Genomic DNA, 72,089 nt, shown 5'->3' on the forward strand with positions numbered 1-72,089 from the left:
GCTGTAGAGCTGAGCCTATGCTCAGTCTGAGTATATAAGCACAGTTTATTTACAGCAGATCTTAATATCTGATTATTTCTTTCACATCTATGTGCATTAGGATGGTAATTACATAAACTGTCCATTCAGGTTGCAAAAAGAATATCATTTGAGCTATGTATGGGCAATCAAACGCAAAATTCAGAATTCTGTTTCAGAGTCGATGTTTGAAGTAAGCCTCCACTGTTTGAATGCACAAACTACTGAAGCTCAAGGGGTTGAGTGTACTTTTGAAGAGGCTAGGAGAGGTTCACGAAAATAGTCATTTTAAAACTGACTTTTGATTTTGAACTAATATTCACTGGCTATTACTGTTTGCTCAGCTTGACCTGTTTCTTGCCCTGTCTAATACAGTGTAAGGTGTTTGCATTCCAGATTTTGATTTGGAAAATGCTCTTTGCTCATATAGTGTGGTGGCAGGTGCATAATTGGTAGGCACAGTTGGTAGAATGGTAGATTGAAACTCTACACATCTTCTGAGATATCCTTTTCAGACCAGAGGTGAGGATGTAAAAGGCAAAGCATTCATAAAGCAGCTCATACTCAGTTAACCACAGGACAATTTAGTTATATTCTTAGAAGGATGACTCATTCTGCCAATACCTCCATATAAAAGAAATGACCTATACTTCATAAAATAGCATTTCAGTTTAAGTGGACAATTCACTTTTACTTTTTTATTTTTAGTAGTGAACTGGCTCTAAGACATAGCTCCATAAAAAGCCATATATAACACAGAAGCAATTTTCTAAAAATAATGTGAGGAATTTATGTAAAATGATATGAAGCTTCAAGCACATCCAGTAGGCAATATTGTGAAGCGTCTCCTGTATCTTTGCTGTGTGATCTGGAAGTTGAAGAAGAAGAAGTATAATTTAATAATCTAACTCAAAGAGTTACAGAGAGACAAAAGCATTGGATCGAGAAAATTCATTTATACAGAATAAGATGTTCTGTAGTGATGGAATTTTCTGAAGGTTGTGCTAATCATACATGAAAAATTGACAAAGAGAAAATGGAAATAGTATGGAGTTGAACTATGAATACTTTCATTAGATAATCAGTATAATAAATAAAGCAAGCTAACTCCACTAATTTAGAATCAAATAAACAGCTTCAAAAGTGGCTCAAATGCAAGACTTGACCTTAATTCAATTTTCCTTTTACCAACATGGAAAACATCCTTCCCAAATAGTGGTTTAAAAGTAAAGTACAAAGTAGAAATAGTAGAGGCCAATGATGCAACTCATTCCCCACGATAATTCTGCCCACTCAGGGTCTTTTTTTTCATAATGTGACTAAGGAAAACACTGTTCAGCACTTTCAGAGTTTTATTTCTCCCTCTTAGAAGTCCAGCCACAGCACACTGCAATTGTGTTAGTGGCTATTTAGACCTGAGAGATCCTTTGAGATACACAATTTGATTTGGGTTTCAGTAGCTTTCCAGATTGCTTGGGTTTACTGTTCTTATAGAGAAATGCGACATTAGAGGGACATTTAAATTATTTTTTCAGATTAATTTAAGACTTTTTCAAATTCTTAGTTGCTTGCTAAAAAGGATAATCAGCAGGACACATGTGTAGATTATGCTCTGCAAAAGGCCATGTATTTGGAGAGTTGCAGCTTCATGTTGCTGCATTCTCAAGGATTTAAGGCTTTCTCAAGGGCTATTCACTACCCACAGGAGCCCTCCAGGAATTCCCACAACATGGTGAGCAGCTGGGCCACCACAGGCAGCACGCAAACAGGCAGGAGAGCAACGGCAGCACTGAAGCCAAGCTCCTTAGCCGTGCTTGGCATTCCTGATGTCATGCAGCTCTGAAGCAGGACAGAAAAGCTATTCAGTCTAGAGTGAGCAGCCTGAAAGCAGATTTTAACCTCTATTTTGGCAGAGACAGAAGTGACACACTGGCAGATTTCTCATTACGCCCATCCTGTGATGTTCTACAGTCGGTGTTCAGAGTAGTACTGGCATGCCTAAGTGAGGGAAGCAAATCACAGGGGACAAGGCTAGTTGTAAAATGGAAGTGCACACAGAAGAGCAGCAACAACCAGAATTTCAAACTTGTTTTCCTTCAGTTTCCCTTTATTATTTTTTTTTTCATAACCTTATTGCTCTTTATCTCCACCTGTGTCTTCCTTTATTCTTTTTTGAGCACAAAGGTTACATCTTTTCTTTATTTTGCTGCAAGAATGATGACAATTGGCTCCTGTTAGAAATAGGTTCAGAAGTTCACGTGTTCTGCGCTCTTGATGACTTCGTGCGCTGCACAGAATATTAAAATGAAACAATCCATCTCCTGTGTTATATTTCTGCAGGCTTCAAACTCAAATTGACTCACTAAATAATTTTGCTAGATGGAAGACAAGCACCAGATGAAACATATCACTGCATAAAGGTAATTTCTGGATTCAAATATTTTCCACCTTCAGGTTATCCGGAAAGTGATGGAGCTCAAATCAGTCTGAGCTGAGCTCTGATGACCAACCATTTGCATTTATCTCGTTTTCACATCATCCCCAGCACATACCTATGGTGGTACCATGGCTTTTGAGAATCCAAAGGTCAACCCTTCAGTATATAGAAGATCTGGAGTGACATTATTTCCAAGTCCATGATTCTGCGAGGTGCTAAGGCATTTAACTCTGATCCGATACAGGGTATCAACTTAAGCCTTCACCCAACACAAGCTCAGACACATACTTACCTTTAAACACGCTAGTAGGTCCAGGGGCCTATCCTCACTGAAGTAAATGACAAAGCTTTTACTCACTGTGCAGGACCCTGGTGACATTATTGCAATATCATGATAGAAACCAGGCTTTTAAGCACTTTGAGAAAGCATCTGGAGCTATGTGGCATTGACAGCATTGTATGGTCCAACAAGATGATGAAGTTCTCTCATGCTAACAAGTGGTCTGTGGTCTGTCTTCTTCCATTCTGCCACCTTTGGGGATGCCTAACCCTCCTATAAGCCAGCAGAGTTCCCTGAAAATACTGGGGGAAAAGCATGAAAAAAATAAGTTTCCTGCCAGATTGGTGAGCTGAATGGGCTCATTATGACGTACAAGGACAGCCAGAGTTGGCTTACAGCAGAAGCCAAAAGACCATGTGTGAGTGGAAGACAGTCATCAGGGGGGAGTCAGGGAGCACCACATCAAGGCACACGTATTCCAAACACTGGTGTTTCAGTGCATTTTTTAGGTAGATATACACACGTATACAGACATATATGCATACACACTCCCACACCAGCTTCCTTTTTGTCTGGATCTCAAACAATATTCAAACCTCTACAGTTTATTCCATGCTGGAAAGATGCAATGATGTAGTTTGTAATGTATTTTATTTAAGTGAGAATTACCAGTCTTCCCAGACGTCCCTGTCTTTTGGTCTGCAAATTGGTGATTTTCTTTAATCTGCAGAAGCAAATTAACAGATATTTGGAAAGGTTTTGAATAATATATTTCATATAGTTACAAAAAATGTTCCCCTAAAAAAAAGCCAAATTGAAAGACATTACATGAAAGACTGTCAGAAACTGGGAGTTGTTCTTATATGTACTTGGAATAAATGAAGCATTGGATTGATTATTGCATTCCTGCCTAATACCTGAGCAGACACAACTGCAAGATAGGTTATAGTCCTGGATTTGTATTTGTAATTGGGATTACTTTACCTCTGTGAACAGACATTCTGCTTCTTTACAAGACCTTGTACTTTCTTACAGAGAATTTAGGAACTTTATTGTTGTCTCTGCTTTGGTTTGTGAATACACACTGACCTGTGATAACTGAGACTTAGTTGTGTAAGAACACAGCTGAGCTACTACTACATAGAAGTTTACAAAGGAATTATGTCTTGTTTATGTCAGTTTGGATACATTGCTGAGCCTCTTTCAGGAAATTTCAGAGGTAACCAGGTATTGTGTTCTAGAAGGAAGGAAGGAGAAAAGGTTGAATCTTACCATGTCCTTTCCTTTTCAACAATGTAAAAACGAATTAGTGCAGGTTAGAGAAATGGAGTTGCTTCCATGTAAGAAATAGGTACATTAGTCTGTTTTCCTCTCTATAATTTGTTGTGCAAAATGATCTAAGTAATGCCATTTTACCCTACAGCTATGTTCTTTAAAACTATTAGCAGGATACTAAGATTAACCAAAATATCCTTTTGATAGTTGTTCATGAATATCTTGACAGATTTTGAAAAGAGATCCCTTTCTCCATCCTTCTGTGATTTCAAGAGTCGCTGAGAGAATTAGAAGGCATCTTTAAGTGGCCTTAATTTACACCTAGCTTATAGTTTCTATATAGTTAGAGTTATATAAATATTGGAACCTGACATATATAAGAACATGGTTGATAAAGTATGTTTGATTAGAACAAAGCTGCAGGTACTGTATTTATTTTTTAGATATTGTACTTATCTATCATCCATCAAACTCAGGTCAAACTGAGAGAATCCCACTGCTTTTGAATATAGAATAATGGAGAGATCAGAAGGGATGATATCTTTATTTTTCTGAAAAGTATTAAGATCTCTGGTTCAGATATTATATTCAGGTATTTATGAAAAGTTCTTGTTTATTATAGATTAGAATAATTTTTGATATATTAGTAGGTACTATGATGCTGAAATTTAGGAAAATTGTCCCCATGTCATCTTTAGAGAGATATGCATATATAGCTTTTCATGTATGTATGTGTGTGCACTTTGCATACGTATCTACAGGCATATAATAAAATATTGATAAACTCCTTGTGATAGCTTTGACTTTGTCCCATTTTCTCTGATTTATCATGAGCCACAATGTCTATTTTAAAATCACTAATGTGGCAAGTGTTTAAGTCAATATTTGAGGACACAGAGCAACTGTTTATAAATTTAAAATTTCACAGAGAATGCTGACTTATACCAAGTGTGGACCTGCTTATTCTATTCATTAAGTTTGTCTTTTATGTCAGAAATGCAAAGCACAAAAATATTGGATAGACATTACTTATACAAGCAAACATTTTCCTCCATATTCATGGATCACATTTTGTATTATTTAACAGCAGCCTGGTCCTGCTGTTTTATTGCCCAATTGGCTAGGATGACATATGACCATAAGAATAGATAGAGGCTTACATTTGCATTTGTTCTCACATTATGGAGCTCAGAAGCAAACTGGTAATCAGAAACATATTATCTAGAATTACAAGGGACACATTGCTACCTCAGTAATGTTTTAAAAAATTAAGTGTTCTCAGTAGGTGTTTAGTGCCTCCATATTTCAATTAACATGCTCTTACTACATGCCGACAATTTTTAAGGATTTTATATAGGGATATATTATTTGGATGTACATTATGCATATTTGAATGTCTACAGGTTCTCACAGCAAAAGTTTCTTACCCAATATTTTATGAATATGTTGCAAAGGAAGAAAGAAATCTTGGAGGATAGGAGATATCAGGCCAGAGTTGAGGGATGAGGGATGGGGGATGAGGGATGTACAAAACTGATGGATCACTCCCCTGATCCCAAGGCTACTGTACTCAGGGCTGCTCCTCAGGCATAAATGTGATTTTTCTAACTCTTGGCATGTGCTGACATACTCAAAAGGCAAAACTACAGCAAGGATTCTTTATAGCACGCAGTTAGGTTTGGGTTCCCAAGGCTTCTACCATCCCTTAAATAGTGTTCAGTAATCTAAATATCACAGCAGACTACTGAAAAAGACTACTATACAGTGGAGACTCAATTCACCATTTCCAAACATGCCAAACATGGTGATATCAGCCAGCACTGCCACATAAAGAAACTACATCAGAACAGATGGATTGTCTGACCAAATATCGCTTTAGTTTTCACAGGGGGAAAAAAAAGCTACATAACTTAGATCTGTTTTCCTTCATGATTTCATATTCATTTTGTTCCCAAACTAAGAGTAAAAATTTGTAAGTGGCATTTATGTATATATGTGTGTATAGATATATATTGTTATGTATTTGTACATATATAAATATGAACTAGATCAACAGGGCGTGCATGCATCATATATGTACATTTGACTAAATATAAGGTGATGGAGTTTCTGTTAGTCCCATCAGACTCAATGTGAGTTGTGAATGTTAAGCACTTCTGAAGACTGAAACATGGTTATTTAGGTGACTGAACAATGAAAAGAGCTGTTATGTTTCAATAAACAGGCCAAAGTGCTTAGGAAAAAAACAGTTTTATGCTGCTGAGTATATCAGCTTGTTCGAAGAGAGATGCATGATACAGTAGCCATGAAAACTGAAACTGGACTATCAGAAAAGAAACTAACTCATTTTACCTTTATTGAGCATAAGAGACATAACACAAAAACATTGGTCTTTTCCTAGGGGGCAGTTTATGAAGAAAAGGAAAAAAAATACATATTCCATCAGACAAGATCATTGCAATGGCCCCTTTTTCTCTTAAAAAAAATAATCTTTATTATTTTGTCTGTAGAGACAAATTCTCCTATGCCTATAGACTTTTCATTGGATGGTTTCTGTAAACCTTCCAAAAACGTGTATCAGTGTACAGTGAATGAGACCTGTGAAGTATGAAGTGCAAGAAAAGGACTTGTAAATCTGACAGCGGAAAAGATAACCTCTTACATTCAAGGGTGCAGCTACCACAAGGAAAAATATTTGTCTGCCTAGTTTTCACCAGCCTTGCAAATTACAGTAGTAAAATAAGATGTATTATTTCTTTTCTTTGTTTTCTCTCTCTCCTTTTTTTGTTTTACATTAACTACACTTTTCTTAAAAGCTACCTATAACCTTGTTTTGATTGGCAGTTTGGGGGAATAAACACAAACCAAATGTTCAGGAAAACAAGAAAGGATGTAATCTTTGTTCACGAGTGCAAATAAAATGGTTAAATAGCTCATGTAGCCTCAATTGTTTCTTCTCACTAAGCAGGTATAGGTGGGGTGCCTTCTCTCACCCAAGCCTCCTCTTCTGCATGGGAAAAGGAATATATATGCCATAAGAGTCAGTTGTAAGGGTAGATATTTTCCACTAAGACAACAGAACGCGATGGTTTGTCATCAGTTTTTGACATCTGTTGGTAAATTCCTGAGAGGCACCAGAGGTTTTCTTCAGTTCCTCAGATCAGGCTTGGGTGTAAGTTCTGTGCCCTTGAAATTGTCTCTAAGGGTCTGGAAAAATAGAAAGCTGGGGGGAAAAAAAACATCTAATACAGTGAACTGTCCATATCTAAGGCTTTGGTCCCAAGAATTTTTCCTCACAACAAAAGAATGGTGTTGTCTGCCCTCACACTGACCCTTATATCATGGCAGAAAATATTTCCCAGCTCCTGAAGAGAGCTAGAGCTGTATCAGCCCTCCCAAAAGACAATAAGCAGATATTGTAATTTCCAGAGTAGGACCGATCTGTTTCACCCAGGTGCACACTAGACTTAAGGCAGTCTCAAGTAAGAGCAAAATATGAATTCCAGCAAAACTAAAGGTTGTGTTCTTCACTAGAAAGATGAAAACAAAGACAACATCATAAAAGGACATGAATAAGACAAGAAGACTTACTACATACATATGGATGTATATGTACGTGTAAATGTACATATGTAAATAAATGGATATTACATCAAGCAGCTTTCATAAACTCCTAAGGTGTAAACTGGCCAGTAAAACAAAGAAATTTGGCTAACTATATTACATACTGAATGGAACTTCTTTTTTTGTTGTTGTTGTTTCATATCCAGAAGATTTATATCCTTCTAATACTGTAATGTTCTGTTTGTACTATTCAACAACCTTTAATTTCCCTCATAATTAAAGGTGGCTAACTCTGTTGTAGCTTTAGTGGATTCTTGGGACACCATCAGAATGAAACAGGTTTATGTTTACCAGGGAATGTCTCTTTAAAATATGTTTAGAGATTACATATGTGCTGTATTTGTGTACACAAAAATATCCATATATATGTTATGGCTGTCAGTTTCATCACTCACATTTCTCCACTTTTTAGGAAGTCAGGTGAACCAAATTTTTAACTTAACTGTCGTCTCAGATAGCAAAATCTGCTACACGAAACTCCTCTTGATAAACGAAATATTCAGTACCTACAGAGAACACTGAAATTATACTTTAAAATAAAAGGGGTTTCCATCTTTAAAGTACTGTGGACAATTCATGAGAAAATTCGTTACAACTACACCTTCTGTAATTCATCATACAATCTTGCCCATTTCTTATTGATACATAAAATTTTAAATTAACGTTTATCAACATATACTTTAATGCATGCATATGAACTTGTTGCTGACTTGTCTTTGTTCAGATATGGTATCTCATCAGTACAGAAGACCTCCTAATATACAACAGATATCTTCTCAGAACTTGGCAGTATTTCAACCATTTCCAAATACATCAGAGGGCTGCAGAGGGCTGCTGAGGTGTTCACAGTACATAATATTAACTATTTTGGTTGGAAAAAGACTGGACTCCTTGGTTTTGCTAAAACAGAAATGTGTGAGGTATTCAAAGCAGTACAGGTTTGGGGGCATGCCAGATACACAGCTCAGATTATAAAGACAGTAATTGGAAGTACTCCTTCACAGTAGATACTGTTCAGTCCCACACCCGTTATTTTCAGATTATATATTTTTTTTTAATCCTTACATTTAAAATATTCTCTTCTCATTGCACTTTGACTAGCTTAGTTCTTGGACTGCCACTGTGCCTGCACCTGGGCTTGAAAGGGAGTAGGGGAGAAGTAGGAGAGTTTGCTACCCCACACATAGCTTTGCCATTTAAAACTGTGTAATTTGTGAGTGGCTACTGGGAATATGCAACAACTAGCACACTTGTTTCTGGAAGTTTCTGGTCTTTTCCAAATAACGTCTACACAGGGCATATATTCAGACCCAAACTGGCAGACCTTCTCAAAGTTTTCTTTCCTTGCTTAATACCTATGAAAGCCTTGTAAACATTATAATTATGAGGAGAAGGTGTACTGAAGTTCCTCAGATGAACTTTTCCCTTTCTCACTGTTTACATACACGATTTTATTCCCCCCCTCTTTATGCCAGCGAGATTTGATGCCACAACATAAAACATCTGCATAACAAAGTTGTAATATCTGCCACAAGCCAAGCTTATTTAACAACTGGGAAATGTACAAGTCAGCAGGGTAATTAAGACAGAATAGAAGAAAAACAGAGTAGCTTAATCTGCACTTATTTGATGTCCCTACACATCAAATGCAATTCAAGAAGTACAATTAGAAACCAGAGTGTAATACACATTTTGTCTTAAGCTGCAAATCAGAAGGGAATTTGTACAAGTTTGAAGGCCAATGGATTTGCAAAAATTTTCAAAGCTGGTGAATCACAGTTCCAGCACCCCACCTGTGCTCAGACTGCGCACAACTGAGCATCTCCTAAAGGTTCTGCTCTATTAATAAAGGGCAGTGGTGTCAAAGTGTTATATAAAATCAAGAATAATTAGAGGTCACTATGGGCCTTCCTCTTTCCAATGTTTGTGAAGTCTCTCACTTCAGAGAGCAAAGTACAGCAAGGAATACTGCTGATTCACATGCGACTTTAAAACATAAAACAGAGAAGTCTTGCAGTAAAGCTATACTAAAATTAATTTCCTTCTGCCTCTGAGTTCTCCTTACTGCCATATGTAAATGGTTCTGATCAAGGATGTAAAGTCCAGTCCAGGGAAGAGTGTCATAGCAAATGCACTGATCATCTGACCCTCAGGTTCCCCTTACGCTTCGGTAGGGATGGACCTTCTGTTTCTTCCTGACTTGCAGTTTGTGAAAACTTTCTCTGTCTGACCAAGAAGGCAAGAACAGAATATTTTTTCCTTATGTCTCTCACTTTAAAAAAAATATTCTTGGTTTAGTTTGTTGGGGTTTTTTTTCTTCATTTTAGCAGCAGTTCCCACAACTCCTGCTAATTTGGGAGTGGATTCAGGTTTCTTTAATATCTAAGGATTTATATACTTTTTACTAGTAAACTTAAGACATACAGTAAGTTGTTGGTATATTAGCCTGCTTGATCATTTAAATAGAAGTTTAATAAGGACTGTAAACAAATCCAGTGCTTGCATGTATTTAAATCAAATATTTCAAGAAAAACTGTCTTATAAGGGAATTAGGACCCTTTTTAAAGCCTCTACCTTTTCTTCGGTGTGAGATAGGCAAAATGCCCTCCAACTATCTACAAGTTTGGATACATCCCAGATTTGCTGAACTCATAGTTTTGGCTCACCTCTAGTTACTGCAGCAAGGTAATGTAAATTACACTAAGATGTAGCAATTTAAAAGAGTGTAAAAAATGGCCAAAATATCCTGTATTTCCCATTAAACTGAAGAGTTAAGCTTCATCACATAAAAATACTGCTTACTTGCTTCTTGTAGTTACAGCTGAGGTTTTTATAATAAAGAGGTAATAGCTTCATCTAAGCAATATCGTTTCCTTCAGTAGACTGCGTTAAGACAGTAAGGGGACAGACCTAACGCACAGTATTTCCATGGCATTCAAAAGGGTAAATGAGAATATTGGTTATGGCTTATGTTTCTTTCTTGCACTAGTTTGAAGAAATGAAGCATCAGACCTAGCAGGACCCCAAGAAAGACCATTCACAAAATTTTAGAGCATCCTTTCTTGTGACCTTCCGAGAAAACTTGTTTCAAGATGCCCACCGGTCTGACCTAACTTACCATACAAAAGTTCCGGACTGGTAAGATATAGAGCCATTTTTTTTACAGTGGCATTCAAATACTTCTAAAATCTTCTAAATGACAAAGGGAATGAAGATGCAATGCTTTTTACAGTGTATATCGTTCCTACCTCAGAGTAGGCAAAATGTCCATTTCATTATACATTTTATAAGAAATTTGCAGTATATTTCAAGATTTCATGCCCAGGATAGAAAGAAACCTTTGAATGGCATTATAGAATTTCTCACTACAGAGGCTTCATATCTCCCTCTGAAACATCTGTTGTTGGCCACTATAGGATACCAGTCTAGATTGATGATTGGTCTAATCCCATGTGACACTTTCTCTCTTTGAATTATACTGACGCATTTGCTCAAATGCAACTTTTTACCATGAGAGGAAATTTAGAGCATATTGGCAGTGGAACCCTAAGGTGAACATGCTTCATGCACTTTGGGGTACTGGATTGGAAGAGGACATTTCACTACAAATGACCTACCTCTTTCTTTAGGTCGTTTCTCTGGAAAACTCAGGAATTACTGAACTCTTTGGCATCCAGAGGTCTTTCATGCAGAGTGATCCTTTTCACTTCAATGCTTCACAAAATTATTGTCTTTCATGCTTCTAATCTCTCCATCTTTGGAAATCTGGCCTTAGCATCAGTTCATCTCTCTCAGACACTTTAGGGACATCAATCAGAAAGAAGGTCACATGCAGACCTCTTTTATGAAAGACTGGATGCACTGAGGCACGCATAGAGGTAAAGTTGCACGTCCTTTCAAATTATAGCACGTTAGCCTGGGGACCCTGAGGAAAGTATTCCCAACCTTACACAGTTAACTTGACTTCCTAAACTTACAGAGTAGTTAGATGCCTTCAGAAGTAACGGTGCCCCCAGAGGAGCCTCTTCCTTCCCACTACCCAGGCTGGGAGAGTGACGATTCTCAGCTAAGTTGCTTCCAAGTTGCTCTAAGGTCGTTCTGTTTGAACAGCCTCCTGACTGTTAAAATGCTAACTTGAGATTAGGAAAGGGGAGCAAACTGAAACATTAGAAATGGTTGACCCGTGAACAACAGAAAAACTCCAAAGAGATGGCCTTTGCACCACTTAGCTTTATGGTTTGGTTTCTTTTCCACTGTATGTGCGTGTTTCTGCCTTGACTTACTATGAACACTTCTTCCCAGTCCTTTTTAGATTGTAATGTTAATTCATACCATTTTATGTACATTTCAAATATTCTAATCTCATTTGATTCTTCTTGATAGTTGTTCTAATGTATGCATATAATTATAAAAAGCACAGCAACGATAGCTGGAAATAAACAATTAGACATCTATGCTCTTACACAATCTCTGATTTACAACGTGGTTTTTTTGCTAGTGTTTCTACTTCAGGAGGTTCACTGTTCCCTACTTTTCAATATGCAATCAGAAAGGCACACTTAAAAGATGTCATGACTAAGGTTTGCATCAGTGTTATAATGGCAGCTTCCACTATCATTCGTATAAATTCCTGATAGCCAGTTAAACAGTGCAAATTACATTACGATTCTTGATTTCTGATTCTGAATGATCTCCTCCAAGTGTGATAGTCAGTTTGATGTGCAGCACCCATAAAAGCACAGTGCATAATGCGAATGTTCAGTGCATTGTCATTCCATAAATGATTGCTTCTTTGATCACAGTATAGCTATGCCAACCTGTTTAAACCTGTTGTCAATAGGAATAAACAAGCTTAAAGTGTTTGTCTTAGAGTGACAGCACAAAGCAGCCTGCAATCAAGCCGGCATGTTTAGAAGACAGTAAACAGTAAAAGGTTAACTTATAACCTTTGGTAATACGATAAAGTGCTGTTTTGGTAAAAACATGCAATTAAATTCAAATCTGGCTTTTCATTACACAAAAGGCCTATTCAGTATAGATTTGCTGCATCTCTAAACTGTAAGACATTCTGGCTATTAGGCAACCATTTTCCTCAGATGTATTTTTCATATCAAATTTAAAGCTAAGTCCAGAATTGCTTCCTTTTAAATGACACGAAATAGCAGAGATCAGCTAATCTTTCATCGGTTTTAAAGCTTACAAGTCAGTGCCCAAAAGTCATTGGATGTCCTTCCAGCCCACAGTAAATTCATGTACAGCACCTTGGAAAATTGAAAGCAACATCCTGGTGACAATTTTTTATAATAGATTAAGATCTTGATACGTGCTAAAAGAAAAAGAAAAGCCACCAGGCCCAGCAGCACCAATAGTTAACCTGACTGAGGCATATTAAGATGTTTTTTCATGTCTCATGATGGGATCCATATTATTCAGGCAGGCTATTCTAATTGGGCAAAACTGCTTTTAATATATTTTGGAAATAAATGATTACCGGAATGCCGAATTTAAGCCTTGCTCCAGTGATCCAAGTGTGTGGATGGACAAGTGCACAAGAAAGAACTCTTTCAGAGGACTTTATTCTGCACCTGGAAGTCCCTGACCCTCTGCTGAGAATCGGCAACTTGATTTGTGCATAATCCTAATAAGGATTTACTCCAAATGGGGAGTCGTTGAGATACTTTATGGTGCAATTAAGCAGTATTTTGAACTAATCCAACTGAATAATCCGGTCTCATTGCAGTTGATTTGGAGCCCATAACTTGTTAGTTTCTGATCTGGGCTAAAAGCCAGGGACTTCTTCAGCCATTCTGGCTCAGTCACAGGTTTGTCTGACCATACTCTACTGCTGGTGACTCTGCATTCCCTTATTCTCCTCTTAGTTGAGATTCTTCCTTCTAAATTTCTGGGCTGAGGACATTTTTACTTTCCTGACCTTAAACCCCAAATGATTTTGCTTTTTAAGAATCTATTAACAAGTCAAATAAACAAGTTGAATACCTGCACAATGCTATAACTGCTCAGCTTGCTCAAATAGAAGTGCTCTGTCTAGTTCTGTGGCTTATTGTGTTGTTATATTCACTTGAAAACCCCCACTCTTCCAGAAATCTTTGCATAGATCTTTGACTAAAAGTTGATACTGAAATCCTCTTTGTTGATTATTTGCCATTCCTTATTTGACTGAGTTTGAAAAAGCATACTACACGCTTGGTTAAAGCTGTCTAATCCCCTTCAGTGTCTAGGCAAGAAAACAGTTAAATCTGAATGATTTCACAGTCTTTTCTGATTTAAATTTCTAGGAAATAATAATAATAATGCACTCTTAAGCAAGCAGACCATAAACAGTCGGTGGACTGTTTCTTTCTCATAGTAGGTGGGTAGTTCTTACTGTAGTCTCATATTGAATTTACTGAAGCCAGTAGAAGGATCATGAGACTATTAACATATAACAAGTTAATGCATATTTTTGCTGTCACATGATAATACTAACTAATTGATCAACCTGCTCAGTTCCTACACCAAACAAGTCTGTTAACCTTTTCTTTTTTTTCATGTTAGGACTGTTGTTACTATGCATACACACACACACACACACAAATCCCAGGATATAAGATTTCTATTAATTCTCTCTCTGGTGTCAGAGAATTAACCACAGCCTTTAACCATTTACTCCAACGATGCGTTGTAACCCAGTAAATTTTTTGCCTTGATTCTACTCCTTTATTTCCAGATATTTGATATTTCGATACTTTTTCTGCTATATCAAAGAGGTCTCTCTTTATCTTATATCTGTTCTTCATGTACTCTGGGACTGTCAGTCCTAATTTTTCTCTGGGATGTCCTAGGTGCCCGGAGCACCACATTATACTGCTATCTCTTTTCAAAGCTGTTTATAACCTTGCTCTGAAACCCCTCCAGATTTTAAATCTGTTTCTGAATTGTGTCTGTGAAAAGTGTTTTCTGCAATCCCAAATAATAAAGCAACACAGATCCCTCCAACAGTCTAACCTGTAAACTCCTCAGAGATAATTTTATTTTGGGCGATATCTGGTTTCCATAAACTAATGTTAATTGGAGGTAACTGTTTTGTCTTTATCAACTTCTGCAAAACTAGTCCCACAAACTACTGTTTGACCAGTTTACACAGAATCAATGTGAGAATTATATAGTTAATGAAAGTCATCACATTTGTATCCTTTTTGAATTAAAACACTGTGTTAGCTTTCTGATTTTCTTTTTCTTTTTTTTGTTATTTTTTTGCCTTTCAATCATCTGGAATTTCCTAATAGTTTTAAGTTACATTAGAAATCAACACTGAGAAAGTAGGAAGTTTCTCACCCTTTTCATTTTTCAGTCTTTGTTTGGCCAGATCTGTTGCTTTAAAAATAGCTAGCTATAGGAGCTGCAGCTTCTGATTTACAGTTAGTGTGAAAAATATTTCATCCGCAGACTGTGAAATTACTGCATTTATTTTATTTTTTTCAAATAGGGAACAGAAATATTTATTCAATAGAAAAAGGAAAGATGTATTATTTGTGATATATTATTTCAATCTCATGAGGGAAAAGTAATATTATTAAAAATTCTTTTGTTCTTAATGTAGTTAAAAATCTGTTTCATATTGTAGGTTGTAAGCTTTTCCTTGTGTCTTTTTGCTTCTTTACCAACTGTCTACCATTCTTAGTTTCCAATTTATATTCATTGCTAATAGCGGCCCTGTTTTTCCATTTGGTATTTATCTGAACACAAGGTGATTCTGATCAAACAGCAAACCAGATTTACAGTTGATTTTAGGAGAATAATATATGGATCCTGGATATACGATAACCCTCAGTTCCAATTGTTTCCCATGTCTCAACACACCTACCATGCATCCTCACATCTGTGGTGAAGGCCTCCCTTCCGCCCTGCGTCCTCACTCTCCAAACTTTTTTCTGACAGTGTTCCTCCTATACTTCTCTGCACAAATTTTATAAAACACCACAGAATTAGCCCCATATAAGAAAGGTCTCAACTGTAATGCAGGAGGCTTCAGCAATTTAGTCGTTTTCTATGCTAGCTGTTGTTTCTCCACTTACTCTGTCAGCACTCCTTCTAACCCCCAAGTAATCTGGGCAGAGTTTTGCTCCACTCTCTTTTCTGAGCCAAAGGCTCTGCCACAGAACTGCAGCTCTAAATGCCCCTTCCTCCATGCAATTCACTTTTTTTCACCTTAACTTTCCCACATCAGGGTGAACTGAAACGTGGTAGGGTTCTGCTGCAGTCTCCGCAGCACAAAAAGACCGACTGGTGGATGAATGCTGAGACAGATTATCTTTTTCTTCCCAATTTCTTTCTCAATACAGCAGGTTTGGGGGGATCTGGTTAAATATTTTTAAACATTTCTAATTTATCATTCACATTTCTACTGATAACTAGTACGGATCAGAATTCTTCGCAGATCTGTGATGTTATACCAATTAAAGTTTTCAGCTTAGATATGGATTTGTGTAAAGGACATAATTGTTCATGCATAATAAAGCCTAAGAAGCCATGACTCCTGATACCTATGTAAACATTTATTGATAAGTTTCCTTATCTATAATTTCTTTGTCAAGATGAGTTTTACGATTATATGCAACACTTTTTAATTTGTTAAATAGCTTCTTTAGTAGTGCCAACAATGTTCAGAAAGCTCTGCAGTGTAAGAATGCAACTGTCTGCCACTCAGGCTACCCTATTTGATGATAATGTGTAATGCAAACATAACAGACAGGTACTTAAGGAGCTAATGATCCTGCTCTCAGGTAGGACATCATTGTTGGTAGACATCACTGACTACTACCCTATCATCTCGATTAATTTTTACAAACATTCAGACATTCAAGAACCATTCCGTGAAAACTAATAACCGATTCAGAAATGCTTGTACTTTAAAGCTTCTCAATTCTCTTCCCCTTCTACCCACCCAATTTTTCCTACTCCTGTATAGTTATTCTGTTGGATATTCTAACCATGTCCAACATTCTACTAGCTTTCATTAAAGATAAAAATATATTCAACATGATGATTTTCCTCCTTCATCTATACTTCATACCAAAAAGATTTACTGAGTGCATATTCTTTGCTACCTGTTTTTACAAAGCGTTTGAAATGATTTTAAAAGCATTCTTTAAAAAAATAATGAAAAATTTAGTAAGTCATCTCAGAGAAGATAATTGTTTGCAAAAGTCTTTCTAGTAAATTATACAGGATGAGTTCCCTAAAAATAGTCAATTATAGAAAAATTTGTGCAAATTTAAACCTCTTCAGAAGAAGGCGGCATTTTGATATAATAGCAAATAATTAGTGAAATATTCACGGGAGTCAAAAGGCCACAAAATACAAGCATTACTCACAGAGCAAAGACGCCATGTATTTCACTGTCTCAGTCCAGTTCTTCTGCTACAAGAAGTGGATTTTATCCTAAATGGAGGAATTCTTGAATTGAGCAAAGTTTAGTTATCAGGAAATAACACAGGTCTGGAAAAAGTAAGAATATAATAAAAGTGAAAATGTTTTGAATAGATTATTTTTGATCATTTACTCATTTTCATCTTTTTATTTATTTCTTTATATATGTATTTATCATATATATAATAGCAATTATTTATTTTGCATAAATTATTTAAATTTTGAAAATTATTAATTTTTAAAATAACATAAAATTTTGAAATGTGGTATTTATTGTACTACAGATAACCTTTTCATTCCAGACCATGACAATAATTTTGCATTTTTTCATATCATGCTGCAAAATAGCTTGTGACTAGGATGGTTTTCCTGGAAAGAGTGGGGAATTTAAGAACATACACCATAGGACCCCAATTTACTAAAGGATTCTTACAGAACTAAAAATTTACTTACATGACTATTCCTACGGAATTCAGGGGGGTTAGTCACGCATAAAGTCATTGCTTCAGTGCTTTGCTGAATTAAACTCCAGATATAGTACTTTAAGTTCAGCCTTGAACATAGAGTAGAACATAACACCACTTATCTAAGTGCTTTGGGAAGAAAAAAAGAAAAAAAAAAAAAAACAACTGAGAAAGGAGCCATCTGCTAAGTACTTCAAAAAGTTAGTCTAACTGAGAAGTTAGGCTGTCCCTGCCCCAGAAAGCATGTAATATAAATAAGCAAGACAGAAGACTATTGAAAAAGACTCGCTCATGCAAGCTGAAAGAACAGACATAGCTGGCAAGCGCTATGTCAGTACCATATTTTGTTTTAACAAGCTTCATTTTCTTTTTATGTTATGGTGGATGTTGTTCATCAGACTAGGAAAGGGAGGTGCAGAAAGGTATCAGGAAATAAGAGGTATAGAGCAACAAGGAAAAAGGAGGAAAACGGCAGGTAGCAAGAAAGAAGGGAGAGGATTTGGCTGTTGTTCAGACGTAACTGGTAATCAGCACAGGAAAGTGAACATACAGCAAAAGAACTGTGGAAATATGTTAGCTGCTCCAAATTATTCCATTTCCAGTTCATCTGCTCGACTTCTTTTTTTTCTCTTCTGTCCCTCAAGGTTACAAGAGGAAGGAAAGAAAACAGAAATGCATAAAAGCACGTCTAGAAAATAGCTAGCTCTTGTGCATTTCTGCAACTAGGAAAGCTTGACTTTTCCACTTCCTGGCTCTTGTCCAGGATACAAATGTCCAGCCTACACTTAGGATTGGTTCCTCCTCAGTGTTTCTTTTTCCTCATAACTGCAGTTTACCAAAGCAAACAATTTGAGAATGTAACCGATCTGGGATGACAATTTCCCACCTGAAGAGAAAAAAAAGAAAGAAAAAGAAAGAAAAGATTTAATTGTTTAATTGGAACCCAAATACATCAACTTTTTTTTTTCAGAACATTTATTGTGGGGCAAATAATCTCCATTGAAATATTGCAATGAAAAATAATGCCAAGCTATTTTTGTTTTTATTCTCTTACTTCCACTGTTTCTAAAGTAGACACAGCTAAATACCGCAATGAAGGGAAGAATCTGAAAAGAGCAGATAACTATTTATTCCCTAATATTTGTCTAAAGTCAACAGGAGAAATTTCTTCAAACATAATTGGATCCAAGTAATATTTAAACTTAGGTTCTGGATCTAATCTGTACGTTTCTGGGACAACTATAGTTTTTCTAAGGAAAATGTTTTTGCTTAGGTTTTTCACTTGAGTGCTGAATTGGTGGTTACTGACCGGACACAGTTTCCTTCAGAAAAAAAATCTGGAATGCTCTTGGTCTAATAATTTTTATTTACAAGATCTGTGGGCAAATGTGGATTTTCTTGAATACAGGAGAAACCAAGCAAAATGGTCATTTTCCTAATCAGCAGTCTCTCATATGCCTCTACAATAAATCCAGTACTTGAGAAACTGTCTCTGTCTCCCTTCAAAATCACTTTCATAACTCTGCCTCCTGCCTTTCCCACAGTAATTCTCATATTTCAATAAAACAGGCTTTTAATGATCTGATTTTATCTGAATTACGCCTGCACAGGCCAGACCATTCTTTTAAATGCCTCCAGTGGCAATCCTTTGCCACCTATTTCATTAGATAAAGGTACTTAATCTGTTCTGCCTTCAGTCCCAAAAAGAGTGAGTGGGTGCACACCTACTCACATTAACAAGGTCTGTGATTCTTTCAGGACCAACGACTCCTCTTTGTAGCAGTGTGGTATTCTGTTGCAATAGACATCTTACTACAGGAGCATGCCTGAAAAGCAGAGAGATAGTCATTCAAATCTAGTGCAGAGATAGGACTCCTTCCCTCTAGTTATCTGTATTCACATCTCTTCCAAATACTTTTGAACTCTGTCAGCTCCTACATTCATCAGTCTTTTATAATTTTCTATTAGTTGAACAATGTTCAAGTTCTAGATACCTTTTTTAATCTTTTCTTTCTTCTTGTTCTAAAAAAGGAAAAAAACAGCAAAATGCTGTTGCTCTGAAAACAAGCACAGGTGGATCTGAAGAGGACTGTTTGCTCCTTACCTGCCAACATACAATTCCTAATTGGACATCTTACTATGACAAAAGACCATTTGGGAAAAAAAACAGTAACACAGCACTTCAGTTTTTCCATTAATGTAAATTTTATAGTGATGCCCTAGAATTAAGGTACAGTTTCTAATATAACCCTATTTGAAGAGAAAGGTATTTCAAATTGTGTTGGATAAGCTAAGAAGAAAAGTTAAAGCCATAAAACCACCACCACCACAGAAATTTTTCCTATATCTCTTGGGACTTTTCCCCCAGTTCAATGAAAACAACAGATAAAAATGAATGTAGCTGAGAAATGTGGTTATTACTAAATATTTTCTATTTTCGTGAATATTAGGATAAAGCAGAGATTAAAACCACTGCAAAGAATAACATCACTCCAATCTTCAAAAAAGGCAAGAAGGAGGACCCAGGGAACTACAGACCAGTTAGTCTCACCTCTGTCCCTGGGAAGGTAATGGAGCGACTCATTCTGGATGTCATCTCCAAACACGTTGAGGAACAGGAAGTTATTGGAAGTGGTCAACATGGATTTACCAAGGGTAAATCATGCTTGACCAATCTGATAGCTTTCTATGATGTTATAACTGGTTGGCTGGATGAGGGGAAAGTCGTGGATGTCATCTACCTTGACTTTAGCAAGGCTTTTGACACTGTCTCCCATGACATCCTCATTAGGAAGCTGAGGAAGTATGGGCTAGATGAGGTGACAGCAAGGTGGATTGAGAGTTGGCTGCGGGACAGAACTCAGAGGGTTGTGATCAGCAGCACAGAGTCTAGTTGGAGGCCTGTAACCAGTGGTGTCCCCCAGGGGTCAATACTCGGTCCAATTTTGTTTAATATATTCATTAATGACCTGGATGAGGGGACAGAGTGTATCCTCAGCAAGTTTGCTGATGATACCAAACTGGGTGGGGTGGCTGACACCCCAGAGGGCCGTGCTGCCATCCAGCGTGACCTGGACAGGCTGGAGAGCTGGGCAGAGAAGAATCTAATGAGGTTCAACAAAACCAAGTGCAAGGTCCTGCACCTGGGGAGGAAGAATGCTAGGCACCAGTACAGGTTAGGGGTGGACCTGCTGGGAAGTAGCTTGGAGGAGAAGGATCTGGGGGTTGTGGTAGACAGTAAATTATCCATGGCCCAGCAATGTGCCCTTGTTGCCAAAAAGGCCAATGGAATCCTGGGCTGCATAGGGAAGAGTGTGGCCAGTAGGTAGAGGGAGGTCATTCTCCCCCTCTACTCTCCACTGGTGAGGCCACAACTGGAATACTGTGTCCAATTTTGGGCTCCCCAGTTCAAGAGGGACAGGGAACTGCTGGACCGAGTCCAGCGAAGGGCAACTAAGATGATTAAGGGCTTGGAGCATCAGCCTTATGAGGAAAGGCTGAGAGAGCTGGGACTCTTTAGCCTGGAGAAGGCTGAGGGGAGACCTTATTATGGCGTACAAGTATCTAAAGGGTGGGTTGAATGAGGATGGAGCCAGGCTCTTTTCAATGGTTCCCAGTGGCAGGACGAGGGGCAATGGGCACAAGTTAGAACATAGGAAGTTCTATTCAAATACACGGAAAAACTTCTTTACAGTGAGGGTGACAGAGCACTGGCACAGGCTGCCCAGGGAGGTTGTGGAGTCCCCTTCTCTGGAGATTTTCAAGACCCGCCTGGATGCAGTCCTGAGTAATGTGCTCTGGGCGATCCTGCTTTAGCAGGGGAGTTGGACTAGATGATCTCTAGAGGTCCCTTCCAACTCTGATAATTCTGTGATTCTGTGATTCTGTGATATATCAGTAAAATATAAAACCATGTATTGCATGTATTGCAACTCAGTGGGAAGAGATAAGGTATTTATTTAATGTTTAAACAAATACACTTTGCTAAGGGTTAAAGGCAGTTAATAGAGGCTGTGGTTAGGTACTAACAGGGAGTAAATTGGACAATGGCACATGTTACTCTTTTCTACCTCTTTTCTGAGTGTTTCAATCTAAGAGTACCCTAGTTAAAAAAGAAGTCTACATCTGTGATTGGCTTTACAAGCATGCTGCTAAATTAAAAGTGTTTTAGATATAGAAAGTAATGTCAAGCTGTGTTTTTCCAGAATTTTTCAAACTTGTATTCATTCCATTCTCATGTTATGGTGCCTTATTTTCAGGCAGTCTTTTTTTCCAAGTCATTTGGCATAAATTGGCTTCATTTTCTCAAAGATTTCCCAGGTAGCAATACTTTTCTAAGCTAGGAATTAACCATTCAAAACTCTGTGTAAGACTCTTCTGGAGCCACTCAGGGGGTAGAGGAAGGTTTTGGTGGTTGGTTCCATCCAAGTACCACTAAAGGCTCTGCTTTGTGAGTCAAAAATACAAAGGTGGGAAAAGCTCATTACAGCATTCTTGTTCTCATTTCCGTGCCAGTGGTACTACCAGGAACAACCTGACCTAGTTCTGCACACCCTTGTATTTGAGCAGCGTTCATATCTGCAGCACCGCTCACAGTCCACGCCGTTTCCTTCCGGAAGCAGATCCCAAGCCCTGGGGCTTCAACAATACTAGTTTCTCACATGATACCAGGTCCTGCATATGTTACATAAAACCAGCTGAACTGGAAAAGGCTAATGACTCTGCATTTGAGCAGCAGGCCTTCGTCTTCCTGATGACGTCCTGCTGTCTGTGTTTGGGCACCAGAGGGTTCGCCTGGAGAGCTTCAGAGCTGCCAGCACAGTTGGACTTGTGCGGGGGTGTTGTAATAATCGAGGCTTGAGAGGCTCTTCTCGCTCACACACCAACCAAGTGCTGTTCATCTGGAGTGACAGTCAGGCATTGGCCCCTGCTGTCTCTATTTCTGCCAGCTAAAACGTTGCTTCTAAACAAGCGGTGAGCAAGGCTTTCTCCTCCCCGTCCCACAGAGCACTCCCTGGGCTGGGCAGGGCAGGGCAGGTGGGAAAGACTCCCTCCCTCTCTCGGTTTAGAAATATTTTCTTCAGCCACAGCGTGAGAAAGACAGTACTGGACAAACTGTAAAGGAACTACTGGCGAAACAAAAATAATGGGAGAGGGATAGATGGGAGATATCATGGCAGGGCTCATGAAGGTGACAGAAAACTAACTGGGAATACTAAGGTCAATATTTTATTGGCCTATACTGATTAAATATTCAATGAAAGCATTGCAGTTTTGGTGAATGTCTCCAGCAAATGTTCTTATCATTTGGTGAAATACTCTGGTCTTTTCACCGTTCTTTTCCAACAAATGTTTTGAAACTTTGAAGGAAACACAGGTTATTCCACAGTTTGGGGAGAAGGGACAGAACAGAAATTCCCAGTTTCAGCCAGGGGTGGCAGGGGGTGTACAGAGAGTCACACTGTGTCAGGAGGCAGAAGAGGGTTAGAATCTTATTTTAAAGTAATTCTGTCCATGCACCCTCATCTACAGCGATCAGGGCTCTTTACCTGAATAGTTGCGCCTGTGGACACCGTTCTGGGTAGTTTTGGTTTCCAGGTACAATATCCCAAGTGGAGCTCAGAGAGGCAAACGTTATCCTTCAGAGGACACTAATGTGCTGCTATGGCTTAGCAGGAGGAAATTTCTCCCCTCCTTTCATGCACACTGCAACACGAGGGGAAATCAAATGCTCTCCTGTTTCCCACCTGCCCCAGTGATGCCGTACCCCACGGGGCCATTGAGTCCTCTGGCTCAGAACCGCAAGCCTGCGTGTGGCGTGAGAGGGCCCCAAATAATCTTACTCTCATAGGGTCTGTAATCAGCTTCCCAGAGCCAGGGTGCTGCCTAGATTAAAGTGAGCAGAAGGAGGATATTCTTCAAAACGTGTTCCGTGCCTTATTCCAGATATATATAAATTATGATAATTATGTGGCTCTCCAGCTGAACGTGAAGTTAAAACAGCAGTAGTAATGAATAAAGATTTCTAGATTATACTCATTTAGCCTTTGCCCATTATAAAGCTCTGGCTAGCAGGTCAATTTAAAGCAGTTCTCTGGAGACACTGAAATAAATGCTTTCATTACACCATAAAAGTCTTAGCAAAAAGCAGGGAAATAAAGTAAATCTACTGTGGATGTTAGTGCCATTAGAACATTATCCAAGGAAATTAGACACATTACTGAGGAAAAGCATGAAACCGGGAGAAAACCCCCACAAAATTAACAGTACACGTTTTAACCACTGTGACCAAGTTTATTGCCTCTTATTTCCTGAGTTCAGAAAAATTGTCAGCAGCCACAAAACACCTGGAGTTGAGATTACTATGTGTTAAATTGTGTTTATGTACTTGTAAAACAGTGCTACATTGCTATTGGTCTTTAAAAAGTCTCTTGTCTAAGAAGCTCTCTGGAGTTACTTACTATGTGCAAAACAATCTCCTTTATAGAAAAATGTGTGTTTTTGTATACCTGCATAGCACCTCTTTTCTAAAAAAGAGATCTTTCTAAGGGGCATAATTAGAGGAGGACAGAGGGCGGAGATGCTTCTTTAAACACCGTATTCATTTGCGAAGTTGGGTTTAAGAATGTTGATTTGTGTCTATTATTTTGTACGGGTTCCTAAGCTACAGATCTTATGCCAGAGAAATAAGTGAGAGGAAGCTGGAAGCAATTGATATGGCAGTCTTACCCGTTCCCCTCTGTTGAGGCACGATGAGCCCGCAAGACAGCCGGTCTACCTCTGGCAGTTACTCCTTCAGCCTCCTTTTCTTTGAGAGATGTTAAATTGCAAGGCTTTTTTGCTAACATACAATTAAAAAAATAGTAGCTTCTATTGCAATAGCTACAAAATCAACTCTTGTTCGTTGTACCTTGAAAACACAGCTTTGAATCAGAATCCTGTTTTCATTAAAAAAACCCACTTATTAAATATGTTAATAAATTAAGCATATAACTAAATATACTAGTATATTAGGTTAGCATTTAAAATGATTGCACTCAATTTCATACTACCTGTGTTAGGAGCATTTAAAAAGAATAGCAACAACTTTCCAAAGTACACTGAAGACACGTTTTTACGAAGGCCCATGTTACAGTGCTGTCAGATTTCATGACTTCCCTGTAGCACAAAAACATTGGTCCTCTAAAACAAAGTTAGTTTATGTTCTTATAGCAGGCATTTATACACATGATATTGTTCTCAAATTGTCTTTGGAGATAACCTAAAAATAATTCCTCTTTTATCAGCCTGTATATAGTACTGATATTATAACATTGCTTTCACAATGTTCCAGTGCAGGTTGTATTAGCCTTACATCACCAACCCCTATTTCTCTGGATTTTATAGCCATGATTTGTACTGTGCTCCAAACTGAAATTTGCTACTACAAGTTAAAGTTATACTGTTTCACAAAAGTCTGCAAATATCCACAATATTCATTTCTTTCTATTCTGGGTGCAAAAAATAAACATAAGTTTGTGTGTGTATATAAATGCATTTAAATATATAAATAGTTGTATTTGTATACTTAAGTTTAAACTCCCTTTATATATGCATATCCACCACACAGCCCCCCATATATGAATACATACATAGGTCTATATATAGACATATATATATGATTTTCTTGATATAATTCCAAAATATTTGATTCAATTTCTCCTCTCTGCTTGTCTCATTTTGTGCTGCTGATAGTACCAAAACAGTATTATTAGCAAAGGAGTAGTCTCTAACCACCATCGGCTCTAAGCCTTACAGTTGCTCTGCCTTTGTGAACGAGCAGGGAGAGAGGAGTCAAACAGGGAGGAGAGGAGGAGTGTGATAATGCTATTAATGGAAATTGTCTCCTGGAAGTTGTCCCCAGAACGCCTTACACGATGCTAAAGGTTCAAGGAGATGGGCCTGGCTGCTGTCATTGCTCCCGTCTTGCAGCACCCGGCCGTGAAGAAGGTTAAGTAAACCACAGCTATGACCGTAAGTTTTCAGCTGCATTCAGATGTCCTTTAACAGAACGCCGAGAGCAACATTAGCATTAGGTTTGCTAGGAGGTGAACCATTGTTCCTCGATCTCTTTTAGTACTTTTTCCAGTGAACAAGTTGTAGAAATGTGTGTGCCTGACAGAATTCGACTGTCTGAAGATGCAGTATGTAAAGCACAATCAAGGGCTGTATTTATTCCTTTGCCTTGCTTAATGTGATACAAAAACAAGTAGTATATTTAAGGGTTACAGTATTGCACGTGTGTTTTTTTAATTAATCCCCAGTGGTTTTCAACAGAATTATTTATTGCATGTGGTTACGCGTTATACATAGTCTGACTTGTAAGACCGGTTAGGTGCCTTTTCTGATCACGAATTTGCCACAATATTCCGTACTTGAATCTATTTAGACCAAGTTAGCTTCATAACAAACTGAATATGGTTTTGTTTATCAAAAATTAGGATATGTATAATCCTTAAGCCATTTTCCCCAACAGAGAGTCCTTTAATTGGAGCTGTTGTGGAATACGGTCTTATTTTTTTAAGCTTCTAGGATGGGGAGAGCATATGGACAATTTTCGCACTTAGATTAGTTGTAACACTCTTTTATCTTGTTCACTTCCATATCCTTGACGCCCTTACAATGTACGGCTCCTTAGTATTCACTTAAAGAGATGGAAAAAAGTTATTGGAGACGTTTAAAAGGGCACTGCTTCTGAATTGTACTTAACATATCTTGCTTACACTTGCAGCTAAACTACTGAGCACCAGTTTCGCTCACCTATTTCTGGCCCACAACATCAGTAATTGGTTGTTTTGCCAGTAAAGGCACAAGCTCGAGAAAACACAAATTCCCCAAAAAAGGAAAAGCCTTAACAACTATTAGTACAGAAATCAGTCTCTTAGTGCAGGGAGTGACACAAACAGGTAGACTAGAAATGGTACAGTTCCTCGGGATTTCTTGGTGTGTACCACAGTGTAAAGTTATTAATACTATTTTTCCCAAAGTGGGAAATGTAAATTATTTGATTGTATTTGTTTGGTGAATATCCTGAGCACCAGTACTATAGTCTGCAGCTTTCAAAACAGAGCAATAAAGAAGGAAAAAGCATGACAGAACTATTGACTTAATGCAGTTACACCAGCTGCTCCAACCTTTGTTATAATCAAAGGAAATTAACTGAAACTGCTATGAACTATTATTTTTTCTTAAACCAAAGCTAAACCTGAAACAGTATTTTGAAGGGTTTAAATATGAACCCAAATCAAATCTAAAAGCCTTCACTTGCACTTCACTGACACCAGAATTGCATAGAAAAATGCGTTGCTTGTGCTGTGTATGTTATTTTCTTTGGGTGTTAAAATATCTAACTGCAAATGAATCCTTCCACTACAGTGTTTCTTGCACTGTTTATGTCAGATTTATCTTCCTTTTGATGCATACGCACCCTATTAACCTTTTCTCTGGGGCTATAGGTCTGCATGTAAGACAAATATAGCTAATAATAATTATAGTCATCTTTGCTCACTGGTTAACAGGCTTGGCCAAAACAAACTTCATCTGACATTTTTATATTTGTAGACTGCAAAGATTATTATTGCTACTTATTCATGTTCCTAATTAAGAAATTTGAAATTAAGGGCAATGTTCTTCTTTAGATATAATTAAAACGGTATTTCACAGAATAGTGCCTGAATTTCCTTATCTCACTCTGTGCCAATTAACTTGGCCCAATTTGCTTGCTGAAGTGGCTGGGCCAATTTAATTAGCCTGACTTCACTCTCTGATTCTGTATCTGAGTATTACAGAGTTGGTGTTTAGCTCCATGGAGTGACCATAATGAATCAGTATGTATTTGGAGAGTAATTGCTTTAGTAATGAGAAAGGACAAAACAACAGTCCATATCATTATGTCATTTCTTTAAGCAGACTTTCTTGTATGAGGTCAGTTGAATAAAAGAGCCCACAGTCTTATTGCACTGTTAGGTCCCGCTAGCGTTTCTGATGTGTGTGACAAAGTGACAACGGGAAGCAAAGTGACACAGTGACAAGTGTCATAGCTCATAAAACTAAATCAAGATTTTAAAAAAAATCTATAAAACATTGATAAAGATGCTTAAAAGTTTGGGTAAATGAAATCAGCGATGATTTTTTTAGCATGACAAACTATTCCAAGAGAGGGGAAAAAACACCCACAAAACTCCTTGAATTAGAATGCTTAGCACTTATTTAGTTTATTTCACGTTCTAAGTGCTTTATAAATATTTAATTCTGCCCAAAATTCTTGTGACATGAATTACTGTTATTACTGTTGTTATTATTAATAACCTATTCGTGTGTTTACTTACTTTTTCCAAAAGGCAAAACCGAGGAAGATCGTTGGAGAGTTTGTATCACACAGTATCACAGTATCACAGTATCACAGTATGCTAGGGATTGGAAGGGACCTCAAAAGATCATCTAGTCCAATCCCCCTGTCGGAGCAGGAACACCTAGATGAGGTTGCACAGGAAGGCGTCCAAGCGAGTTTTGAATGTCTCCAGAGAAGGAGACTCCACAACCTCCCTGGGCAGCCTGTTCCAGTGCTCTGTCACCCTCACTGAGAAGAAGTTTCTTCTCAAATTTAAGTGGAACCTCTTGTGTTCCAGCTTGAATCCATTACCCCTTGTCCTATCATTGGTTGCTACTGAGAAGAACCTGGCTCCATCCTCATGACATTCCCCCTTTATATATTTATAAACGCTAATAAGATCACCCCTCAGTCTCCTCTTCTCCAAACTAAAGAGACCCAGCTCCCACAGTCTTTCCTCATAAGGGAGATGCTCCACTCCCTTAATCATCTTAGTTGCCCTACGCTGGACTCTCTCCAGCAGCTCTCTGTCCTTCTTGAACTGAGGGGCCCAGAACTGGACACAATATTCCAGATGCAGTCTCACCAGTGCAGAGTAGAGGGGAAGGAGGACCTCTCTCGATCTACTAACCACCCCCCTTCTAATACAGCCCAGGATGCCATTGGCCTTCTTGGCCACAAGGGCACAGTGCTGGCTCATGGTCATCCTGCTGTCCACCAGGACCCCCAGGTCCCTTTCCTCTACACTGCTCTCGAACAGGTAGCTCCCCATCCTATACTGGAATCTGGGGTTGTTTCTGCCCAGATGTAGGACCCTACACTTTCCCTTGTTGTATTTCATTAAGTTATTCCCCGCCCAAATCTCCAGCCTGTCCAAGTCTCTCTGGATGACAGCACAGCCCTCTGGCGTGTCAGCCACTCCTCCTAGCTTAGTGTCATCAGCAAACTTGCCTGGCACAGGTAAGGTCAGTTATTTGGAGATAAGAGAGATGTCATTTCCAAGTCTTCGTTATCACATGGGATATTAAACACCTTCTGGACTCCATTGCCATACCACCAGTGGGTGTAAACCAGAAAAGGGAAAAGAAGTATCATACTACTCAAATCAGAAATATAGGGAGAGGATGATTTTCTCAGCGTAGTGGCTAATGTGCTGCCCAGCCATGTTATATTCAACACAAAGCTGACAACGTGGGAGGGCAGTAGTATATCTATTCCTCTACCATGCAGTAGAGGAGAAGTGAGACAGAATCTACTCTGAAAGGACATATCAAAACCCCAGACGGGACCGACAGATGCTCCCCTCTACCCCTCTTCAAAGAGAGAGGCAGAGGAGGAAAAAGAGACTTATGAGTTTAGAAGAAACTAAACTACTTTAATGAAATATTAATAATAAAATAAAAAGAAATAATGAAAAATATATACAAAACCATATCAAGCTCCCGAGATGACAATCATGACACCGGCTGGCACTGGGGCAGTCCCAGGCTGGACTCAGTGACGGACGGGATCTGCATGCTGGATCTGCATTCAGGATCGGGATCACAGGCAGACAAACAGACTGCTCCTCAGACGTCGGCCATTGAAGGAAGAGCGCTGACCCTTTGATCCCTCAGCTTTTATACTGAGCATGAGGCAGGTGGGATGGAATACCCTGTTGGTCAGTTTTGGGTCACCTGTCCTGTCAGCTCCTCCCTGCAGGTGGGACCCCACTATGCTTTTCCGCTTCCGACCCTCCAACGGGGCCAATAACAAAGTTGGTTGGCCTTGGCTGTTACAGCAATGAGTATAATCAGGAGCCTCTCTGCACACCATGCCTGGGCATCAGCTATAAACAATTGGTCTTATCACTCTGAGAGAGTGAACATTGTCTGCAAAATATGCAGTTAATTTCCGTAGTTAGAAGAGGCCCAGCTAAGAAGCGAAGTTACTGAACAAAATTGGTTCTGTTTTACCTCAAACCAGGACAATATCGTAGAAGAATTTCTATACCAAAATTGAATTTAAATTTCAGAGTTTCCTAGTTCCCAGCTGCCTACTCTGCTCAGTCACTTGAAATCACTGAACTTTAATCTCTAGGGAGGAAATTCAATCTATATACACTCTTGTGTTCGGCAAACCTTTATTTAAACTAAGAAGTAACTAATGCCACAAATGGACCTCATGGGGTTCCTTTGCAGAGCGACTGTACCCATTGTGAAGTAGTGGTGGTGGTACTAAGCAATTGCGCATACCTGTGCAGATACAGCCTTTATTTGCTGAACATGAGAAAAATGACATATTTGGAGATGTATACAAATTCAAAGATAAAAATGAAAATATTAAGGTAGTGAGGATCCTTGAATGAAATTTATATTAGTGGAAATGAGAGGGGTAGATTAGAGAGGGGGGCAAGTTTCCATAGCTCCATCCCGATCCGATCACAGAGCTGCCTGATGCCAATATAACCCAGGAGTGCATCATTCAATCCAATTTACATTGCTACTCATTTAACTGGGGGCAGTAAGACAGAAGGCATACTCCAAAACATTATAGGTCTTCTCAGTGATTTAGTGGAGTCTGAAACACAAGTAAGGTTAGTCAGTGAATATTGGCAATGCAGTAAAAACATCAGCTGTATTTCCTTTAGAGTGAATTCCTTTTAGGCACAAGGCAACGCCATTTATATATACACCTCCCTTTATTTATAGTGTAAATTAAACCTCAGGTGTAACACTCAATCTTCTGTTCAGTTTTTGGAGAGGCAAAGTAACCTTATGTGTTCTTTTTGTCTTTCTGTCAAATTCATCTTCACAAAACTATTTTCCAACTATTTGCATTACATGGCCGTACAGATGGCAGCAAGGAGGCCGCAGAGATGTGAACTCAGGTCCCTTCAAGACGCAGTTCAGGAACAACACCAAAACTCCACAGCTAGATTCAGGCTGCCTGCAGTTATAAATGGGAAGAGATATAAATGATGTAAAACTGATATGGGCTGACATCCAAAACTGAGCAGAGCATGGACTTGGAAGTTACAAGCTGAACGCTGTGAAATGGAATTAGAAAAGTGTAATCATTCTCTTCTGCATTACTCTGTGTTTCTTTTAAGAATGAGGAAACATAACACCGTGGCACACGCACATAAATAATGTAACTAGGGTAAAACACCCTTTTCTCACAATGCAAGTAGAACTGCTGTAGGATACCATTCTTCTTCAAAAATGGTGAAATGTCTTTCATGAAAGAACAGCAGTGTACCTGAATGTATGAACCAGCACGACTCAGTGGCACCCTAGGCATAAATACCTGGGTGATACACAAGTCATGGAACTGAAAACTTCTAAAAGTCAATTTATTTATATTTCAGTTAACACAAACTCAAGTCATTAGGCAATTCAGATCAGGAAAAGCTCACTTTCCTCTGGCAGTTTACAACATTTTATTATTGACTCTGAGGAGAGAAAGAGGAAAGAAGTATATGCAAAACCAGAACAGTTAAGATTTATGAGTTACTACATTTATTCTATTTAAAAAAATTATATTATTAAATTTTGTTAAAATCGAAAAATCAGTAACTGACTCATAGCATCATCTTAGCTAGTGAAACACATGTTGGGGCTCCATCTGGAGCCCCAAGATGAGCATATCCACTTTGTGCAACCACAGCAATCACTTACTGCGGCTGTTTTGCATCTTATTTCTCCTAGACTAGTCTATTTGTATGGGCTATTTTAATACATATGCTTCAATAATTAGATGAAAGAGCCTAAAATATTTGTCATCAGTAGCTGCCACAGTCTGTCATTTTCCACAATTTTTTAGTTTTATTGCTTGTTCAAACATCTGTGTTAGGTTTTACAATTCTTATGTTAAATATTCTATGAAAAAAAAGAGTATATATGTTTATTTCTGCTCTATGCCATCTGGTTATTGTAGCCAGTAATTTCTGATCATAGATCTTAGCTTACTAAATTGTATGGAGTTTGATTTGATTAGTTTATAAATGAAATAGGAAAAGAAAATATTATTATTTTCCTTAGTACTGTTCTATTTCTCTGTTTGCGAAACACCGCATGTAAATCAGGCCTTCTTCTTTCATTTCTGCAACAGCATAAGAAGGAAAATGCTAAGCTGAATTAACAAGCATTGAGACTCACAAATAGTTCACTGCCTGGGAAGCAATTGTGGTTGTGTCTGGGTCATGTGGTCATGTTCCGCAGTCACATGGGTAGAAAATTAAACCTGAGGTTCTGCTTTTATTCAGATGCTTCAATGTAAATATATCAACCTGATCTATGTTAGTGTTTTTGATGATAATAGACTTTGCTCCTTTTTCATTTGGACCTAATTCACACCAAAGAGAAGTGTCTTGATGTGAATCAATATAATCTGGATTTACAGTAATCTTACTAAGTGCATACTAGATATTCTATTCACGACTCATTTATAAATATGTATTTTTTTAATTTGCATTATTGCTGTTTAGGAGAATCAAGGTGGGTTCCATTTGTTTTATTTTCTTTTTTCAAATACAACATGCAATTTTATTTTTTTTTTATCACCAGATATTAATTATTTAGTTGAAATTACAAAGGAATATCAAAATTACTGATTGGCTCATACTGTGTGTGTCTTTCCTCATGTCCAACTTGTATATGCAAAGCATCTGTTGTGGAAGCACCATTCAGAGCTGTGAATGACAAATTCTTGTTCACCTGCAAATGGAGGTATTCTTTTACAAGCATATATTTAAAACTGGACTGGCACCTATATGGTTGACTTAATGTTTGCATAGGGAAGGCACAAAGCAGCAGCTTAGGCAAAGATGAAAAGGAGTTTGAGGAGTCAAAAGAAGCAAAACAGACCTTGTCTTTATGAGCAAAGCAATCATTGCAGTGCTTTTCAAACTTTAAGATTAAGAAAATATTGTTTTACAAAAAGCGCGCATCTAACTGAGGCCAACAACAATCAAAAATGATCTGCTCAGTCATGCAAAACTAAAAAATACTATTTTCCAATGCTAATTTTCTTAATATGAAACTGCCTGAAGATAATTTTTTATTTCAGATTGGAATAGAAGTACAGAATTGCCTGTACTCCTCTACACACAACTGCCTTCAGAGTAAATGAATCCAACAAAAGCTTCCATGGTTAGCTCTGCAAAATATCCACAGCTTCTCATGAGGGTCATTGTGTTCTGACTCCTCCACAGTTTCAATGAACTTTTCACAGAAAGGCTTTTAGAGGGTTGATCTAAAATACAGTTACTTTTTGCCTTTGGCTATTTTGCCCTACATCTTACTTTATGTGCGCTGTAGTGCTTTGGACCATTACTGTAGAAAACACTAGTATGTCCAACAGAGGTCTCACATAAGTAGACGATGTCAAGGCTGATGGACCATAGTTAGTTCTAACGGCTGAATGCAACTGAAAATTTATATTCCACATTGAGGATTGGAGCCACTTAAGAGGAAATATTTCGTTAACCTTTCCCAAGTCAGGAACAGTAGCAGAGCTACAGCTGTGAGCATATTAAACTGGATATTGCCTAAAATACTAACATACCTAATCCATAAACTTTTGGCATTTTTAATATGTTTGTAGATATGTTAGACCCCATGACTGGAGTTGTCTGGTATTAAAATAATAGTCTGTGTTAGTTTTGTGGATTTCTTCTCTTTGACGTGACTTCATTGCTCCTGAACTCCAGCTAACACTGAATTTAAATTTAATTTTCATAGAATTTTCAGCTCTAAGAGCACGTACCTCAATATTTTCTTACTGTGCAGCTGACCTCTGTCTCATGTTTTCATTTTTTAAAAAAATGCATTTTCATATGAATGTGGTCATTCTTTAGCTTGGGGAGCTGTTTATTTTTTTCAAAGTATAAAGCTTAAAGAAAAATAATATCAATAATAAATTTCATGAAAAATATGTGAAAAAATAAGCAATTTTGTTGGGTTCGTATTTCAGACTATCAACTCTAACAGTAGGATTTCCTTAGCTCCCACCACACCCATCTGAAATCACTAGATAAGCACACAGGTGGTGAAACCCTTCTGTCCTGAGACTGGTTTGCTGTGACACATATACAGAAGGACATCACGTAAGAATTAAGATACACCTGGTTCCAAAGTAAGCATGCTCTTTACATTTACATTTATGGCCACAACTCTATGTATCTATTTTAAGTTTCTTTAGCATCCCAACCACTGATATTCTAGAACATATTCTCAGTGGAGCACTGTGAAATTTCAAACAGCTGAACAGAAGATATAATTTCCAAGCAGCTTTATCCATTTCTAGTGACTTGTTAGTAACTGGGGATGCAAAGAATGTAGTGACGATTTGAAATGAGGCACGTGAATTTGCTTGACACCAATTATCTTTCTGGATGCAACCTAGAAGTACAACAGTCTCACTTTAGACAGTAGGACTGGTTGACAACTAATTTCTTTATGCTATCCAGGGAGTCAACCTGACCTTTTCGAAGGACTTTCTAATCCTCTGTCCTGTCTGAGTCATAGTTCCTTGTAAATCACTGTGTTTGGAGTTGAGAAAGTCAGTGTGAATTAATAATTGATGCACGTTAAAAGTTGACTCATTTCACAAGTGGAAATATCTCTTTTCGGTCCATTAATCTAAAAAGTTTAAGTTATCATGCAAACTTTCAATCTAAGTACCTAGGAAGACTGTTCTATGGAGGTGTGCACAGGGATACGTTCTGCAATATGTGATCCTCATAAACCATTTCTCTCGCTTGATATACTTCCTTGTGTCTCTGTCATTGAGCCTTGATAAAAGTTAATAACTAAAAAGTGCTTAAAATTTAATTATTTGTTTGCACTAATATTTCCATGGAAAATACACGTATAAAAGATAGGTTAAATCAAGATGTATCTCAAAGGAAAGTCTTATAAACTGAGTCTTTTCCTAGAGACCAATTTAATTACTGTTTTTAACATCATTAACACAGGTCATGAGTTGGCACTCTTCCAGATATGAGGTGTTTACTGGCATGAACTATTTAATAGAAAGGCTAAATCTATATACTGTAGCAGTGATCAAGAGAGAAAGCAGTAAGGAAGTTATTGATGTATCCATGGTGTTGGGTTTTTTTTTAAATTAGCTTAAATAGATTCATTACACCTACAAAACATACACGTTAGCTAATGATCCCAGGCATTAGTTTTCAGATTCCAGTTAAGACTTGAATTTATCACTTCTATCTTTGGTATACTTATGAAAGTTATGTAAAAGCATAGTATACACACTTTATACTCAACCATATTTCAAAGAAAAGCTGCCTAAATACTGAAAGCTTGTCTATCATTTTGCAGAAATACTTGGTAACTTCTTGCTGCAAGGTTCATCCCTAGCTACGTTCCTAGATTAGAACAAACAAACAAAAAGTGTGGTTTGATGATTGGATATTTTCTCACTTTTCTGAAATGTTATTCATTTCTTGTAAACCTCTGGTTGTGTCTATTTCAAAGACAGTTTGGGACTGTTATAACAATATTTAATTAGCATTCCACACCACAGAAGAATTCACGGTGCCATTTCAAAATGCTACTTAATAACACATTAACTATCTGCTCCTGTCTTCCCTCTCTAAACAAAGCTCCCATTAACATCAAGGGGAAATGAGTGCAAAAGGGCAATGGGACTGGGAATGTGATTAATTATTTGATGTGTACTACAATAATCTATTTAAAAGTAATTTTAGTGTTTGGGGAAGTAATTAATTTAAGAAAGCACAATTTACTGATATATTAGAAATTCTACCATTATGTACATTAAGAGCATTCCTTATTCATTCCAATGTTTTGTTTATTGTTGCACCATTAAAAGATAAATCAGATATTTTTGCACAGATTTTCAGGATCTTAGATAAATCAACATTAATATTGATTTTCAACATTAATATTGATTTTTGTTTCTCTAGAAATTTGGCGTGCACCTAGCAAACTGGACTGCTGAAGAACATCAGCTTTAAGTGAATGACAGTGATCTCCCTGCTAATAACTAAACGTATTGAATTTACCAGAGAAAGTGGTTTTTTAACCAAATTATTTATTGCCTTAGATTTTGCAATCATTTGAAATATCATCTAAGCAGTTTGCAGAAATGTTCTCATCCTCCACCTCTTCAGGAATGTTATTCCTCCTTCATATTTCTGAACCCTTTCTGTAAACCATAACTGCAAGTTTGCACCTACATGTAGAAGGGCAGCTCAATTGCTACAGCCAGTGGTGTTCAATGGAACAGCTCCTCAGAAATTCCCATGGAGGATCTTACCTCTCAACAGAGCATAATTTCCTCATGATTTTTGTTATTTTTAGAATCTCTCTGAAATTAAGTAAGTACAATAATTATATTTTTGAAGGTATTTTTCATCAAGAATGTTATGTTTGAAGCCTCAGGAGATATTCTGACAGTTATTGGGGCTGAGATATGCATATTTAATTTTGCTGAGGATTGAAATTGCACATTTGAGACACAGAAAACAATTTTTAGAGTGCTTTGTGTGGAACTGTATTTTCCGTATTTGGTTTGAGCATCGAAAACATGACTTGTCAAGTTATATTCAGTTAACCAACGTTGGGGTCACTGAGCTGGAAACAATGTTCTGTGGTGTTTATACTTGACTTTTTCTTCATGATTGCATCAATGAACAATAGTTTTAGTGATGTGGATTTTGTAGCATGAAAAGACCTCCAGTCAGGGAGAACATGAACCAAGTGCAAAGCACTGAATGCTATGACTAGAACAACTACATTAGGGAAGGGTGAAGCTCCATTTCATCATCTGGTGCTACAGGGATCACCATCCTTCTTCAGCAATTATCCCTTCAAGAGAGTGACCATGTGGTGCTGAACTGTAACCTGACTTCTGTATTTAGAACTGAGTCTATTAAATGTCGTGAAAAGCTCATATCCAAGGAGAAATGAACTGGAAATAACCTGAAGCAACAAAGAGCTTCTTAACAGCATTCTGCTGAGAAGGTCACAAATTTCAACATTTAGAGACTTTCTCTGTGATGCTGATGAGGACAGCACAGCTGCTCTGACTGCTGTGGAGAACAGAGACCTAAAAATTACTCCCCTGACTTCTCTCCAGCTATCAAAGTCCTAGAAAGCAACTAGTTTTTTGGTAGGTTTTTTTTTTATTTATTCCAAAATGTCATGAAACTATTTTTGCAATGGAATAAAAGCACTGCTTGTTAGAATATGTTTTGTTTTACATCATCTCCCTTTTCATATCTTATTTAGTATATAATCAACACAATATGCTAGGATTTAGCTAAATTTGTAAAATTTTTACATCTGAAAAATTGTAAATTATGGCACCTAGGAGCTTCATAGCCCTTTTCTGAGGACTATGTTTCAGTAAACAATTCAATTCAGACTTGTAGAGGTATAACTCTCATGTTTAGACTAGCAATAGCAAGTGCAAATTTCAGCCATATTGTAATACAATATTGTAATTGTAATAAAATATTGTAATTGTAATAACTATTTTAATGGAAATATTGTAAAGCGTAATGATTTTGTCTTAAGTTCTGTGATGGTACTTGTCTTAAAGGCTGGTTACTGAAATTACAGTCTGTTAATTGAAAAGCACACGTGGTAGACACTGTGATTATGTAAAAAAGCAAATAAAAAAAAAATAAAAAAGCAAATTGGCCACGCACTTTTTTAATAACTCTTTTCTTAACATTTTGGATGTCTAAGAATTTTTAAGTATTTGAAATAGGCATAGCTACAGCTGGTTACCCATGTCCAGCAGCATAGTTTTGATTGCAGTGGATTGTCCTGAGATAATTTGCACTCATAGGATTTTAATAGAATTACTGGATCAAAACTGTTATTTGCCCATAGTCCAAGCATATGCTTATACTTTTGCTTATGCGTATATCTGACACAAAAACTTCATTGGAATTGAAAATTTTTTGCAAATAATCAACATTCACAGAAACTTTGCATGCTCCATGAAAGTTCCTCTCTGTTCAATAATTTGCTAGAATACATTAAGAAAGTGAATATGCATTCATAATGAGCACAAGCAAAATAACATATAAGAATCACTAACATGGCTGTAGCCTGTAAGAGGTAGAACCTGTTCATCGGTGGTGGACAAGAGCTACTGGAACTGTTCTGTAGCCACCACTGAAGTTCTGATAGAATCACAGCACAACAGCAACAAGCTATTCTAAATATATGTTTTCAGCATTCATTCATGTTTTAGGATACATAAAGCTACTTTCTATTACCTGTACATCTGTCTTAGATTCTTAATTGTCTGATCACAAAACAAAGACCAACACTGCTGGGGCCTCATGGGTAAATATATTTACCTACTCCTAACAAATTAAATTTTAGGAAAATCTTGACTCCTCAGAGATTGATCATCACAATATTTCTTGAGGGAAAAAAAAAAATCACACAAAAAAAACCCAAAACACAAAAACCCCACAGATCTTTTATGATCAGCCTACTTAGACTGATTCACTCGGTGACGAATTTATGTACTATATATAATCAGGCCAACACTGAATAATGACATCAACTTTCAGACGAGTCAGAAATCATTGCAGTGCTGTCATGCCCTATTGTTCTTTCAGCATCCTATGACTTTATCTCAACGCACCATAAACTAAACAAACTGACACTTCCAGGACACGTTCAGGAAGGGGAGCACAGCAGCCTAAAATTACTTTTTTCTCTACTGCTGCTGTTGTGTTATCTGCATGTGGCTACATAGCCGCAGAAAAGAATGAGACTAGATAAGAGGTGGGATTAGTGAAAGTCTGATCACATACCATGAAAATTTTAATCATTCAAGAATATTCTTGAAAATATTATTATACTGATCACTTTGTGTATCTCAGACAGCTTGTCAATGATGTATTTCAAATGTGTTCCTTACAGCGCATTCCCATAATTTACAGTAATCTAAGTATCAGGATACAGTTTAGAAGGCTGATAAAGTTCTAGAGAAGCCAAAGCACAGAGGGCTGAAAAGAAAAAATGAAAAAAAAAGGAAAAAAAATCTATTTGCTTTAGTCGCTGAAAGGCCAGAATGAAACTTGGTGTCCTATAGGTTGGGCCCTTTTTCTGAACATCCTATTTCTTCCTTTTTCCCATAATAACCCTTGGTACATCCTAACTCAGAAAGAGATGCCATGGTATTAGCAGTCGAGACTGGCTGAGCAGCTTATGACAGAGCTTGTCACAACTGAGTTCTGCTTTTTTTCACAGAATCACAGAATCATCAGAGTTGGAAGGGACCTCTAGAGATCATCTAGTCCAACTCCCCTGCTAAAGCAGGATTGCCCAGAGCACATTACTCAGGACTGCATCCAGGCGGATCTTGAAAATCTCCAGAGAAGGGGACTCCACAACCTCCCTGGGCAGCCTGTTCCAGTGCTCTGTCACCCTCACCGTAAAGAACTGTTTCCGTGTATTTGAACGGAACTTCCTGTGTTCTAACTTGTGCCCATTGCCCCTCATCCTGTTACTTGGAACCATTGAAAAGAGCCTGGCTCCATCCTCCTTCAAGCCACCCTTTCCTTCAGCAAAGACTCTCATTTGTGTCTCCTATCTTGCAAACAGCAGAAAATTGTGCTTTGAGTTTGTAGCAGTGTTGTTATCTTTGAGACATCCATATTTCAAATGTTATTAGTCATTGTACTCAGAGGTTATTGCAGAGAGAGACTAGTGGGTGGATAGCAAGACTGCATGAGAACACACAGGGCCCCATTTAAAACAAAACCAAAAACAACATATAGATGAGCAGATTAATTAAATATCAAAATCGTTTATGCTGTAAAAAACACATTTTTCTGATTTCAAGTCCACTTTAGCTAATTAGCTAACACCACGAATTCTTTTGTCCCAAATTATTTGTCTGAGAAAAAACTGGAAAGACTGAAAGTTATGAGGCAAGTCATCCCATACCTAGCTGCCCCACTGGAGTGCCCAAAGCTAGCCAGATCCCAGATATCAATAGAAATGGAGAAACCGAAGGAATTTGACAAAACGGTCCAGAAAATATATCCAGCAATTTCCATGGCTTCAGTTGATGTACGGAATAGTCTTATAAGGTTATAAACACATGTTTGTCCTTCAACAGAGTAGGGGTGGTGTCACTTCTGTTTGCATGTGAATTATCATGACACCAGCGCTTCTGTGGATGTAGTCTGGTAACGTCAGGAGTTAAACCAGTTCTTGGTTTCTACGCATTTGAAGAACAGTCATGTAGTAGTTCCAAACTGCACGATTAATGACATATTTGTTATACTTTTTTTCTAAAAAAATTGAGTTAACAGTTTGTCATGAATTTTTGTGAGCAAGATGGTGTTTTAATTGATTACTTCCCAAAACAAGCTCCCTTTCCCCAACATTGACAACTTGCAGAAAATATAAATGAATATAGAATCATAGAATCATTTTGGTTGGAAGGGGCCTTTAAAGGTCATCTAGTCCAACCCCCTTCCAATGAGCAGGAACATCTTCAATTATATCAGGTTGCTCAGAGCCCCATCCAACCTAACCTTGAGTGTTTCTAAGAATGGGGCATCTACTACATCTCTGGGCAAACTGTTCCAGTGTTTCACCATCCTCATTGTAAAAAAATTCTTCCTTATATCTAGCCTAAATCTTCCCTTCTTTAGTTTAAAGCTATTAGCCCTTGTCCTATAACAACAGGCCCTGCTAAAACGTTTGTCCCCGTCTTTATTATAAGCCCCCTTAAAGCACTGAAAGGTGTCCATGGAGCCTTCTCTTGTCCAGGCTGGACAACCCCAGCTCTCTCAACCTGTCTTCATAGGAGAGGTATGATCACCTTTGTGGCCCTCCTCTGGATTGGCTCCAACATGTCTATGTCCTTATGCTGGGGGCCCCAGAGCTGGACGCAGTACTTCAGGGGGGTCTCACCAGAGCAGAGTAGAGAGGCAAAATCACCTCCTTCAACCTGCTGGCCACACTTCTTTGGATGCAGCCCATGATACAGTTGGCTTTCCGGGCTGCGAGCGCACATTGTTGGCTCGTGTCCAGTTTTTCATCCACCAGTACCCCAAGTCCTTCTCCTCAGGGCTGCTCTCAATCCCTTCATTCCCCAGCCTCTATTGATACCAGGGGTAGCCTTGACCCACATGCGGGATGTTGCACTTGGCTTTGTTGAACCTCATGAGATTCACACAGTGCCCACTTCTTGAGCCTGTCAAGGTCTCTCTGGATGGCATCCCGTCCCTCAGGTGTGTCAACCACACCACTCAGCTTGGTGTCATGCACAAACTTCCTGAGGGTGCACTCAATCCCACTGTCTATGTCACTGATGAAGTTATTGAACAATACTGGTCCCAGTACGGATCCCTGAGGGACACCACTTGCCACCAATCTCCATACAAACATTGAGCCATTGATCACAACCCTCTGGATGCGACCATCCAACCGCTTCCTCATCCACCAAACAGTCCACCCATCAAATCCATATCTCTCCAATTTAAAGAGAAGGATGTTGTAGGGAACCATGTCAAAGGCCTTAGAGAGGTCCAGATAGATAAGATACGTAGCTCTCCCCTTGTCCACTAATGTAGTCACTCCATCATAGAAGGCTGCTAGGTTGGTCAGGCAGAACTTGCCCTTGCTGAAGCCATGCTGGCTGTCTCAAATCACCTCCCTGTCCTCCATGTGCCTCAGCATAGCTTCAAGGAGGATCTGTTCTATGATCTTCCCAGGCACAGAGGTGAGACTAACAGGTTGGTAGTTCCCAGGGTCCTCCTTTCTATCCTTAAAATGGGTGCAATGTTTCCCTTTTTCCAGTCACTGGGCACTTCACCTGCCTGCCATAACTTTTCAAATATCATGGAGAGTGGTTTGGCAGCTACATGAGCCAATTCCCTCAGGACTCAGGGGTGCATCTTGTCAGATCCCATAGAATTCTATATGTTGAGGTTCCTCAGGTGGTCACAAACCTGATCTTCTCTTACAGTGAGAGAGACTTTGCTCCCCTAGTCCCTGCCTTGCAGTCCATACATTCAAGAGGTGTGGGAAGAGAGGTTTCCAGTGAAGACTGAGGCAAAAATGTTGTTGAGTACCTCAGCGTTCTCCTTATCTGTTGTTACCAAGTTTTCAGTCTTGCTGGCAAGATAATGTGGTGTCGATGAACAGCAGGCACTCAATGACCCATGAACACAGCAAGAAATTCAAGCAAGCATTGCAGGTAAATCTGGGTTAGCTGATGGGATGAAGCCCGTGCATTTTAGAGGTCTCTGGGTCCCATCAAGCTCTGAGAAGGTCAGATATGAAAAAGGGAGAGAATGTCAATAATGTATTTTGAGACAGGTTGGGGGTTTTTTGATCACTCACAGTAACAAATAGGAAAAAAGAAAGAGTGCATGGTTCTATCTTAGTAATCTTTATATCAAATATTTAACAAGAAAAGATTCCCTGTGTCCTAATAGCTAACAGTCCAAGTGACACCTTGGTTTCCAGTCTAAACAAACTGAATCCAAGTTGACTGGACCCTCCAACTGAACGTTTGTTGTTTTTTTATGTGTGTGTATATACATCTGTGTATATATAAATAAAAATTGAAAACAATCAGAAGCTGTATGCTTATAAGAGAATAGGGTTCTGGAGCTATTTTCTTCTTTTACCTCAAGACAAGGGTCCCTCTGCATGTGAGTAGTTCAGACTGTTTCTATGTTTGGTTATACATATGTTTTAGTCAGGAGTTGCAGTCTATTGCTTTGAGATGAAGTGGTTAGGATCCTTTTCCTTTTTTCTCCTTTCTGACTAGGACGTGAAAAATTAATGTCTTTATTTAACATTCTACTTATTCTGAAGTTTCAAAAAATACCATTAATAACATTCATTACTAATAGGCCATATGGCATCTAGATGACCAGAATTCAGACCTCTTATGCTCAGCACTCCATAAGCATAATGATAAATGACTATCGCTCTCTCCCATCACTAAATAACAGTTGGCAGAGAGTTGAGGGAAAGGAAATTCTAAAAGATGGGGGACAAGGATGCATATAGATGTGTATACATACACATCCCAAATACACAGTTATTTCCATCCATTAAATGCAGTTATGTATAATATTAAACTACAAGACTTATAACTCATTGTTGAATTTATAGATGTTAAGCCTAAAAAATGGAAAAGATCCCAACTTATTTCACAAAGGTAGCTTTGTATTGAAAGACTGGAGACAAGATAAGTCCACAGTGGGGGCCAGAGCAGTTTTACATGCATGTGTGTGCTGGAATTGTGCCTTGCTAAGCCAGTGACCTTTTTAAAGCACACATAGCAGAAGAGGCTAGCTGTTGGAAATATCCACATGTCTGTCTGTGGTATTTAAAGGAATAAGGTCATAAATTCTTCCATACCCTACAATAACATGCTTGCACATCTAGTAAGGTTAAGCATAAAACTATTTGTAGGAAGTATTGAAAATCTGATTTAATAAATGAAACTGTTAATTTCATATCACCCTTTCCTTTCATAGACACTTTCATAAATAAATGGTGTACACTCAAGTATCCTTTTTTCACAAGGAAGAAAGAGCTTTATTCCTGTTAACTGTACCTTCTGATCCTAAAAAGACCAATAAAAATAAGGAATAAGTTAGGAGAGGAAACTTGAAGTATCTTTACATCTAATCTGTCCCTTGGAATCTGAATAAATTAAATGGATCCAAATGTTATGAATCTGTGTATTTTCTTTACATTATGATTTATTTTTGATATTCAAAGCATAAACCCCAATGAAAGATTGAGAAAACTGAGCATAAATTCTTAATATATGTGCATTTTCAAAAAACATATATAGAAACAGAGAAGTCAAGGAAAAATCAGAGAAAGAAAAAAAGTATGATAAAATGCCGTTTTATCCTGTATTTCTACATACAGTGGCAGGTAACTATACAGAGCTGCCCAGTATGGAAAGATCAAGCAGAATTGTATAGAGGGTGCATTCTGGAAGCCAATGTATGTTAAACTTGCTCCCAAAGCACATACAGGATCCAGCCACCCAGGTGACTTTTAAAGACTTAGAGAGATTTCATTAGAATTTAAGCACTAGTTAAGAGCCATTTCCTCAGCGCTGTCAACAGTAACTCCAGGGAGACAGAGCCGCAAAGCTCTAGATACCTGGGAGTCTTTAAAATGGAAAATCAAAAGGTTTATCGAATGTAAAATTCAGCAGCACGCAAAGATTGATCTAGGGTTTTCCAAACAGCAAGCTTCGGGACCTCATCTTTATGTGAACCTTGATATGGATGTCCTCTGGACTTGGCACTTGGGTACAAAGATGAGGAGCACAGCATAAAACCATTACAGAGTCGATTAATGAGGTGTTGCTTTCTTTTGGTGTTCATTACCATCACGTCATCTAGAAAGTTATGTAACTCCCTTGGACTAGTGCTGGAGTCAGCAGCAATAATACAGCATAGTCTCTGCATGGAAAGTATTTGTTTCAGCTCTAAAGCACATTGAGAGTACATGGCATAGGAACAAAAATAAATGGAATATTAACATGCCATATATTTCAGTTTAATATCCTGGTCACACAGACATAATAAAACTTGTCGATGTTATATGGAAACAAAGTCTGAAAAATTCCTATCGTTAATATTTAAAATGAATATTGCCTCAACCAACCTTAAAAATCCTGTTAACAACTGACAATATAATTAAGATAGGATACCTCTTTGCTTGTCTTAGAGTGGGATATAAATTATTGAGTGTGTCTAAATAACCACCCTCAATTAATATGAAATTTCTGGCTACGTTGTACGATATATCTATTGAATGCAGGCTTTAAAGTACTAGACGTGCAGGCTGACATTACTTATGCTTACTTAACAAGTATTTACATAGACAGTTCAGCCTCAGTAAAATTTATAACTCAAGGCAATCCTTCCATATTCACTATTCCAGCTTCTTTAGGATGGGGTTTTGTTTAGTTTTTTTTTTGTTGTTGTTGTTGTTGTTTAGAAGATGATTTACGAAGCACATCTCTTTTTTTACCCAATACTAGGAGATACTTTCGTAGCAGAGGATTAAGGAAAGTTCAGGGAGTGGAGGGCTGCTGACTTTTTTCCTTTTATTTATTTTTTTAAATGGAAGTGTTGCTTTATAGTTGGCAGCTTTCTCCTAACAAAATTACTTGTAGTAACTTTTCATGTAATTGTCACTTGCCTTCTCCTTTCACTTAGCAATGCACTTTGGGTTGTTGCAGTCCAGCTGTGAACCTGCAACAATTTCAAAGTGACAGAATGATGGAAGATTGCACTTCAGCAAAATCTTTTTATGCTTCCTAATGAGTGGGATTTTGTCCACAGTGAACATTATTTTAACACGACATTTCAAAATGTAATGCATAAGGTTGTGTTGACTGACAAAAGAAATTTTTGTTTCCCTTCTATACAGGAAAAAGATTTTTAGAACTTGGAAAAAATTAAAAGAGACAAATAAACACATGTAAAATGGGGAAATATCTGAAGTAAGACTTCATGACTTTTACTGAAAAGTCAAAGAACACAGATTCTTATAGGCTGGATTTTCAAAGATGCACTTATTCATTCTGTTGACAGTAATTGAAACATCTCTGAATATCCCTTCTTTAAGTTTCCTACAATAGCTTCAGTTTAACCAGTAAATCCTAGATATTACATATACAGAAATAAAGATTCAGCTAATGATTAAAGCATAGAGGAAGACAGTACCTACTTCTGCCTTTCAATTAATTTACTTTTGTATGGAACCTAAATATTTTGTGTCATGAAACAAAAAAATTGCAAAAGGGAAACTGTGATTAACAATAATTGTCCACCTGGCAGCCATTGCAGAGTGTACACTCACATGCAAGGTGTCACAGGTAATTTAATATTAATCTTTCTCTGAGATAGAGAGATGTGACAAATAAAGACAGGAGGTTGTGGAGTCCCCTTCTCTGGAGATTTTCAAGACCCGCCTGGATGCAGTCCTGAGTAATGTGCTCTGGGCAATCCTGCTTTAGCAGGGGAGTTGGACTAGATGATCTCTAGAGGTCCCTTCCAACTCTGAAAACTCCGTGATTCCGTGAAAAGCAAAGGCAATGTAAGACAAGGCAAAGTTAGTTTGCTCTATTCTAACAAGTCTTTCCATTATAATAGATCCTGGACTTAGACCAGCCTATGATGACTCAGGTTACCTAGAGATATTATTTTAGCAGAAGTAAGTATTTTTGAGGTTCTGAGAAGAAGACACATCAACAAAAGTAAAATACATACACATCGAGGGTATGGCCTTTAAAAAGCCTTGAAAGAAAAGTCAATGGTGCCTAATACTAGTGTCAAAGAGCAAATGGAAGAAAAGACAGACATATTCATAGAGTTACGGGACATCTGGTCTTCAAAATCCAGATCATTTAGTACAAAACAATACAAATCTGACTGTTAGTGACCAGGTGCAAACACAACAGTTTTCATATTACACAAGTGTTTAATCTGGAAATCTGGGACTTGTGGCAGTGTTCTGCAGTCAGCTTGTTACCTCTGTGTCATGTTCTCCTGTATTTTGGATTCCAAGGAACCTGCTTCAATCAGTTTCTGTAAAAAAAAAAGAAAGACCTCCCAGAAAAATAATCTTTCAGGCCACAGCTCCCCATGCCCAAACCCACCATACATGGCCACACACATCAGCCACAATCAGAATCACCATCGCAGTGGCCTCCTGCTGTCACAAGCCACCTCACTGTCTTTTACTCAGGACCTATAAAAGCAGGGGCTCCTGCAGCTGGCCTACAATTCACCGAGCTTCATGGCCCTCAGATTCCAAGCATGCTTGGAAGGAAGAGGCAGCAGCAAGGTGGGTGGCTGCCCACCTGGCGTGGGACAGCACAGAGCCAGTTCCTGCAACCGTGGAGGAGGAAGGCACCTCCCAGGAAGAGGAAGCAGAGGCAGTGAAGGAGGAGGAGGAATATTACCCTCATACCATAAGAGAAATTACCTGTGCTCATCCAAACAATAGCATGCAGAACACAGCTGTGCGCACATAAGGGAAGAGATGGGGTCCTGGCCCATCTATCTGCTGAGGCACGGTGTGAAGCCCAGTCGTGCCAGCCCACCAAAGGACAACATGGAGCCCATGGTCGTTGATCCACCAAAGCACGGCATGGGGCAAATGACTCTTGATCCACCAGACAACAGCATGGAGCCCGTGGATCCACCTCGAGAAGACTCGTTGATGACAGTGGGTCCACCTGCCACAGAGATGACCTGGCAGCACCCCAGTGCATCCAGGCTCCTTTGTATGAGGTCTTGGCAAGAGCACTGCAGGAGTGACTGGCTGGCTCCCAAATGGCAGCCCAGTCTCCGCACCTTCATAACTGTACAATAAACAGCAACAAAACAATAAAAAATGCTTTTTTCATCTCTTATTTGACACTTCCGCAACTGCATCTGCGCTCCTGTGTCCCTCCTGGTCTCTGTCTTTGAGTAGGATGCTCTTTCTGGAAACAGTTAACTTCCGTGCCCACCTTCAGCTTCTGTCGTACTGTACATTCTGGGGTTTTTTTAGGCTGTAACATCAATAATTTGATAATAGTTTTTTTTTTAAATGGAGTAAAATTATCATAATAAAAGGCACTGAAGCCTAGGAATTTCTTGTTTCCAAGGCTAAGAAGGAAGACACTGGTAATTGAGGTCTGGTAGTGTGAGCATGCCCTGGTGATTGAGACCCTGGCAATGCGAGACTTTTCATAGTCTCTGATACTCTCTCCACTCCTCAATCCATTTAATTTACACCTTTGAATAGTCACTTCCAGTCTACTGACATATTGGATTTTGAAACAATTTTTTAATCATTTGTTATTACACACTAAACTCAAAATATTATAAACATATAAATGTAATAATAACAAAGAGAGTGACTAGCATAGCAGAGGGTGAAAGTTCACTGAAAACAAAATCAACTTTTAATCCTTGTACTTTTTTTCAGGTGTTCAGCTTGGCTTTGAATATTACGGGTTATAAATAATAATGAGTTAAAGTTTGTGCAGAGTAATTAGAGAGAAGATGAAAAGAGAGATTAGTTAAAGTTCAGGATTACTCCTTCTCTTCTATACAGATTTAGATAGTGTTTATCAGTGCTCTGTCTAAGAATCTTCCAATAAGCAATGTCACATCTGTCATATGTTGCTTCCTCTCTTATCTCCTGCCCCAGGGGAGAACTGCGCGCCAGCATACAATAATGTGTCTTGCTGCAGCATGTTTTCTGTTGTTTTAGTCGTGAATATAAAAATTGCTATTTGAGAAAGGGCAAGATCAGAGAGAAAAGCATTTTGTAGGGGCCAGAAAACAATGAGGTATGTGAGAGGACCTTCTGGAAGAATTAGCTCCATGTTTGGGAACAACAGCTGAGAAGATTGAGCTCCATCACAAACAGCATGCTCTCACTGGAGGGTAGAGGTCTCCTGCATCAGGAAGGATAAGCTGTCGGTCATTATTTCTGTCAAAGAGCTTTAGGGAAAACACATGGAACAGGCCAGGAAAATACTTGAAGATGGGAATTCCTATCAGAGGTACTAAGAGAAGTATGGAAGCAATGATGAAAACATAGCAAGAACCAAAGGACTCGAATAAGAAAGAGAAAATTAACAAGCTACAAGAAAAGTTATTATTGAAGAAATGTACAGTATTGTTCAGTGATAACCTTGCAGTGTGTGTGCTTTCGGAGATGGAGTGTAACAGATGAGAAGAAAAGATGCAGGATATAAATGGCAGAGTGGAAAAATAATACAGTAACACAGCACATCATGAGCTCATATACTAAATATATAAGCCAGTTAGTTAAGCTTAAAAGCCACATACTTCTACCTAAACAGAAGCTAGGTTGGACTATCTTCACAGGTACACCCTGGACTAGACTATGCAATTCCTCTGCAGTTTTCATGACAAAATTACCGCATACCTCTAGATGAACGTGTTATAGCCATTGCAGCTAAGTGTCTGGCAATGCTGCGATTTCTTACCAGCAATTCATATTATTTCCCTTGACAGTGAGAGAGACGATAGCTACAGAACCAGTTTCCCTCCAGCTCTGTTATAGTGCTTAAGTGGCATGAAAGACCCTGGCAGGCCTTCCCGTTGACAGATTTTGCCAAAGTATGGGGAAGGATGGTTGTGTTGTTTTGTAGTTTGGTTTGGTTTGTTCTGTTTTGGTTTGTTTTGTTTTCCACAAAGTCCACTCCCTTTCCCTTTTTTCTCCTTTGCTCGCTGCCTGAATGTGATTAATAGATAATCTGCTTTGAATGTACCGTGTTGTTTAACATCTTGAAATGGGTGCACCTGTGTACAGTACAAAATAACAGAAAGAGAGACGAACACTGTGAACTTCAATGGTTAGGTATATATAATCTGACAGAAAATGTTACAAGGCCATATTAAACATTTGCCTTTCATTACGCAGGTTCAAATACCAAATGACTCACTGGCTTTGATAGAATTTGACCAGTGTAATAGAGATTAGAATTCACTTCACAGTCCATAAGCACAAGAAGTGTTCTTGATTGGTAGCCTGGGTCATTTTTTCATTTATTTTAATTATCAGAAATGGGTATACTGGTTAATGTTCCATAAATACATTTTAATGAATGTAATATGGCATAGCTGATTTCTGTAAGAAAATCATTTTAACATACAGCTACTGTCTTTTGCCTGATATCTCTCTCTCTCTCTATCTCCATCTCTCTCTCTCACATGCAGACATGCTCTACTATATTCTAACAACTAATGTTTATAGCTTTCTCATTCTTGTGACAGTACCAAACATTTATGGTTTTAATACAGTGTGGTGGCATAAATAAAATGTGCTACCAGTGTTTGAAGCAATTTTAGATATTACAATGCATTTTTACACTGTAAAGCATAAAGAACACTACCATAAACAGTAACATTTTTATAATTCATCCTAATTAAAAAACCCCAGTCTGCCTTTAAATTTAATTAGAATGCACCTTATATAGGAGACTCATTGGAAGCCAAGTAATTTGCATGTTTACAGATGATGCATTGTGTTGAAGACAGGCTTAGTGCCAAAAAATTATCCAAGAAGTCTTTGTATGTTAAAGACACTTTAGGTAGCATTGCAGTCTACTGATTGATGGATCCAGAATTCTTGGAGGCCCATTCTGTAGATTTAAAGTCATGCAGATATATTTCCCCTCTGATCTACTTCTAAGCAGATGGTTTCAACAGCACAACATTTTACACAAATAAGATCAAATGGCTACTGCATTGTCATCTTTCAAAAATACATCTGAACATCATGTCTATGAGAATTCCCTAATTCTGTTACATGGATTTATATTTAAGTGCTAAAACACTACAGAGTAGGTATAAATAAAACTGGTTTATACCCTGTATATGAATAGACAGGAAGATGAAATGGCAGATTTCTTTTTTTCCAACACAACACGAAGCACCACAACTTGACAGAGCTTTTAACTTTCCTACCTGAACACTAAATGCTTTTTTGGCACAGAACATCAGCTGTGTAACAAGACGACAAAGGTGTGTTAACGTGCCCCATAGGGCAGTGCCCACTAACAGGGGAGTTTAACAGAAAAGCATGAAACGACACACAGGCAGATTATTGGTAGCTCATTGTGACACCTGTGTCTTCTTTCTTACTCCATCTTGGATCTGAGAGAGATAACTCTTCCCTTGGCAATATTGATGTTCTGGGAGGTCTTTTATTTTTACAGAAATCTTGGAACTGGTTCATTGGGTAAGAGGTAAAGGGTTTTATTTATTTATTTAATGGTAGGTGAATCACCAATGTAGTACGGGAGCAATAGGAAAAACATTAACAAAGTACCCATAGCTTTGCTCAGAGAAAGTCAAGAATTTTACCTACCCATAACCCTGTGCAGGCTGGCTTGGGAGACTCCTGTGAATCACTTAACATTTCCAGGAGTTTACTGTAAGATTTCACATGAACCATTTTACATCCACCAAAAAATGTAAAAGCACCAGCTTTTCAAAGGTCTAGTGTAGGGAGACTGTTTCCCAGTGATTTTCAGAATTGGATCTGTTTTGAGCCTTTGAAAATGGAACAGTTGATTGCCTATGGTCATCTGAAGATTGACTATATCCCTTAAGCATCTACACGTACCTCTTGATTTTTCAAAGAACTGTGTATCACTGATGCTTCCACTTGTCTATGTGACCCTAATTTTGAAAAGACATTTAATGTTGCTCTAGAAGAGCTTCCATCTTCTACTGAGGACACTTATCAGTACTAAGTTCTTATGAGTTTAAGTAACTTTTCTTTCATGATTTCTAACAAATATAAATTAGGACCTTATCAAATGTATGCAAAATTAATGGTAGTTTTCCATTGTTTTAATTGGCCTTCTGAAGTGAGTTATCCTGTTGCCACTAATGGAAAAAAAAAATCACATTTTTATCTCCATGTTCCTCTCTGCGTCAGAGCTTTTCTTCGCTGTTTTGGGAGTGTTGGGCTGTGTGTTAATGAGTCCTGACTAGTTTGAGTAGTCCATATACCTTTTCTCAGCACAGCATGTTCCCAGACACTTCTCATAATCACTTCTCCTTTATTAATTGGGTGGGAGACGACTACTAAGCAAACTTTGGGAACAGAACAACTTCTTAGAGGCGCAAACCTTTTGTGTGTTATTGCTAATGTTGTCAATCCACCACTACTTTCCCCTGCAGCCTAAATCTGTCTCTTATAATTGCTGTCACCTGGACCTGGAGTAGGAGTGATGTTATGTGGCTATGATGCCAGCCACAGATTTTCTGACAACGCTGAATCTTTATTCTTTTAGACATATCTAACCTTTTAATAAGCACTTTAATAGTGCATTGTGAATGCACCAGTCGGTTTTCAATAGACCTTAGAATATTTCAGAACTCTTCACCAAATGCTGCTTAAGATCATATTACTTTCTAGTGTCAGCTGATGTTAGCAGTGCTAACAGTACAGTGCTCTAATATATGTTGTCAAAATGTTTCTTAAAATATTAAACATTACTTAAGGCTCAGATCAAATAAAGGGTTTATGAGAATTACAATACAAGAGTTGAAGTTCCTTTTCCCAAAACTTTCTAGTTCCATTCAGTGGTATGAATTTCAGATGTACTGGCAGCTAAATCCCCCATCACTGGGTTGCAACACAACCAGTCCGCTTCTGGTTTGCTGTCCTTCTACCTCTAAGAATATTGCGTTATTTTCTAAAGAAAGACCAGGATAGACGGAGGGTGGCCTATTAAAATACCTTTCTCCATGATCAATTTTGCTATCCAGAACATTCTATTAATCCCACTTTATTATGCACACCTCGGTAGGATTTTGCAGCTAAATTCATAAGCTGAGTCTGAGTTTCAAGGTGCCTATATCTCCTTCGGAAAGCCTGGCTGTAAATGCAAAGCAGTTGACCTTGAGGGTATCACATCCTGTCATGTCACATTAAACCTCCAATAGGCAGTGCTCACAGCGTAGGACACATTAATATGAAAGATTCTGGATGCCTTTGAGTGTCCTAGCAGGTAGCTGCAGAAGATGTGAGCATCCATAATGGCTGGTAGGGAAATTTCAGAGTACCCACTGAAGCCTATAAACTTCATTGTGTCTAAGGATAGTGAATCAGATGATGGATCAGATTCTTAGCTCCGACCATTTAAATGTATATGTTGCACAATTCCCTGAGGCAGATCAGTGATTCACCACTCTCTGAGCTTATTGTGCAAATTCTGTCTAAAGGACAGTATGTAAAAGTTTGAGTTGTCCTGGTAACCACAAAAAATTCTGAAAATTTCAAGACACTTAATTAGTATATAAACCAAATAGATGTTCAATAGCGTTTGTTTCAGCAAAGACTGTAGACGTTGTCTTACAGCTTACCTAAACAACCCTTTTCCTGCGTCCCTCCCTGCATGCATAATACAGGCAATATTTCTAGTTCATGTAATTTCCTGGCACACATAATGACAGTACACAGTGAAAATTAGTTGAGCCTGATGCCTTCTTTTGGTAAATTAATCAGTTATAATACACTCTTACAGATCTATTAGAGCAGCAGACCCGGAGGCAAGATTCTTGACCCTAGTTTTACCATTAATGAACAGTTTAACTCCATTTGACCTCATGCTATACCAATAATAAAGTAATAGAGTCTTATATATATATATTATTTTTCTATAAATGTATTTTTAAAAACGCCAGCAAGTTTATGCTTAGTTAGGGATCTTAAAAAAATTCATAGTATTAGAACTTCCTATTCAAAATATTACAGTGTGCAGTCCTAAGAACTGCTTCTAAGGCTGATATGAGTTCTGAAAAAATACAGTTTTGAAAATCTTTACATTTGTATGTGGTGTTTAGTGTATAAGATGCTTTATAGAGTACACAACAGGCAGAGAAAGCTTATTTCAGTACTACTATAGTTATGACCTAAATCTAATAGTATCTCCAATCCTAGCCTTATTGCTGTTGTCACAGTAGTTGACACTGGAGTACAGCTGCAACTCCCTCCTGTGGGGCATTCAAAACTTTCTGTAACCTTATTTTGTTACAACTTATCTTCATTATATTCTCTGAGATGACTTGTGTGTTGAGCTGTGGTTGCACACATTTATTTCTTATAATATTATGTGCCAGGACGAGCTATCAGCTATGAACTTGAAATCTTTGGGCCTAAATTCATAAACCACTGCTGCATGAGCAAAGATTCAGCTGGTACTTCAACCACCAAACCTGAGGAGGTCTGGCAGGGACATAACAACCATGAGTATGGCCACCTTTTTTTATTCTGCTGTCACTCAAATACAGTGAAGTATGGGGTTTCATCTAATCTCATTCCTACAGTCTTTCATGCATTTCAGTGTAGATGTAACATTGTTAAAATTTTAGTCATTCCCTTATTTCTAATGGAAAAGTTGAGTTTAAGCTGTCAAATAAACACAGATTTATTTTATACCCAGTCCTCAGCTGGTGCAAAATTACAGTAAATTGTGGCAATTTATAGCTTGTGAGGATCTGCTCCCTCTCATATGTGTGAAGACTGGGATACTTTTCTGGAATTTCTCTCTGGTATAAGTACTTGTCTGGGATAATAAAACCAACCAACCAACCAACCAAACAAACAAACAGAAAGACCTCAACAAAACAAAAAAACACTCCCATGAAAATGTTTGTTTGTGAGATAATAAGTTTGAGATCAAATAACTTTGATCTTCCAAAACAAAAGGCTTGGAGTTATTTACATAAAGTAAAATAAATTAAAGTAAGTTTAAAGCTCATTAAAATCTTATCGTACCTGTTGTAATAACTCAGAGAAAAAAAAATTCAAATGTTCCTCAAAGTAGATGCTTTTTCTGTGATATTTAAATGAATGGGTGGTGCGTTTTGGCCATGAGCAACATCAAAGTGTGCTATTCATGTTCTGGGATTAATGCTCTTGTATTGCTGAAGTTAATCATCATGCAATCATATGAAGAAAGTTAAGTTAGTTTTTAAAGAGGAAGAAGGAAAATCCCTGGTGTTGATATTCATGTCTGCAGTAAAAGAAAATCTTCCTGAGAAACAGAAGAAATCTTTTTAATTTTATGTCTCATGGGAAAGTCTGTGCACATAACCCAAGGCCATTTTATTGTACCTTTGGTGAAGGATGAAGAATTTAAAATACTCTAAGTCACACTCATTAGATTTCTTCAGTACAAACTTTCAGTGCAATATTACTAATAGAAGAGGAAATCTACAATTAGTAATGAGAAAGTGAGTCTCTAACAGCTTTGGTTTCCCAGGATATTTGAATTATTCATTAAAAACTATTACAGAGCAACCTAGATGAAAAAAAAAAAAAAAGTCCCCCAAACCCTAAAATCGCCAACATCAACAACAAAAAGTCTTTTGCTATTCCTTCATAAAGGGGTAGTGGCAGTGAGAAACCACCAGCCAAAAAGATGATTGTCCATTCAGGGCTAATTCATTGATCCAATAAAAGGAATCTCCTTTCTTATTTTGTACGTAAATTAAATGTCCTGGTGTTATAGAATTAAAAGGAAGTATATTAGACTGTATGAATTATTCACAGGGAACTGTGGTGATAAGGAAAGGCAGCAGACACAATGAACAGAAATGCTATTAATTCCTTTTCAGACTACATGCAGAAAGATGTATACAACAGTAAATGAAAATACAAAGGCTATGGTAAATCATACTGAAAGTCTGATTGCAATCTGTTACTCACAACACAGGCTTCCCCCTTTCTGCCTTTGTCTCATTGCCATAAATTGGACACTATGATTGCACCATGGAAATGTTTAACCCCTGAGAAACAATTTATTTCAAGACTTCACAAAGTTTCCATCTGGGCATATTGTTTGAGTTATTGTCCATTCTCAGCCCCCCAACTCTTCACTAAGATCCTGTCAGTGTTTGATGTCAGCAGTGGGGACATCTTCCAGCTCAGGATGACTTCAGCAGGACTCTCCTCAGTCCCCCAAAAATGCTTTCTCTCCCCACCTGCCCTTAGATCAGCTGTCTGTCAGCTCACTCAGCTCTGCTCCTGGCCCCCCACCCTCAGATGACTCCTGGGTATCATCTCTAACCACAGAGCCGCATCAGCTTTGGCAGTCCTGCATTATCCCTCACTTTTACATCAATTTGCTCATGCCTCAGTGGGGAGGAGCAGTGGCCCATGGGACCTGAGCGAGCCCTTGTAGGGGGGCTACCTCTCATGCCCAAGGAGGCATGACAGTAAGTCTTTCCCCTTCTTTCTCTCTCACGGTCCCTTTATCTCTCAATTGGAATCTATTCTTGAGTAGCTCCAGCAACTCCAGAAAACTCCACATTGAGCTTTTCTGGTATGAAGTTTGAGCATACATATAACTTATATATGACCTTTATATAGTCATAAATCTCTTTGCTCAACAAAAGATGATGACAGGAACTTTTGACCTCGTAATTTCAAATGGTAAATTCTGGACTATAGACACATTTGTTACTCCTTTGTTTACTGTTTTGTATGTCATATCCCCAAGAATCCCACTGCTGAGTTCCATGCTGCATAGAAACAGACTAAAATGTGATCTCAAATTGAAATGTTTTATAATTTAAAGATTTCTGTGTCTCTTATCTTGGAGAAGAAACAGCTGACTATGCATTGGTTTGGGCCTTAAATAGCAAACTGGTGGTAAAAACGGACCCTAAGAACAAAGACTGTCACGATTCTTGAGACGGTTATAAGACACAAATTAGATGACGCCAGACGAGAGGGCTCAAAAAGACAATGAGATAACAATGTTCCCACTGTTTAACAATGATATAAAGATGCAAGCCTCCAGGTGTTTTCTAGATGCATTTACGTTGTATGCAAAAGCACATTCTTCACAGGCTGCATTTCACTTCGGTACAACATGCCCATTGTTGCAGTGCTGCATGTTACTTATTTTCAGAGGAAATAAGAGCAATAACACTAGTTATTGGGGGGGGGGGGGGGAGAGTAAAAATTAGGCCCTCAATGCTTGTACATACAAGATAATTAATGCTGAGTTAAGAAGATGAAGGAGCTTCAGAAAGATTTAATGAAGACCAGTGTGGCAAAAATTTCTGATGCAATGCACAATACAAGAGGAAGTCAGAGGCAGCAGAAGGGTAAGAGAATAAAAGCATAACATTAGATAGAGCGAGTAAATAGCATGTGAGTAAAAATCAGGAATCCAAAGGAATCCAAACCAGTGTAGAGCTTGGTCTTGCACAGTTAGAGCCAACTAGACCTGGGTTTTTGCTTTGCTTACATTGCTGACAGATTTTCTCATTTCAGTGAAAATATGTTTCGAGCTTATGATTATTTGATGTATGTCAGATTTGCATACTCAAGCAGAATGGGTTTTATGACATCATTTGCATTTTGAGGGTATTCTGGAAAGTCTCCTAAAGGATTGGCATAGCTGACTGAAAGGCAGAATATTCATGCTGTGAAGAATGTCAACATTAAAATAGAAAAAGGTTGGATTTTCCAAATCAAAATAAAAAATAGAAGTTTCCATGTTGCAGTTTTCTTTTCCCCACTTTATTCTCCCCAGCTTTCTATTCTTTTTGGGGTCTGAATGAGCCAGGTGCTGGAGATAGTCTGTTGCTGCAGCTGAAAATGTATGTTAGCTAGAAGAAAATTCTCTTCTACTCTGTCTCCCTGTTGGATAAGCGTAGCTTTGTTTACTGGCTTTTTCATTTCCCCGCAGCTAAGGTTTCAGTCATTTACTTCTCCAGGACCATTGATTTAGCCTTTGCATTTTGAAAGGAAAGGATCCCTCTGACTTCAAACATCTGTACCTGAGGAACAGGAATTCCAAAATTATTTCAAAAAGTACAGCTGAGGTCCCTCGGTCACTTAGGCCAATTCGAAAATATTTCCTGATCAAATTTACACAGTGATTAACCAGTTTCCTTTCCACAGAGAAGACCGTAGCATTCTGTCCCAACAAAAGCAGCAGAGCTGTTTCTGTGAGATGGGTTTTGTCTTGCAGAATTTCATCCGAATTTGGTCCAAGAACAGCATTTTGTGTAGCAAAATGGCCTTTGTTTTTTAAGGCACTCTGCAGTGTAGGAAGAGGTTGGTTGGTTGGGTTTTTTTGGTTTTTGTTTTTGTTTTTTTTTTTTAATATTGCAGAATGATATTAGAGTAGATCAGTGTGTTTTTCAAGGTGTATAGAAATTTTCCATTTTTATAATATTCAGAAACCCAAGCTTTAAGCTACAGAAACAGAAAGTCACACTTGGGCCCAAAGACGACCTCTGGTTTTGCTGTTCCTCAGTGTCCTGATTTGAGGTAAAACAGAACCAATTTTGTTCAGTAACTTCGCTTCTTAGCTGGGCCTCTTCTAACTACTGAAATTAACAGCATATTGTGCAGACAATGTTCACTCTCTCAGAGTGATAAGACCAATTGTTTATAGCTGATGCCCAGGCATGGTGTGCAGAGAGGCTCCTGATTATACTTATTGCCATAACAGCCAAGGCCAACCAACTTTGTTATTGGCCCCGTTGGAGGGTCGGAAGCGGAAAAGCATAGTGGGGTCCCACCTGCAGGGAGGAGCAGACAGGACAGGTGACCCAATACTGACCAAGAGGGTATTCCATCCCATCTGCCCCATGCTCAGCATAAAAGCTGAGGGATCAAAGGGTCAGCTCTATCTTTTTTTTCAATGGCCAACATCTGAGGAGGACTTTGTCTGTTTGTCTGCCTGTGATCCTGATCCTGAATGCAGATCCAGAATGCAGTTCCTATCCGTCACTGAGTCCAGCTTGGGACTGCCCCAGTGCCAGCCGGTGTCATGATTGTAATCCTGGGAGCTTGATATAGTTTTTTATATATCTCATTATTTCCTTTTTATTTTATTATTAATATTTCGTTAAAGCAGTTTAGTTCCTTCTAAACTCATAAGTCTCTTTTTCCCTCCTTGCCTCTTTTTTTGAAGAGGGGTAGAGGGGAACATCTGTCCATCCCATCTGGAGTCCCCCAGGTACCCAGTAGTCGATTTGGCCTAAACCAGACACTCAGTAAACACTCTAGCCCAGGTGCATAGCGCTTCCCAGTGTTTTAAACAATTCATTTCAGACTTCCAATAGATAAAATGCACTAAAGTAGTTTAGACTGAGCTGTGGGTCTTAAGCTTCCAACCTATTCCTCTTTTGCCTCACATACAATTGCACTTAAGGGCTAGGTTCTAAATTTCCATCTACCTTTTCTTAAATACTGTTGAGAAGAAGTCTGGATGCAAATAAAGGCAAAAGAATAACAAGTGACCAGGAATTGACTGTCTCAGAAGCTGGCTGGATGATGAAAAAACTTAACAAGGAAAACTTGTTTTCAGTTGAATTTCTCCAAACTCATCCTGAGATAGGAAATGTAAATACAACCAGTTAGAGAAAGAGCATGATAACATTACCATAATTCGGAAGTCAAGTTTGTCAGTAAAATGGGAAAGCAAATCGGATGTAATCAGAACAGTCTAGACAAAGAGAGACTGTTACAACCTCATCAGACCCCGCCAGTCGATGTGCCGATTATGCCTTGCACACTTATTGTTGCCTATCATACTCTGAATGTGTAATAGGTATCTGCGCTAGCGTTTGAAATAATTTTTTTCGACCATTACAATATAAAGAAATTGAGATTTCTGCAAGCAGATGGGTGTTTGAGCAGTTTCCACAACTCTTTCCATTATTCTTGCTTCTTGCCACCTGCATTAAACATCTATTTAGACTCTTTTAGCCTGACCTTTTTTTTTTCTTCCTTTCTGCAGGAAGAAAACAAGTTAGATTTACAAAGTAGCATTTCATTACACGACTTTAAAGAAAAATAAATTACAGAAGTGTCATATCATGTAACAGCATAATAAACCACTGGTAAATTATTAAGTGCTGCATAGTAGTTTTTTATCATTCTTTATTAAGTATTAACTGTCTAGTCTAAGGCATGTTGCTGGGAGGTGGGGCTGACAGCGGTTTTGTATTTTGTTCTTTGTTTTATAATGGTGCTTCATGTACTAAGAACTTCTCTGTGACTGAGATTTTAGGGCCTGCCAGCCATGCAGCTACTGCTCTTCTGCATCTGTATCTTGTCACAGCCTCCCTACGCAATAATGTGTTTCTGAAAGCTATAAATAAGTGATGAAGAAGGCAAGGGTCAGGATCTATGCCCTTTTTGAACCCAAGTTACAGCACTTAACAGGGGCTGCTGATATACTGCTACTTCATCTGTACTTTCAACGATTTTAAAGCACTCTTTAGATTATGTCACACGCTCTCTCTCCTCTCCAGCCCCCCCTTCCTCGTCCTTTCCTTCCCCACTGCTTGGCTCATGATCTAATGCAACATAATTCAGTGTGAACTAGCAGAGCATGTCGAAAAACCAAAGGAGAGCGTTTTCTTCAGATCAGATATTTGTTATCAATTTGAGCAAAGAAACCTGTTCCAAATGTATTGCAGACACTGGATTGCTGACAAAGGATCCTCATTTATCATGCCAAAGCTATTTTATTTTCACATGTGGCGAATAATAAGAATGTAAATTGGCCCTGGGTGGTGAGGGGTTTTTATTTCACATGGAAGGATCGATACCACTCTAATTCTGCTTAATTAGGACCAATTTACCATGCACAGGATAAAAAAATATTGTAAACATCTATTTACCAGTTAGTATACTTCTTGTCTAGGCGCTGAACAGATAAGCTGCCTTCATGAAATAAAAAAGTTGTATGCATACAAATGGCATTGTGTTAAGTATAATCTAGTCATATTATACCAAATAACGATGTGCAGAAATTCAGATTTTAAAGATCTAATTCCAGGTCATGTGTAATTCATGAGTCTGTTTTCTTAAAAATTATAAATTGTTTCAGAACCATACAGTATTTTTGTACAGCTGAAATTCTGACTCTGATACAGTCTATTAAAAATATCATGCTTGTGTGGTGTTAGAGAAAATTATTTGTTATATTAGTGAGAAAATACTTATTGATCACTCAGTAATTATTTTGCATAAGTTATCTATTTATTTTTCCATGCATAAACAACTTTGATAATTTGCTGATTGGCATCATATAGTCCACTATGATTGAAAATAATGAAAGAGCTTGGAAACTTTCAACAAATGCTTATAATGTAGAAAAGTGAAAACCAGAAAATAGCTTAGATGAAGCAGTAAGACAGTAATTTATTTATATTATAATTACAACAAAGTTAATTAAATACTGTTTGTTTTAAATCCATTTTTCATCAGAGTTAATCAGTTTTTCCAGATGACTAAAATCTTACTCTCTGCAGAACTTGAAGAAAATTGTCCCCAAAGGTCTGTCTTTAACAAGGCATTACCAAACTGATAATACAAAATTTTCAGCTTGTTCAAGACTCTTTTTTGACTTTTCAACCACCTCATCTGTCTCCCTTATTATTAACACAGGCAAGTTGTACGTTTCTTTGGAAGTTTGTAGACGGGCCATACTTAGAGAAACACATCAAGCATAGTGATTAGAGGCCATTTCAGTGATTTATAATGGCTATCACATGTATGAGTGAAAAAGCATCCCAAAAGCCAGATGTATTCTAGCTGCTTTCAGTAAATTTTACGGTTATGATTTTCTTGTCACAGTTCTTAAGTTGGCGGCAGCTTAAACAGTGGTACCAATCATTTAATTTCAAAATTCCCACTGACATTCTGGTATCATGTGCTTCATACAGGGACCAGACATTGATTCTACCGGAAAAAACACTTATTATTAAAAAAGGTTGTGTCTGTGGGAGGAAGTTTATTGCTAGAGGATTTCTCTGCAAACTCACCTAGGACAGGCTGCAGCTAGGACTGAGTAGTACTTAAATCCACAGTAGTCATAGGACAGCATGAAGATCCTCCCTGCTCCCAGATTTTCTACTAATGAGCACACGCGTATGGCAAGTGACTTAAGGGCACAGTAGCTCTTGGCCAGCCAGTAAGCTCTGGAGCCCTAGGGGAGCAGGTCAGTAAGAAGGCAACAGGGAACGAGGAACATTAGTAAGGGAGTATTTCGCACATCACTGTCCCAGCTAGGTGCTCTGGTTGGTGTCACCTGAATGGTAAATGCAGTTAAGCTGCTGCTGTAGCAACAAGGTAAGCCAACAGCCAAGGAGAAATCTGGCCAAGGGAAGGCAAATTTTAGGAGAAATCTTGGTTTAGGAGCCAAGGACCACAGCTTGAATGTTTCTTTCTTAATTGGACTGCTCTTCACATATAGCAAACTCACTCCCCAAACCGTCACCCAAGATGAGCCAGAAGCATCACTTCCCTCGAGAAAACTTGTACCGCAGCCATGTGAGAGGGCAGCGTTCACCATGCATCGTGGTATCCCATGAGCTACATCTAAACCAGCACCAAAAATACTCTGAGCTGGTCTCTGCAGATGAGTCCAGTTGGTGTGGAAAGCTCATGTATACATCCACAAATTATTTTATTCTTTTGGTCCTTGGGCTGTGCAAACACCAGAAAAGGGCCAGGGAGAGACTTATAGTTGCCTTGAGCTACCACTGGTGCCAGGACTGTGCTGTCACTTAATGGCAGAGCAGATGGAGTGCCTGTGCCCAGGAGCATTCCCCAGCTCTGCTGATGGAACTGGGCTATGACATATTTAGTCTGCAGTGCTCTTCCACAAAGACCAAGCTGAATATATGTTTTGGGAATCATCAGTAAGATATGTTAAGCAAAATCCTTTTCTTTTCTTATGCAACTATATGAAACATATGCACATTTTCAATAGGTGTTCTTCCTTTAAATACCACTTACTTTACACTGAATGACTTCAGTGAATATTTTTCCTTGTGAAAGACTGCAGTAAAACAAAGAATTAGCAAGACAAATAAACTTTCTACTAATTAGATTTCTATGCTACATTCCTCATCCCAGTAACTGAGTGCTACGTTATGTGACTAGAATCAAAAGTTAACTTTTTCTTTATTCTTTTTTGCTGGGAGAAACATGTTAGCAGATTTTGTTTGCTTGTTTTATTTTTAAACTAACTGTTGGAGTTGACTTAGTTACGTTTGATATTATCTGATGATCTTTTTAATGTATATATTTATGAATCAATTTATGCACTCTTTTGTTGGCACACCCTCAGACTTGGGCCTTGAATTGTTCTGAAACTCACTGTCAAAATTGAGAATCTACCTGGCTTCAGTGAAATCTGTCTTGGGCTGTCAAGTTATCTCTGTGGTCTCCACCACCCATTTGTCCCATTTGCCGCATCTATTTTAAAAGATGGTGGCTTCTTTCAGCAAGTGTTCTGTTTTTGTTTTTCTTTTTCTTTTTTTTTTTTTTTTTTTACTTTAGAGCATTTTTGAGAAGAAAGAGACCTAAAAGTGTTCTCATTTGGTTGCTGAAGACAGCTGAGAAATCAGTTCATCTAGTGCTGGAACAAGCAGCGTTTGATTTACTGATGCAGGCACTACCTAATTGCGTGAGCAAAGCAAGCAGGAATTGGCCAGGCACTTTTCTTTTATGCCATCTCTCTATCATAGCATTCAGTGCATTTTACAAAGTTATTAAGTATACAGAAGATGAAAGGGAAATGCCTGCAGTCTGGCTTAGAGTATATCTAAAAAGTAATATATATATATATATCTACAACCACACAAAGAATATTTTAAATTTCCTAGGCTTGATTCACACAGCTTCAATGGTTCAAATGTCTCCTTCAGTAACTCACAACTAATGCTTTTTTTATTTGTTTTAGTGCTCTGTGATACTCACTAAAATAAATACCCAATCACTTTAACAATCTCCTAGCTGTGAGTGGCTACTGCAAGAGCTATTACTCTATAATCTCTAATTCCCAGCTTTCAAATACCTTGAAGATACTGAATTGAGAGAGAAGTGAACTGCATGGAATGGCAGAAGACAGATGGGTACGGTAGGCAAACCTAAGAACTGGTAGCTCTAGGCGCCTTTCATCAGAGAGACTGTCATTGGAACAATTTAGTCATCCATTCAACGTAACCTATTTTAACACTTGCCTTGAATTCTGTGGGGTCTTAGGCACACTTGTAGAGCAGTGTTGCTAATGAGGTACTTACTGCTTTTTTTACCTGGGGCTTTGTACTCTAAAAGATATGCCTTTACTGTTTCCCTTGCAGAGTAACAAAAGAATTGCTATTGGCAGCAATTAAAGGGTTTGAATACCATTTACATTCCTTTATCTTTCAGGTCAGTGAGACGCTAGCACAAGACAGTTTAAATTGAAATACTCCTTTGATTCATGGCTTTAAAAGCATATTAACTTCAATCAGAAAATAGATGACACCTGAAGTCAGATCTAGCTTCTGGTCTCATAATGAAATTCTGTGTCTAATCTTCTTCTGTTAGTTTAGACTAAAAACTCTTCTGCATGGAAACTTTATCCTTTCCATGTGCCTTTTGTGCAGCTCTGACCATGTAAGCTGTATGATGGGAGGTAACCAATACCCACTAATAAATCTGGACCACGGGCAGCCTGTGGGTGCCTTGCAGACTGGATAACCCCTTCACCCCTCCCTCCACTCATTGACAGGACAGGGACCTGGCTAAAACAATGTTATGGTGTCCTCTAACCCACGGAAACCTAGGAGCTTCAAGGACAGAGCTTCAAATTCAGCCTCAGGACGGGTAGGAAACAGGACCCAAGCACTTCCACAAGCTGCTGTTGCAGGAGCTGTCACTTAATTGTTCTTGGTTCTCACTGGGTAAGCAGACACGATGAGCTACGAGCAGATACTGCAACCCCCTTCCAATAATATATATTACATAGGCAGAGCACCGTTCAGTGGTCAAGACCCAAACTCCACTGACATCTTTTTAAAGGCACACCACCGTTCAGCTCATCAGGTCCTGAAACGGGATGAGCATGTGGAATAAGGACGGACAAAATCAGCTGTTGAATCAGATCCTGGTTATGAGGCAAAAGCTGATCATAGAGCTTAGTTCTGGTGTGCTTTCCAAACGCAGACACAGAACTACCCTTCAGGCTTGTGTGGGTTCCCCAGAGAGGGCTAAGGAACAGGTTTCTCCTCCCTGCCACTGCCACACCAGAGTCTGGAGATTAATGCTAATGGGACAAGAGCAAAAGCTGAGGAAGAAGGGGCGACAAGAATGCATTTCAACTTTGCCACAGTGCTGCTGCCAACTGCAATTGTTCTACACTAATTATGGTACAACTACACACCGTTAGATGCCTTGGAATATTGTACTGTTTTCTTGCTCCTAAGATTATCATTCGTGCATAACAGTAATGGGAAGGAGTAAAGACGATCCAGTAAGTTCAGAAATCTTATTAGAACAGCAAGAAAAAAATAATTCTGTGAATGTCTTTATCTCTCAAGTGCAATCTGTCATGCTATTCAGGCTATTTCATGCAAGTCCCAAAATGAAGAGCCATTCAGGCACAGGAAGTAGGAACAGGATGAATGGTGAAATCAGCAACCAAAAAATGTTCTCAGACATCTAAAGTTGCTGTTTGGCATTTTATTTGTTTGTTTGTTTTGTTTTCATTTCTTTTCTCCTAAATAAAATGGGGGATTCACTCACTTGATGTGAGAGGCAACAGATGAATTGAATGATCCTCTGGTATGCTGCAATGTCGTAACCTCAAATGATGTATAAAGCTTACAATAAACTCAATTTTTTTCAGACAATCATTTTAGTCCAGGTTGGTTTATTCATATTTAAGGCAAAAAGCACAGATAGATATAAAATATAATTCCAACTTTATTGCTGTATTTATAGACATATTATAAAATGGTTGAACTGTTTGAATGGTGGAGATGAATAGCACATAGCTATATGTACAATAAATAATAACACTGTATAATTTTATATAGGTTTGTTTAGTTCTATATTTAATATATATATTCACACTACAATTTTATGTAGTAATAGATAGTTATATGTTTATGGCTAAAGGTAAAATCTGTCCATTCCTGTTTTAATATACACCGCTCTTTCATACATACTAAAACAAAGGTGGTCAAATTCATTTCAAAGCTCATTTATACACAGGCCTTGAGAGCAGCCCTAAATGACAGAATGGTTAAACCTAGATGCCTGCCAGTTCTTTATCTTCTTTATCGCTAGCATTGTTGCCTTCACAGTGAAGATACAAAAGGAGGAAATGTACTATAAATAAGATGTGAAGTTAAAGATAAGACATACAATCACTTCCCTAATACATACTCCAGCTTGACCTTGAATAGCTCAAGATCGGTCTCTCCAAATATTGCATAGACATAATATTTCTCTATCCACCAAAAGGATTAAGAAGCTGATATTATTAAGGACGTGGTTATAAATCTCTTCTTGCTGACTACTCACGTGTAGAAAAATTTCCAGCATTTTCTGTGTCCATCAGGATGTATGATCATACAGCCGGTTCATAGCACTTATAGCTAACAGCTTTTGAGAGTTAAAATGGAACAGAGCATTCACGTTCATAGCCCTGACCCTGCTCGTTGCTCACACAAGGTATTGGTCTTACTAATAGGAAACAGGATGTGTGCCTGGAAACCATAATTTAGGAGAAATGCAGGTTTCCTTTTTTATAAATAATGAACATGATTATTGGTAAAAGCAGCTCGTGAAGTACATCTTCCACTGGGTGGAAGACCAGAAAGTAATTTGGCAGAAGAGTGCTATATAGGAGGTCCTAATGGAAGGCTGAACATAGGAGAGGCTGGCTGGGAAGCTGAGGAAGTATAAAGGAAGCGAAATCAAGAGAGAAGCTTGTAAAAAGCACAAGCAGAGAGAAAGGAAGGAGAAAAGAGCACTGACAAAGCTGCAGGCATGGAGAAGTTGGGCAAAGCTGAAAGACGAGAGGAAGCATCTCGCACTTGCTGGGAACAATGAGAGGAAAACTTTGTAGGAGTTAGCCTAGGACTTAACTGAAGAGAGAAGGCTTCAGCAAGGTGCCTAATATGAATGCATCCGGGTACGTGTCAGGGTAGGTGACTAGGCACAACGACACGAATGTCAGGGATTTGAGCGTGGCTGTTTAGTGTTTGAGCTGAAGAACAAGGGAGGCGGATCAGACTGTTTCTGGGCTCTGCATAAGGGAAATTAAGTCAAACTGATAGAAAAACTTTGCAGACATGGTGTTCAAGCATTTCAAACGTGAAGATATGTAATTATCACAACAGCCAGATATTATGTGTTCCCACTTAACACTGTGGACTTGATCAGTTGAAGAAAAGTGCCTAAGGTTCACAACTGTAATTTTCTGGACTTTTCTCAGTTAAACTTCTGAATGATTTCTGAACTTCTGAATGGAACATTTAGAATACAATTTTATCTTTACAGAGCAAAATTTACACTTTCAGTCTGTACTCTGAAAAAGAAAAATATTTTCTATTGAATGTTTACTTTCTCCTTTGAAGTCTAACTTCAACTCAAAACACATCTGGTTCAAAGATAAATCAAAGATGCAGCAGCAGCTTGCGTTCAAATGAAAACACATGTATACATGGTTTTTTTAGCCCAGACTTGAGGATCTTTAGGCTTTTAAGGCCTCAGTATTTAAAATAACTTCAAGACTGTGATATCTACAGGCAAACCTTATGGTGTTTTGGTTCTCTGTGCTTTTTTCTTTTCTTTTCTTTTTTTTACCTAGTCTTTTTAGCTCAGCAGTAGGCATACTTATTTCAGAAAGTCTGCTCTAGCTAAGTTGGACTTTTAAAGGAGACAAGGACTTTGGGAAAGCCAAGTCAGTGATGATTAAATTTGAATGATCACTAGTAGTCAGGCAAATCATGGTGCACATGGAGTGTTGCCTAAAGCCTGGCACTAAGATCAAAGCTGTGGAATACCAGTGTGGAGGTTTCAAGAGACTAAAATTGGAAAGGTTTATGACCTTAATGCTGAGGGTGTTCAGGTCAAGAAATGTAGTTAAAGATACTTATTTCTAGCCCCAAAAGGCAATTTTTCATAACTCTAGTTGGGGAAGAAAGGAGACAGCATGTGGAAATGAGGAACAAAAAATTATAGTCCATACCTCAGGAAATACAGGATTAAAGAATAGTGTTGAAGGGCAATGGAAGAGCTGAACTGGGAAAAAGCATGAGTGCCACTGCCCCAACAAGCACTGCAGCTTACGCATTGTTGTGTGCTGTTAGCAAGTTGGAAGCTATGAAGTCTTGTCTCTTCAGATGAGTTTCTCAACAAAGCTATGATTTCTTTCCAGAAGAAAGTTGAGGTTATCACAGTTCAGGATTTCATCTTGCAATCTTGAGTACTGTTTACTTCTTTGACTCTAAATTTAAAAAAAAAATATATATATATATATATGGGGAGGGGAGACCTTATTATGGCATACAAGTATCTAAAGGGTGGGTTGAAGGAGGATGGAGCCAGGCTCTTGTCAATGGTTCCCAGTGACAGGACGAGGGGTAATGGACACAAGTTGGAACATAGGAAGTTCCGTTCAAATACACGGAAACACTTCTTTACGGTGAGGGTGACAGAGCACTGGAACAGGCTGCCCAGGGAGGCTGTGGAGTCCCCTTCTCTGGAGATTTTCAAGACGCACCTGGATGCAGTCCTGAGTAATGTGCTCTGGGCAATGCTGCTTTGGCAGGGGAGTTGGACTAGATGATCTCTAGAGGTCCCTTCCAACTCTGAAAACTCTGTGATTTCGTGATATACTCTTCCTACTACCTGCAATTCTTGGCACAGCAATGACTCAAAGAAAGATCAGTAACATATTAAATGCACTGAAGTATATAAAGTGTAAGCTTTTGCCACTATGCTGTAGGCCATCACACCACTATTAGTTGAGGATGTAAAGACTAACTTGGCATATAGTAGACCTCTGCAGAGCAGTGTCTGTTAGAATAGAGCTGAAATCCTCAGAGTGAAAACACTATTTTAATGCATTTTGAATTTGTTTGTGATCCCTTTGATTTTAGTGACTATTCTAACACAGGCAAAAAGAGCCAGTCACAACTCAGTGAGTGTTAACCGAACAGCAAAAAGCATTCCATGGTACAAAGGACTCAGTTCTGTATTAAGACAGTTTAAGGCCTAGAGGTCATCTGTATGCTTTTCTTTTCAGACTGGGATTTAAAGAATGAATATGATTTGTGCTGGTTTTCTTCACACAGGTGTATTCAACCACATAATGATTCATGTACACTAGTTCTAGCACTGAGCTGGTCTAAATGACACTATTTATCTCACTTAATCAGGAAACCCACCTGTCCTAAATGCTCAGTTAAAACAGCTGTAGAATTTGAATACTTAGTACCTGATAAAGAATAGCTGTCAAACAAGCTGGAGAGCATTTTTGCAGCAGTCAGCCAGTATTCTGTACTCATTATCCAATTTAAGAAAATGTTGGTCCATTCAAAGAGATTTTTCAAAGAGAAAAAACGTCAGAGCTTGTTGATAAGTGCATGAGAATATTTATTTAACAGCCCCAAGTGGCAAAGGATGCACATTTCTCTAGCTCATTTCATCCACAAATGTTTCAGCACCATTGACCTACCTAGGCTTTTAACAACAAATTCACAGTATCTGGGATTCCGTTAAATCGGTGGTAACCCACTTTGACTCTGCTTATGTCTGATTTCTTCCAGAGATTATTCAGAGTCTGAGAGCAACTTTCACTTTAATGTTTGTTTTTGATGTACATACAAACTCAGTAGTTCAATCTCCCTTCTGCCACCTGAAATTTCCCTGGTAACAAATATTTTCATTTCTGTCTGGTTTGAAAAATACAGCTTGTGTTCTTGGAAGTAGAAAGAGTACATGGATCCATCTTTAGTGATGTGTTTGCTCTGGGTGTTTCAATTTAATAATTCAGTCAATTGGAACCCTCGCTTTTGAAAATGTAAATAAGATCAGTCACTGGCACCTGAAATAAACTCCTCGAGCCTTTCAGTGTTTTAAAGGAGCCACCTTTCAAGAAATTTGATTGAAATTCATGTTGCAATATGTGATTTCACAGCCCAAGTTGTTTCAGTGAAAAGTAAAAACATAATCCTCTCTTCATTTTTTTCCTTCACTTGTTTCCACATTCTTTTTGCCCCCTTTCCATCTACAGATTTCCATTGTAATAGATCATAAATATCTCTTACAGCACTGTGCAGAGCAAGATGACATAGCTTATCTCCCCTCTAAATATTCAAATAAAACTGATGGAGCATTTACTTATTAAGCATTTGTTATGGAAAAAATAAAGTGTTGGTGTGGGAGGCTTGTGAACAAACTAATCTGGAAATTATTGCTTCTTTTTAGAAATTATTAAAAAATCCAGATTTCATCTGGTATTTCAAGCATTATTCAATCCATATACTTTAAAACAGCAAGATGGCTCCAAAATGATGGTAGCTTATTTTCACTCTGAAAATTGTTTATTTTCAAGTTTTTCTTTTCACAGCAATATTTTTCCCCTCCCCTTCATCAAACCACAAACTTTCAAGCAAAAAAGGGTTTTTGTGATGAGCAATACATTAGCCAAAATGCACTAAAAATGATAAAATTTGAACTTAATTCATCAAGTATCTAAAATTGCAGAAATGTAACAAAATATCAAGAGTGAAGTTCAAAGAGAAATTGACTCTTTGACCTCACTACCTTATGGTTTGCTTAAGCTATGGGAGATTGATTTTGAATTTCCCCCTCTGCCTGAGAGAACTTGAACCATAATCTCCTGTCTCCATCAAGAAAGTCTTACATATATCCAGTCCTACTGAGGTATAATAAAATTTTCCCCACTTCTTACTTATACCCCTGCAGATGGCTTCATTTTCCACAAGTGGAAATTCACCTAAAGTTGATCAACTGTATCCTAATGAAAGAGTCATTGCTACTGAAGTCTATATTACATATTCACTGATCATCAAAGGCAGTGAGCTGAAATATGTACTTCACTGAGAAATGTTTTTCTGCTTAGGAAAGCACTTCTTTCCTTAGTTCACTAAGTATATTCTTTTCACATGCTCCCTCTGCAAGTACCTCAGCTTGGTAACCTGATGGTCATCTTCAATAATTATATTCATTTACTTACATTTCCTCAAGCAGCAAATTTATTCACTGGGTTTTAAGCTATGGAAAAACAAAATAAAAAGCAATATTGCAGTTTGTCAGTACCATTATTGGAGAGTACTGGTGAGAAATGCACATCCTGCTCACGAGGAATAAAAATTCATAATGTCTCTGAAAATTAAGATTAAACTGATAGCGTTCTGGAGCTTTTTCTTGTTCCCTCTTAACCGCTTCAGATGTGAAGTTCTGTGGCTCAGGTAGAACTCAGTCACCTTAGTTACTTGTAAGTCAATTTGTCATTATGCAGTCTTATCAAGAGAAAAAGACTTCTGTAATACTTCTCCAAGAGTGCTTACACAACGTTCCCTAGCCAGATGAAATTCTCACCATGACTTACAACCACCCAGCCCAGTGCTAAAGGTGGCAGTGTTTAGCCCCTGGTCTTCACCATGACCTTTAATAGCTATCCAGTAATTATTTTTTGCTGCAACTACCCATTTCCTAATTCATTCTCTCCTTCACATTTCCTTCTGAGGGCCCCACGGGAGCTTTATACCTTTGACGGGCACAACAGTCTTATCTCCTCTCTAAACTTTAGAAAAACTGCTTGTTAAGCTGTGTTATTGTCTGTCTGTAGCATCCTTGGTTCTTCTGGAAAATAGTACCTCTATGCTGGACATTTTATTATTCCGTTCTGATCCTGGATTAAACAAGTTAGTGACATGGAAAACAACAAACAAATATTTTATCTTTGTTTTCTGAGTTCAACAAACCAAAGAGTTATTTTTTAATACAAAAATGTAGTTGAATATCATGTATCTTCTGTATCCTCTTTGTACCTTTTCTCAAATATGCTTCACAATATTGAAATGAATAATCCTTTCACAAATCAGTCCATGTCACCGTGGGTGTCTTTGTCTGAATAACGTGTTCCCTCTGTATAAGCTCTCTTCATTCAGTCTTGGATAAAAAACCCAAATCAGTAAACCCAGAAATCAGACTAAGCAAAATGAATCAGGAGGCTCTCTGAAAAGTGGTGTATTCCAGCTGACCAAAGTCTGCGCAGACTTTGTACAACCCTTCCTGATTCCAGAGTGAAGCTGTTTACGATCCCACTCTGTGAGAATGGTTTCCCCAGTAAAAGTCTGCTGTTCAATAGGCTTTTGCTCATTCTACAAGCATTTGGGAAAGATGCTGGGGGAATGGATTGTTACTAGATATAGTGGAAAAGTTACCAACAAACATGACTGAAAACATCTTAATCAAGCTCTGAAGTGTATTTTACGTTGAAGAAACACTTGGATTGAATTAACGTATAGTGAAAGCAGCCTTGGGAACTTAATCAAGTACTCTGTGTCTGTCCCACAAAGCCTGATACTGCCACCATCCAACAATAGCCATATGATTTAAAGATGGTTTTTCACTGGAAGTAAAAGTGTGCTTTAATTTTGGGAAATTACATGGTAATATGGATTTATTTTATGTTTTGGCACCAAATCTTGTACTTTCAGCCTGCCCAAATTCCCCATCTATAGAAGAAGAATAATAACTCCTTTTGTCTGTTCCCTTCCACTCGCCTACCCCCCAATTTAGACCATGAGGTCCCTGGTCTGCTTGAATAAACAAAATTGAGAATAACAGGTAG

The sequence above is a fragment of the Vanellus vanellus genome, assembly GCF_965231255.1.
Source record: "Vanellus vanellus genome assembly, chromosome: 2".
Lineage (NCBI taxonomy): Eukaryota > Metazoa > Chordata > Aves > Charadriiformes > Charadriidae > Vanellus > Vanellus vanellus.